The 71,360-nt window shown below is 45.9% G+C and overlaps 2 protein-coding genes across 6 annotated transcripts in view; both read left to right on the forward strand.

Annotated features, from left to right (window-relative positions):
* TMEM63B (transmembrane protein 63B) overlaps positions 1-341 on the forward strand; it is a 112,244-nt gene extending 111,903 nt beyond the window's left edge. For all 5 annotated transcript variants that reach the window (XM_015416929.1, XM_015416930.1, XM_015416932.1 and 2 more), the window contains one exon: positions 1-341. This exon is cut by the window's left edge. The gene's annotated coding sequence lies outside the window, so the exon portion shown is untranslated.
* A 16,102-nt stretch (positions 342-16,443) lies between these two features.
* On the forward strand, positions 16,444-51,764 carry CAPN11 (calpain 11). The gene is made up of 22 exons (XM_015416927.1): positions 16,444-16,685; positions 30,933-31,223; positions 35,788-35,857; positions 38,576-38,694; positions 38,955-39,088; positions 39,301-39,469; positions 40,401-40,484; positions 40,571-40,656; positions 41,046-41,120; positions 41,889-42,049; positions 42,285-42,454; positions 42,551-42,562; positions 43,112-43,323; positions 43,845-43,884; positions 44,497-44,562; positions 45,067-45,124; positions 45,262-45,326; positions 46,584-46,652; positions 46,771-46,849; positions 47,415-47,531; positions 48,468-48,526; positions 49,044-51,764. Exons 2-22 carry the CDS (start codon positions 30,978-30,980, stop codon positions 49,068-49,070), a joined length of 2,118 nt encoding a protein of 705 aa, XP_015272413.1. The 5' UTR covers positions 16,444-16,685; positions 30,933-30,977; the 3' UTR covers positions 49,071-51,764.
* The last annotated feature ends 19,596 nt before the right edge of the window (positions 51,765-71,360 follow it).

Raw genomic sequence — 71,360 nt, forward strand, 5'->3', positions numbered from 1 at the left:
TCAGGGTCTTGCACAAGGCCCCCTGGAGGTTCACTTATTGGCAGCTCAGCTCTGTTTTACCAGCCCCTTTGCCTTGCGTGCAACTCCAAGGAATTGCCTTCCAACTCCAGGCGTCGCTGCCTCGTGAGCTTTGGTCTTCAGGAGTTGCTAAACCTCCATCCAAACATTGTCCGCATCGCTTGCACAGACGGCTGAGTTTGCCCAGCGTTCAATCAGTAGGGCTCTTAGCTTCTTTGAGATTGGCGTGAACCAAAGGTTGTCATAGAATCAACTTCTCCAGGCACTTTAAGATACCAGTTTGGTACTTCCAGCCTCACAGGAAAAAAGCAAAGAGAAAAGGCAGAGATGGAATCAACTTCTCTAGGCACTTTAATATACCAGCAGTTTGGTACTTCCAGCCTCAAAGGAAAAAAGCAAAGAGAAAAGGCAGAGATTGGGGCAGTGGGCTGTGATGTGCATGACCCACCCTTTGGGGTGGCTTGTGGAGGAAAGATGTGGGGAAGCACTGGGTTCCTTTTTCATTTCTGGCGAGAGGTTTCTTTTTCTGGGGTGTGCAAGGTCTAGTGACTGAGGCGAGCTGGTTCTCTGTTTTGAGATGAATCCCTTCTCTGAACCACCACCACCACTTCCCACTCCCCATCATGAGAAGTGTAAAGGAGGACATAAATCCTGCTGTTCAGCTGTTTTTAATTTTTGCATTCCCTTCCTTTCCTCTATTTCCTGCCTGCCACAAGCAGCCTTTGAGAGATTATGCCAGTGTTAGGATGCCTCTCCCCCCCCCCCCATATACACACATGCCTCCAAATGGGAGACCGGTGGTTCAAAGGGGTTTGTCGAGGTTAACAAACCAAGATCTCTACCACTGGGCAGGGCTGTACAGGGAGGAACGCCTTCACTTCCCCACCATGGTCAAAGCAGGAAGCTGGAGCACCAGAAGAGGAGGAGACTCGGTCAAGTCAGGCCTAAAACCATGAAGGCCTTGCTTGAGGTTCCTTGACCAGGGTTCCCAGCAAATGGAGGAGGAGGAGCTGGACTTCATACTCCCTTCCAGGAAGGGAGGCATGGGAGTTAGAGGAACCCAATTCACCCTTAGGAGATGGGCCACGTTTTGTGGTGGGTTTTCTTTTACGGTGTTTTCGGGGGGACGAGGTGGAAGATTCAAGTCTGTGTTCAGAGCATCCCTCGTTCTCCCCCCACTACCCACCTTAACCCACACTACAGCTGAAATGCACGGAGGTTTTATTTTGTTTGTTTGTTCCAGGATGTCTCTCTGATACTGTCTAGAAATAGTCTGTGTCCCACGCCAGGGTTTCCTGTCTGTGCCCGTCCTGGTCCCTTGGCACCATGTTCCTAAGCCCAGCCATCACTGCCCCCATCTGCAGCAGCCCCACCGCCTCAACCTGTCCTCGACGCAGCAAGAGCTGACTGGGATGGCTCTGATCTCTCTGTACAGAACAGCTGCAGTGCAGGGTGGGCCTCTGCTGGTGATTGATGGATGTGTTGGGCGTGGACCATTGGTGCTCCCTTGCAGGGAGCTGTGTTCTAACTGGCACTGTGTCTGTGTAGAGATGTGTATAATACCCTGTATATATTTGTGTAAAAAAGCAAAAAAAAGGAACTTATCATACTTCTGGTCTCCGTGTGCCTTATGTGGGGATGTTGGTGGAATGGAGGGGGAGGAAGAACAGCATCAGCAGGACTCAGTTCTACTACGCACAGCTGAACACAATCGGGAGAGGGTGAACTGACACTGCATACAAGCTACGTTGGTAGATTCTGGAGAGCTGCTTCTCCCTTTGCAGGCAGAACAACAGAACTGGTAGCTTTATTATCTGTACAGCCGATTGGGGGGTGGGGTTTGATGCTTTGTTTTTCTAGTTGCAGACATTACCCCCCTCCCTGGTTCCATTCAGACAAACTGCAAGGTGGAATTGATTAGACTGCATCAGCCTGCAATTCAGTCACAGTTTTACTTGTAAGAGAAATTGGTTTTTGCTTTTTTAAAGGGCTGTATAAGCACCTATAGTCATGCCGGCCACATGACCACGGAAACGTCTTCGGACAGCGCTGGCTCTTTGGCTTTGAAACGGAGATGAGCACCGCAACCCTAGAGTCGGATTTGACTGGCTTTCGAGCAAGGGAACCTTTACCTTTACCTATAAGCACCTAGTACATTTTTATCCTTCCTTTCTTACTCCAAGGCGTTCAGGGCAGTGTACATAGTTCTCTCTTCATTTTATGCTCACAACAACCTATGAGGCAGGTTAGGCTGCAAGAGAGAGCGGCTGGCTCAAAGACATCCAGCAAGTTTCATGGCAGACTGGGATTTTAACTCAAATCTCCCAGATGGTAGTCCAGCATTCTAACCACTGCACCACACTGGCACAATGTAGGCTGGTTTAAGTCAAGAACTTAACTAAATAAGAGTAAGAGTCCAGTAGCACCTAACAAAATTTGTGGGAGGGTATGAACTTTTGTGAGTCACTGCTCACTTCTTCAGATACCTACTAGATGGATCACTGGTTTGATCCCACAGGGCTCTTCTGAAGAAGTGAACAGTGACTCACAAAAGCTCATACCCTGCCACAAATGTTGTTAGTTTTTAAGGTGCTACTGGACTCTTTTTTTTCTACTGTTACAAACACAGCTACCCACCTTGATCTTTAACTTAAAGAAATTAGACATGTGTGAGAGACATCCCTCTCTTATGGAGAGCTCTGTTTTGATTCTGTCCATTGTACCTGAAATGGTAGATTTGAGCCCAGTAGCATCAACAAGATTTTCAAGGTATAAGCTTTCAAGAGTTCATCAGACACAAGTAGTAATGGAGATACTTGAGTCCTTATATCGCAGTCAGGAAAGGTGGGAGGGATGTTGCAAAAAAGGTACAATGCAAAATGTAATCAGTTTGATTAGAGTAGGGGAGAAATGCTCAGGGGCAGAAAATCAGCATCTGTAGTGAGATAAGAATCCTGTATCCCTACGCAGTCCTGGGGTATCCATTGTTCTGAATTTGTGAATGAACTGAGGTTCAGCAATCTTCTGTTGTAAACTCCCCTTGAAGCTTCTCTGAGGAGTGATACTGTTAGGTCAGCAATGGAATGTCTTGGAAGATTAAAATGTTCTCCCAGTGGTTTTTGAGTGTTGTGATTTTTAATACCTGTTTTATGTACGTTTATGACCTTTTTGTCCAGTATAAAGGGTGGAAGGCCATTGCTGACATTTGATGGCATGTATAATATTGGAAGATGAACAAGTGAATGAACCTGAGATGGCGTGGCTGGTGTTGTTTGGCCCTGTGATTGTGTTGTCAGAATGAATATTGTTGGCATCTTGGTTTGTTGCAGGTCCTGGTCCCAGACTCTGTGCCCATGTTAGGGAGGGAATTGTTATGGGTGAGAAGTTGTTCAAGGCTAGGAGGCTGTCCGTGTACAAGAACAGGTTTGCCTCTCAGTGCCTGTGAGAGAGGAGTATCATTGTCCAGCATAGGTTGTAGGTTGTTAATGATGTGTTGAACTGGTTTGAGCTAAGAAGTATGTGACTGCCAGTGATGTTCTGTTGTTTCATTTGGGCATGTCTTATAGCAGGGTATCCCTTGGTATCATTCTGGCTTTGTTGATCTGTTTCTTTACTACATCCAGTGGATGTTGTCATTCCAAAAATGTCTTGTAGATTCCACAGGTGAGGATCTGTCAGAGAGGTCAAAACAGATGTGGCTGTAGCGTAGAGCTTGATTGTAGACAGTGGATTGTTTGGTGTATTTAGGATGGTCACTAGAGATGTGTAGATATGTTTGGTGATCAGTAGGTTTCCTGTATAGTTTTACACTTACATTATGTATTTCTACAGTGGTGTCTAGAAAATATACTACTTGTGTGGATAGCTTCATGTCCGGTTGATGGTGGGGGACCTTGACTTGGATAGCCCAGACTAGTCCAATCCCATCACGTCTTGGAAGCTAAGCAGGGTCAGTCCTGGCTAGTATTTGGATGGGCAGTCCCAAGGAACATCACGGCCATGATGCAGAGGCAGGCAATGGCAAACCACCTCTGAAATGTCTCTTGCCTTAAAAAAAAGTCTAGCTCTCCACCTAGTGGTGCATAACACTAAAAGAGCTAGAACTTCGGGCTGCCAGGCAATCTTAGGATCTCCTGGCTATACTACACAAACTGCCATACAATAATAATTATTAATTATTATGGTAGTGTGGGGGGAATTGCTGAAGGTCTGGTAAGATTTTCAAGCTGTAGTTTGCACTATCAGTGAAAGGAAGAACAACTAGGGAAAGCATTATAACAGGATATTATAATTAGATGGTGACCTGCAAGAGTTCACTAGTTTAAAATGCATGCCGTAAAATAAAAAGCAACTGGCAAACACATGCCTGCAGAATGATATGAAAACAAATCCAGTTGTCAGCTCAGCAGCATGACCTGAATCAGCAGCCAGCACAAACCAACAGCCCACTGAAACAGGCCAGGCTTATAGCAATGGGGCAGAACATGACTTAGAAAAGATTTCCCTAACCTTGGTGCCCCTACTCTTTTACATGTAGCCACCTGCCAAACCTCTGGAGGTAAACGATGAAAACAACCTTGATGTAGTATTATGAAAATATATTTAGACTGCTGTTTTGCAGTGAGTAGTGTTTCTTCAACAAGTAATAAAGATGTATGCATACACACTACGGAAATTGCATATGCAACATTAATCTACAAGTCACTGAAATGAGAGGAAGAACAATTACAATCAAATGACCATCTTATGTTGTCACTCATACATGCATGCAAACTCCATAATGCCTACCCCAAAGTTAAAAATACACAGTTCTAATCTGTGAATTAACACTCTAACATTCTTCCCACTCCAATGAAACAAATTCTTTCCATGCTCATAATATCCTGACAAACTACTCCCTATACATAAAAACACTATCTTAATTACGAACAGGTGGCAAAATCGAGATCACACATTTAAAGAGAAAGTTTATGCTGCCCAGACTTGCCCTAATATAAACCATGCAATCATTGTTCACAAAACGTTTACATTCTGAGGAGATCATAGTTAATAGGAAACTACTGAAATCTAACTCAAACTTAAATCCAAGAGGAGAGAGTGAGTAAAAATGAAATATCCAACCTGGCTATTACCTGTAAAAATAACTTGTGTACACACAGAGGAAATAGGTGTCTTACAAGAAACAAGTCTAACTCAGAATTTAGTCCATGAGGAGAAAGTGAATTTAAGTGAAATATCCACTTAGCCTCTTCCTGCAAAAGTATTTTTGTTGGCTACAAACAAAACTGTGTAGCAAAACGTATCACATTTATGATTGTTAGAGACAAAGTGCTCAGTTAGAGCAGCCTCTAGGATATTGTGTCTTATGCGTGAAATATGCTCTAAGATGCACACTTTGATCGGCCGGACTGTTTTCCCCACATAAAATTGTGGACAACCACATACAATAACATACACTACATATGGTGTCATACAGGTGGAGAAAAAGGAAAGATTTATAGGTTCTTGTCCAAGTAAGGACACTAGATTACCCTCTAATGCCATATGACATATTTTGCAACTCCCACAGGAGAAAAGTCCAGATGGAAGGCTATTAACAATTTGGTTTTTCTTAAAATCGGAATGTACTAAATAATCCTGAATACTTTTAGTCTTATGGAAACCTATAGTGGAGGTATGTCCTCAACGAGTCTCCACAGATTCTGTACTGCTCTCTTTATGGGCATCGCAAGATTGGAGTAACGCAATGCCCAATTTAAGCCAGTGTGAGTTGTTCTCATCTTTTTGGTTAACAAACTCTTTCTAGGCACATTCGAGGCCTTAATTCTGGCTCTGTCTATGATGCCTAAAGGATAACCTCTATGTAAAAACTGTCTTGTCAGTTTTCCACATTCATAATTATAATCCTCTATTCTAGTGCAATTCCACTTCATACATAAAAATTGTTCATAAGAAACGTTGTGCCAGAGTTGAGCCAGATGAAAGGAATCAAAGTGCAGGTACGTATTTTTATCGATGAGTTTCTTATAGGTCTTAACCACTAATGTTCTAGCCTCAGTTTTGTACACAATGTTGTTTCTACAAACCTCTGGAGGTGGCAGGGCCCTGAACAGGACCTCTTTTAAGGACACAGATAGGTTCGTATTGGATAAGGCAGCCCCTGACATACCCTTGTCTCAAACCTGTCAGGCTAACACTGGCACTTTGAACTTGGGCCAGAGAAACAAACTGGAAACAGTGGTGCTGGGCAATGTTGGCTAATGCAATCAAAGTGGCAGCTTGCTTCTGTTAGCTGTTGAATTGTCAAGGACTAGGAAACATGATATCCAATTTTACATTTGATGATGGTTCAAGAATGACCAGGCAAGCAGTTAAAAGAGTATTACCAGGGCTCTAGTCGGGGGGGAGCTCTCAGGTACGGAGCTCCGGAAGAGAACCTCTAGGGGGTGGGGCGGTCACGTGGTGAAGCCCCGCCCCCTTCTTTACCCCGCCCTCTGCTTCGATCCTCATTCCGTTTGGGAATGAGGATGAAGCAGGAGGGTAAGTAGCCGGGCCTTCTGACACACTTCCGGTGATGTCAGGGGGTGTGGCCTTCTGTCACTTCCGGTGATGTCAGGGGGCGTGGCATATGCAAATAAGTTATGCTAATGAGTTATGCTAATGAGCTCCGGCAGCTCTTTTTCTACAACAAGACCCCTGAGTATTACTAATAACTATTGAACAGCAGCCACAGAGATGCATTCATTGGCACTGGCAGCCAAAACTGAATCCAGCTCTTTGTGACCTCCCAGCCATTAAGAATCAAAACTAATCCTCCTAAAAATTAATCAAAGCTAGAGAAAGAGTTAAGTTTAAAGCTGAAGTGCCCAGAGAACCTTTGCCCTTCCCCCCTTCTAATCACCACCCATTGTTCAATCACCACAGTAGGTGAGTCAGTCACACACCCTTTTGTAGGAATTGGGCACTATGCACTACAATAGGAAATTGGGGAGAGCAAACCAGAGGTATTTACCAGGACTTGGTATGGAATTGTAATTCTGCAAAGTGAAGAAAACGCCCAGTAGCAAAGCATCAGAGGCAACATTCCTTGGGAAAGGTAAGGGGAACAAGCAAGTTCAGCAATAGGGTGAATAAGACTGCACTGTTTTTGTTTTGTTTTCTTTGCACAGTTTAGGAAGTTTTAGAATAAGTTTTAATTAAATGCTTGGCCCTGTATTAAACTGCACATTCTGAAGGCTTCAGGTCATTTAAGCTTTCTTAGCTGGCACTGATCTACCCCCACTTTCCCCCATGTCTTCAGGGTCCAATGGCCCTAAGGACCATATTTCGAGAAGAGGCTCAGTGACCTGCAGAGGGAGGGTGGAATTGGTAGAAACCGCGGGACGTACTAAAACTAAGGGCAAGCGATTGCCCATAGGGAATACATGAGTGGACAGTGATTGCTCATAGTCAATACATGAATGCCAATAGAGAATGCATGATTCCCTATAGGGAATAATGATGAGTAATAATAATAATAATAATAATCTTTCAATTTATTAATCGCTCAATCCTGCAGAGCTGCTGGCTCTGAGTGATTTACACATTTCACAAGGGACTAACAATGATTCATAGGGGTAAGGGAGGACAACACATAATTTTTTTTTAATTGCACACGTTCGCAGCCGACGGGGATTTTTTTGTTTCAGCTGTAGATTAGACATGTTCCAGATGGCATATTTCCTTGGCTTGTCTTAATGACGTCAGCTTTCTCCAGGACTGCGTCGAGTCACAATGCCGCACTGCCACCGCTTGGCCGGAACGGTCCATTACAGGCTTCTTGATGCCGAAGAGATTTTTTCTAGGCTTCCGATCTTACGAGCTGGACATTCCGTTCGCCGGCTAACACCTCCCCCGCCGGGGGGTTTAGTGTACCCACCCTCTCTAAGGAGTGGTACCCATTTTATCTACTCACCGAAGCTTTTGAACCGCTGGATGGATGGCGAGCTGGGGACAAGGCTGGTAGCTCACACCAGCACGGGGCTAGAACTGACAGCCATTCTATTCAGCTCAGATGTTACTTTATAACCAGAGGATAAATCCCCTGTGCCACCCTGTGCCCATAGGGGATAATGGAGTACATAATTGCCAACAGAGAATTAGGGTTGCCAAGTCCGATTTACCTTGCCGGCGGGGGACTCCGGGGTGGCTCCTGGCACGCGTGTGCCGCATGCACGTCACAGGGAAGTGACGTCATGACACCGGGCACGCTGGGGGCGGGGCCACGACCATACAAGGAAAAACCATAGATGTGCACGCCGGGGTGGGGTTCCCCCCGGGGCCCGATTCCCCGGCGTCTGGGAACGGGCCTCTGGGGCAGGGGGATTTCTGCCCCCCGGGGGGACTTGGCAGCCCTACAGAGAATGCATGATTGCCCATAGGGAATAATGGAGAGTAGGCTTGCCCAGAGGGGATAGTGCAGTACATAATTGCCAATAGAGAATCCATAATGCCAATAAATGGTGGTGGCGCTTCTCTAGAACATTCCACACGCTCCGGAATTGGTTGGCGCCCTGGTGCGTCTCTCTCCATTCGCTGTGCTGCTGCTTGCGTGGGTGTCCTCCCACCCATGGAGGCAGTGACCACCCTTTTGCCCTCAGTTTACCTCGAGCCGCGGCCTGGGCTGGGTGCTTCACTGGCCAGATGGGGCCATGCCACTGCTGCTGAGCCGTGGCAGCCAGGAGCCGCCACCAGCCAAGAGGAGGCCCAGGCCGACATGCGCCAACTCCGCCCAGCCACCTGGAAAGGCACCGGGGGTGGCCAAGCGGGGAGGCGGCAGCTCCCCGTTCCCTTGCGCCTCCCCCATGTAGTCTGCGGATGAGGGGAGATGGCACCATGCCTGAGGCTGGCCAGGGAGCCAGGCCCAGCCTGTCCCATCGCTGGGAGGGATGAGGCCAGGTGGCTTGGCCTGCTGGGGCCGAGGAGAAGGGTCCGGGGAAGGAGACGCGGGCCCGCAACCGGCCACCCAAGCTGCCGCCCATTGCAGGGAGAGGGACGAGCCTGGTCCGCTTGCCCTGTTGGGGTCTCGCTCGGGTGGAAATGGTGGCGGGAGCGGGGAACCCAGTCGCCTTGATCCGCCGAGGCCTCGACCCCGCGGGAGGGAGTGTGGACTGCTTCCCCAAGGTGGGGGGGGCAGGAAGTGGATGGCGCCCTGCGCCCAGCTGGCCTCGCACCCATTAAGAGAGAACACGCTTGCCCATAGGAACTACTAGAGAGCATCTTTGCCCATAGGGAATAATGCTGTCCTTGCTTGCCCACAGAGGACAATGGAGTTCACGCTTGCCCATAGACAATAATGGAGACTATGCTTGCCCATAGGGAATAATGGAAACTACACTTGCCCATAGGGAATAATGGAGACTACGCTTGCACATAGGGAATAATGGAAACCACGCTTGCCTGTAGGGAATAATGGAAAGCACACGTGCCCATAGGGAATAATGGAAAGCACGCTTGCCATAGAGAATAATGGAAAGCACACTTGCCCATAGGAAATAATAGAAACCACGCTTGCCCATAGGGAATAATGGAGACTACGCTTGCCCATAGGGAGTAATGATCACCACACTTACCCACAGGGAATAATGGAAAGCACGCTTGCCCAGTGAGATGAATGGAAAGCACGCCTGTCCATAGGGAACAATGGAGACCACGCTTGCCCATAGGGAACAATGGAAAGCACGCTTGCCCATTGGGAGAGCTGGGGGAGCCGGAATGACCTCTCGCATCTGATGTCCAAGTGGCATTTGCCCCTAGGAGTGAAAGGCCACCATCCTGGGGCTCAGGGAGGTGGGGGAACCTTTGGGGGGGGCGGTGGCTGTTGCGGCGGCCATAATTTTTTTAAGAGCCCCTTAGGAGAGCTGGGGGAGCTGGAATGGAATATGCAATAATAATCATGAAAGTCGACATCAAGGTGATGTTTGTAAAGCACGGTTCTGGCATCCTCAGAATTGCACACTGCCAACTCTCTGAGCAAGAGAATAAACAGAGTAGACACTATGCGAAGTATTATTTGGTGTAGCGGTTAAGTGCAGAGACTCTAATCCGGGAGAACACGGTTTGATTCCCCAATCCTCCACTTGCAGCTGCTGGATGACCTTGGGCAAGCCATAGTTCTGACAAGAGCTGTCCTTGAAAGGGCAGTTCTTGAAAGAGCTCTCTCAGCCCCACCTACCTTACAGGGTGCCTGTTGTGGGGAGGGGAAGGGAAAGGAGTTTGTAAGCGGCTCTGAGACTCCAAGTGAAGGGCGGGGTATAAATCCAATCTCCTCCTCCTCCTCCTCCTTTGGGTCCGTTATTGTCCATGGAGGCTGAAATGCCCCCTTCCCTTTGCTTCCTGAGTTATTCCATTTTTTTCCAATAGAGATTGGGGGGGGGGAATGGAAAAACTCACAAACCAAAGGGAGGGGGGCATTTCGGCCTCCACAGACAATAACGGAACCAAAGGACATAGTACTGCAGCGCAAGTATGCGGATACAGCTCTGTTGCTCCGTGCAAGACTGTGGGTGTGTGGCTCTAGGGTTGCCAACCCCAGTTTGGGAAATCCTTGGAGATTGGAGGGGGCAGATCTTGGGGAGAGCGGAGTTTAGGGACTTCAGCAATGCCATAGAGTCCACCCTCCGAAGCAGCCATTTTTCTCCAGGGGGACAAATCTTTGGAGCCTGGAGATCCATTGTAATGCCAAGAGAACCCCTGGACCCACCTGGAAGTTGGCAACCCTATTTGGATACCATGGGGGGACCTCCCCCCCATTCTGCTAATAGCAGTGCTTTCCCCTGGTTTAAGGCAGCTTACATTGGGGCAAGGCCTCATGTCAGTCGAAGGCTCTTTTGTGTGCTGGAAGAAAGCACTGCCCTTTGAGGAAGGGATCCCATGGGGTTGAACTTGAAGCCAGTCCCTCTGTCTGTCCCTTTAATATCTATTCAGCCAGTACTTCCAGCCAATACCAGGTGATGTTCTTGACCACCATGCTGTGAATAGCTTCAGCTCCCTGTTTCCATATACGGAACCTGTATTCAAAGGACAGGCCGTTTTTCTGCTGGCTAGTTTGGTGCTGTTATGTATTGAGCCTGAAGCAGTTCCTGGAACTGGTTCAGCTTGTTTCTCCAGAACAATAGCTGACCAGGATCCTGGAGTTGACCAATTGGAAAGTAGTGTAATGTAAACAGCCTCTCCTTGGGAGTGGGGTGTGCTTGGGTGTGGTGATTGCATGCTTTAAAACCAGGCAGCAGTCTTGGAGTTTTGTCTTTTTAGTATGCCTGGAATCAAGAAGAGGAGGAGGAGATTGGATTTATACCCCACCCTTCACTACTCAAAGGTGTCTCAGAGCAACTTACAAACTCCTTTTCCTTCCCCTCCCCACAACAGACACAGGCTGTGATGTAGGTGGGGCTGAGAGAGCTCTGACAGAAACTGCTCTTTTTTCAAGAACAGCTCTTATGAGAACTATGGCTTGCCCAAGGTTATCCAGCCAGGTGAAGTGGAGGAGTGGGGAATCAAACCTGGTTCTCCCAGATTAGAGTCCGTGCACTGAGCCACTAAACCAAACTGACTCTCAATAGAGCTGATTCACTGCAATGCGTCTAGAACCCAGTATTTGACAGATGTACTGGTTAGGAGCACGGACTCTAATCTGGGACAACTGGGTTTGACTCCCCAGTCCTCCACATGCAGCTGCTGGTGTGACCTTGGGTCAGTCACAAATTCTCTCAGGGCTGTTCTCTCAAAGGCAGTTCTCAGGAGAGCTCTCTCAGCCCCACCGACCTCACAGGGTGTCTGTTGTGGGGAGGGGGAGGGAAAAGAGATTGTAAGCCGCTCTGAGACTCCTTTGGGTAGTGAAGGGCGGGGTATAAATCCAACCTCTTCTTCTTCTCTCTAGTTATTACTACTATTTATCAAACTTATATCCCGCTCCCTCAAATGGGACCAGGGGTGGCTAATGGCTTATAAAATACACTCGATAAAAACAAAACGGGAGAGGTGGAGTCTGCCCCTAGGAGTTCTAGGTCGCCACCCCGGGGCTCAGGGAGCCGGGGAACCGCAGCCGACAGTGGCGGCAGCGGCCATAACTTTTTAAAGAGCCCCTAATGACAGCTGGGGGAGCCGAAATGACCTCTCGCGTGTGATGTTCGATCCCACACAACGGGAGCACAATCCCTACTTCGGCTTTAAGACGTGCTTGACCGCTGCCAGCAGGAGGAGCTTGCGCGCTGCGTGGAAGAAAGATGCTTTGGCTACTAGTGACGTTTTGCTGCCGACAGCCCGGGAGGTAGGGCGGCTCTTTTACGTTGGCCCAATCAAAAGCTGGTCACTAACCAATCAGGTCGCCTCTGCGGAGGCATCGATGTTAGATAAACCGCGCAGTAGACTCTCCGGATTGGGGCCTGGTGGTGCTTGCTTTTTAGCATGGAGGTGAACGGGGTTTAAGGTTGCTGGGAGGCTGCAGCTCTAAAACTGTAAATCCTTCCGGCAGGAGGCGAGTGTCTTTTGTGGTTACTCGGGGTAAAGCACGTTGCGCAAACGTTACTCAGTCAGTGCCTTTCTTTCGTTTGTTACTGGAAGCCCTAAATCGCCCTGGGTGCCAGACGTAGGCCGATTGCAACTCCCAGTCACAGCCCTCTCCCCGCCCCGCTATGCAGCCATCCGATTCGGGTGTGGCAGCTGCCTGGCCGGCATACCCGAGCCCTGACTCAGGGAAGGGACTGAGATACCAGTGAAACGCAGTGGTGTCGGGCATTTGAAGGGGAGGTCTGACTACTCTTCAAGGCGCAGAAACCTTTTTCTTAATTTCATTTTTTTCCCTTTTGGTTTTCGCCGCGGCTGAACTCACTTTGTCTTCATTCCCCCCCCCCTTTTCCCACGGAAATAATGTATTATTTATACAGTTTTAGAGATGTGTAAACAGCTTCTTTCTTTTGATACTGTTCTTTTTCCTTTGCCCCTTGGTGACTGGAAAATCGGGTTGGGAGCCGATATTTGAGGGGTCAAAAATGCAGTTTACCAAGGTAGTATGTACTTGTTGTGTAGTTGTGATGAGTAGGCACTAATGGATGGTGGTAGACAATAATGGAAAGAACTGTCAAGAGACAATGGAGGTGTTTTGCCATTGCCTGCCTCTGCCTAACAATCCTGGACTTTCTTCCTGGTCTCCCATCCAAATACGGATCAGAGCCAACCCTGCTTAGCTTCCAGGATTTAGGGTAGCCGGGTCACCGCTGGCCACCAGCAAGGGATGGGAGGTAGGGTTGCCAGATCCAGGTTGGGAAACTCCTGGAGATTTGTGGATGGAGCCTGGGTAGAACAGGGACCTCAGTGGGATACAGTACCATAGAGTCTACCCTCCAAAGTATAGTTGTTTTCCAGGGGAATTGATCTCTGTAGTCTGGAGATGAACTGTAATTCCAGGGGCTCCCCAGGTCCCACCTGGAGGCTGGCATCCCTACTTGGACAAGCCGCCCTGAGCCTTCGGGGAGGGCAGGATATAAATCCAAAGAATAAATAATAAAGATCAGGGTAGCCTGGGCCATGCAGGTCACAGCACTAATGGATAGTATGGCATAATTCATTACATCAATCATCAAAGTGCGGGAAAGCACAAATGTCTTTTGGTTTTGAATGCTGTAAGTAAAGTTTCCTTTTTCGCAGCCCTCTCACTGCCCATATATCCCTTTTCTTTGCAGAGTATCGCACTTTGCACAGCTTAAATCCATTAACTGAAGGTCTGACTGCTCATACAGATGACTGTCCAGTTGGAGCTTCAGCCTTCTTCTCGAAATTTGCATTATGATTAACAAGCCACCAGTATGGGCATGTGTGAGGCAGGCCTTAGTTTCTTTCCACTCACCAACTATTTTAAAAACGTAGGCACCATAGTGTATGGTATTAGCTCCGTCAAATGAGGCAGCTATAAACAGTGTTCCCTTTTCTCTCACCCTTCACTTCATCCTCCATGGCAGTGTCAATACACACATACCCAGGCAAGGGGGACGCAAGATGTTTCTGTTGCCCTACAATGGATCTGGATAGTCACATATTCTCTTTACCCTGTCAGTAACTACAGTGCTAGTATGGCTGTGTGAGAGACTCCTCATACACAGACTTCAGCTTTCTTCATCCTGCAGGGTCTTGGCGCTCAGCCCCCTTTCTTGCCTTCTCCAAGGCAAGCTGGTGCCCAGGGCCAGCTTGCTCACAAGGTGAACTAGGCATTCGCCTAGAGTGCGCCAGCCCTTAGGGGCACCAAACTGCACCCGGCCTCCCTTCCCCGCCTCCTGCTGCACCCTCTGCCCTCCCTCCCTGCCTTTCTCCCAGTCTGGAGTGTCATCATGGAACTTCTTCACGGGTGCATGGAGAGGCACGTGGCGGGGGGGGGGAGACACAAGGTGAGGGGGGGTGCCACAAGGCAGCCTCGCCTGGGGGGGCACTAGTTTCACCTAGAGCACCAAAAAACCTTGGGCCGACCCTGCTGGTGCCATTCTTTTAAAGACCTCCTTTATACATTAAGTTTGCTGTGGAGATCACCTTGATAAAAGAAGCTTTGTCGCTTATATGCAGTGTTCATGTGCTATATTTCTGTTGTCATCAATGTCTGTAAGAGAAAGCACTGGGTTTTGTAATGGGAAAATGGCTTGCAAATGGTTTGATATCTGTGGCATATACCAAGTCTTCACTAGCTGGAACCTAAAGTGCATATACAAAAGGGGGGGAGGGGGGATTTGCCCCGCCCTTCAGTAGAAACCTGCTTCTGGGGGAACCGGATGCCTTTCTCCTTTCTTATCTGCCCCTGCCCCCTTTCCTTCCCCTTCCTCATGTCTGTTGTACCTGTAGCCAGGCACTGTGTACTGAGTTACTCAAATACAACAAAGAAAATAAATGAAATGGGAGCTTCCCCTGAGCTTAAACAAATAGTGGGGAGGGACTGTTCCCAAACTGGCCTTAACCAAGCTCATTCCTAAATGTTTGTTATCCCAGGGTGCTTGTTCCCCGTGTCAGACAAGCCCAGCATCCCTTGAGTGCTTGTTCAACATTTCATTCCCAACTGGACATAATCCCAGTTATTTTTACAGCCTCATAATGCTGGCCTATGTATGTATCCCAAGCGTCTAATAAAGACAGATTCTTTGTACACATAATTATGACAACACATATGTAATTATAATAACATATACTGCAAGCTCAGCTGTGCTGTGGATAACTGTGGAGAGAGAAGCAAGCTAGCAGTGCAATCCTAAGCATGTATACTCAGAAGAAAGAAGTGAGTCTTACTCCTTAGTAAATGTGGTTAGGATTTCAGCCTAACAATAACTGTAACTGGGATTAAGCCACAGTGTGGTGTTCTGATTAGAATACTGGACTAGAATCAGGGAGACCTCGGTTTGAATTCTCAGTCTGCCGTAAAGGCTTGCTGGGTGATTTCGGGCCGAATCACACTCTCTCAACCTAACCTACCTCACAGCGTTGTTGTGAGAACAAAATGGAGGATAAACTACTTTGGGTCCCCACTGGGGATAAAGTAATACTCAAAGATTACAGTTTCAGTCTATACCGAGGGTAATTTAACAGAGCATGGCAGCAGCTCACTCACACTGCAGCTTAATGGTTCAACCAGTAAGCCAGCCGACATAGAGCATCAGTTGTTTAGATCAGTGGTTCATAAACTTTTTGAAGTGGGGCTCAGTTCTAACCTTACTGTACTTTGGGACCCACTTGCAAAGTAACTCCATGCAACTTTCCCCTCCCCTACACAAACTGCAGGAGGCTCACATCAGTGTTTATTAATATTACTAAGCAACATACAAATTTGCCACTGAGCTTTCTCTCCCCTCTCATCCTCTCTCATTCCCTCTCTTTGGCCTCACAACCCATACCCGGGCTGTTTTAAAAGAAATACTGGGTGGCATGAAATGGAGGGGCTGGAGTCTCATTGTGCAAGAAGACTATCCTACAACTTGCAAGAAAGGTTTCTACATTCCTTCTGTGTAGGTTCACTGCCTTGACTGGGAATTTATGTCTGATCTGGTGTGAGAGGACCAGTGTTAAACTGGAAATTATTCCGAGATTAATTTCAGAAATGAAGCCAGTTGGGCTGTTAATACCACCGCAACAAAAAGGGGGGGTCTACTGGCACTTGAAAGATCAACAGATCTATTGTAGCATAAATCAGTGCTCTTTTCATCGATGCTTGCAGTGTATCTTTAGTCGGCAGAGAGAAAGACACATATGAGCGGGGGAGGGGGGATGAGGGCCAAATGCCCCGAAACTAACTTTTGTTTTGGCCCCTGAGTTTTTGTCTTCTGCCTATGAGGAACCACGGTGGGAGCCTCCAGGCGGTTGGGCCGCCCGCCAAGAGAACAGGGCGCTCTGGAGAAGAGATCAGCGCACAAAAGCTGAACGCAACTCCGGCGCCTTTAACTCTTCCGCCCATCCCCCTCGCCACGGCTCAATCTGAGCCGCATGCATATCCTGCCAGGCCAAACCCCACCTTCCTTGTGCGGAGCCGGGAAGGGCAGCTGCTCTGCTCAAACTGTGCGGCGATGGAGGGTGGTAGGGCGTAGGGAACCTCCTCACCGCTGCCGCTACCCAGCCAACAGGAAAGCGGAGCTCTGGCCTGACAGACGCCCTCCGCACGGCAAGTAAGTAAATTTGCTCGTCTGTCTGGGGATGGCTCAGGAGACGCCCTGCAATCCGATTAAGGACTCATCGCAAAGCGCTGCTGGTAATTTCCCCTGCATTCGCTGCAGGGCCTCGGGAGTCGGCTTTTCAAACTCGCCCCGAGCCGCCGGTTCTCTCGGTGCCAAGGCCGATCTCGGTGAGGCAAGATGTACACAAGTGCCCCTCGCGAAGGGAGGTCCCCCGTTCCCTCTGGAATATAGCGGGAGAGGTTTGGGAGGGGGGGGGCGGGGGCCTGCCGCCGCGGGCCATGCCGCGCCGAGGGTTTCCCCTCGTCGTTGGGCGAGGCTTGGGGCTCGAGTTTCAGGAGGCGAGGAGCCCCTTCTTGGCAACTTTCCTCAGAATGCTGTCTGTGAAGGGGGGTGGGGGTGGTCTCGGGACTCGGAGACCCGGGGCGGAAAAGGTTTCTTCTTCCACCTCTGCGAGGGCACTTTACTAGTGTCTCAGTCACTCCTAGGCTGTGTGGTTGGAAGCAGGTCTGGGTGGATGCCAGTTGATGCGTAAGACTAGGAAGGCCGTGGGCAGGGCCAAAATCTTGTGTCGCCTTGGGCTCTAGAAGAGGAAGCGGCTGTTCTTGGGCTTGTTTTAAAAATGCGGGGGATTCCTTGTCACTGCTGTAAAGTCAACCCCACTCAGACGTTTGGGGATGCTGTGCCTCCCTCCCTGCCTCCTCCACACCCCCACCCAAGATTATGCAGTGAGGTACTAGACTAAGGGAACAGGGAATCTGGAAGTTCATGGCTGTTATTCCACTTCTCCATGTCTTTCTAAAGCACTTTATCTGGGAGTGAGGTCAAGCTACTAGTGGACGGTAGTAAGGGGGGGAAGGCCCTTACTAAAAAGAGTACTGAGCAGTTGGAATAATCTCAGTAATAGCTAGCAGCAGAGCAGGAGCTGGACCGCTACAGTTATGCTGGGTTTAGTGGATGCCGCTTGGCTTCTGTTCTTTGCTGTTTACAGGTGCTGCTGCTGCTCACTATCCCAAGGCACTTCAGGAGGGAGGCCAGGCTCTGGAAATGGCCATCTGTGTTTCCCTCTATTATCAGTCCATTCACATGTTACAGTTCTTGGGTTGATAACATTTCCTTGGCCACATCACAGGCTAATGCTTGATCTCAGAATACTGCTCTGTGACAATCTGAGATGCACAGGTGGGAACTATCTACTAATGTCACAGTATCTATTGCCCTGCTTAAACAACCAAATACACTTTGAAGGTGTTAGTGAAAAAATCTCATTCTTTGCCATTTGGGGTATCTGTGCATCCAAACTGGCTACATGCTGCAGAGTTTATGGTGCTTGGTGAATGACTAATAACTTCTCTGTAGTTGGTAGATCATGAGATACAGGCTAAGAATTGTTCTGTGAGAGTTCACTCAGCATGACCGCATTAAATTGTGATCCTGGTTTCCTTTTAATCATTACAGGTATCCAGTTTCTATGGAGTTGTGCTACTTCAGCCTGGCCAGCTTAAGCTGGTGCCTCCCTGCCATTTTTGTTAGAACTTCCGTGTTCCAGTCCCCTATGAACCAACTGTTCTGTTTTTCTTGCCTCATAGATCTCTGCGTTCGAACTTCTAGTTGTGTTTTTTCCCTGTTGAGTGAGGTGCCCTAAGATGGCTAAGTACAAGGCATGGGTATTATTTAAGCTTTGCTGGGCGTGGCAACTCATAGCCTTGCACTAACCCAGGAAGATTATTCATATGGCTTGTATGAATAACATTAAAACAGGAATTGCAATGGATATTTTTGTCCCTTGGGTGTGCACTGCTTTTTTTTTTTTTGCCTTATCAGTGTAAATGATGGATGTATATAGCAGCTACTTCAATTATTAGTCATACCTTTCCCATTGTGTCTCCTTGTAACATTTTAAAGCACTACATATATGATCATACATTTAAATATTCACTTGTCTATTTAAAAAAGAAAAGAGGCTGGGAAATTTTTTAGGATGGGAAGATGGAATGATGATGCCATGGACACCAGTCAGTCTGTGCTGTGCATGCTGCAGACCTGTGGGACTGGATTTTGTTGAGCTGACCCCCCCCCCAAATAGTTTGAACAGAATACAATAAACATACTTCCAGAGTGGCCCCCCTATTAAAATAATGTGTATTTGTAACCAGGTCTTGACAAATTTTCTTCAGCTCTAGGAGCCATGCCCAAAATTTAGGCACTGCTCTTGTTTCTCAGCCTTCAAGGTTTTATCTTTAATGACCATACTTCCTCATTATTGCCAACACAAAACCTAATTCTAAACTCTTCACAGTTTCTTGTCATTTTTTTTAAAAAAGCTATAACAAAAGCATTGTTTATAAATAAATATGCAGTAATGCTGGCTGTTATCACAGCTAAAAGCTAATTTCCATCCTTTACCTAAATAAGCTTTGTACTTCTGCTAAGAGTCACCAAGAGACAATAAATGAGTACTGAAGTTAACTGGATGGCACAACAAAATTTCTCTAGGCACCTGGGATTTGTCAGTTCCTGTTTGTAACCACAGACTATTCAGTTGTGGGGTACAGTTATTATATGGAAATGCATCTCACTCTGGAACATGAATCAAGCATGAATCTTAGGTTTGGTCTATCTGCCACTGTCAGGGTTTCGCCCTAATTTAAGGTGACGCAATATATTGCAAATAGCATTAGATGTTCCAGATTGATTCCTTATTCATAGAAGGTAAGTTTTGCATTCTCTCCTCCACCCATCCAAATGGATAACCAAACTTAGAGTTCAAACAAAAATATGCATATTAGATTATCTGCATATTATGCTGAATTTATGCTGCATTTACCTTTTTTAGGTTTCTTTTCTTTTAGGAAAGGAGTGGGTTAACAAAGGGTATGGTGATAAGTGTGCAGAAAGGAAATGAAGGTGGACAGTAGGAGATTTTTGGGTGCAGGAAAATGTAGCCTTGCTTCTTGATTTCTGGAAGCTCTGTCCCAAGTTCAGTGGGTATTGGTGGCAAATTGTTTTCCTTTGCAGTGATGAGGGCCAAACAGACTTGTTTAAACACTGCTTTATATGACTCTCGACAATGTCTACCGTTTGAGTTCAACTGCATTGTCCATCATACCCTCCAGTCATATGGGATGTAAGTAGCTAAGACTCAGCTGCTTTGGTCTGCCTTCTTACCTCCCTTTCCAGTCTAGAGGATGCTATGGGACTTTAATCAGTTTTTTTCTTCATGCAGTTTTGTGCAGACCTAGGTGAGGGCGTGCTTGTTGCAAATGAACTGTGGAGATAAAGAGCTTGTTGCATTGCAGCAGGAACCTGATACCAATCCTGAAGCAATGGCATGGAGCCAGGACTTGCCTAAATACAGCATTGTGTGGCCAAAGGAGAAGGAATGGGAGGGAAATACTTGAGAACTGGCCTTCTTGCAGAGCATGTTTTTAGCAGGCAATCCCCAGTTAGTTCAGTGCACCCTATAACATTAATGCAGGCTATTCTGGGATTTGAAATACTTGCAGACCAGTGGATGTAGCTTAAAGCTACATTTGTTTCTACTTAAAGTTACGTGAAAGGGAGACTGGGCTCTTGGGGTGGCTGAGGATGGATAGAGTTTTCTGTAGTGGGCTGTGTTTCTGATGCTTGAGTAGACATGTGCCTGGACCACACCACTGTTGTAGTACATGAGGTCCCTACTTCTTCATTTACCCATGCCTTTCTGTAATGCATACACAAGAAGTCATACTCTTTAATTTCATGTTATTTAATCTGCACGAGTACCATCTTATATGTAGTGTTGTACTTGCAGTCATCAATGTTGATACAATCAGCAGATTCAGGTTATCAGGAAATATTCTGGACTGCATACCTTCAGGCTGCTGTAACTCAGAATTCCTAGAATTTTGCAGCCCAGTGCAAGAGTTCTGATAAGACCAAAGTTCTGTCTAGTAGCTGCTGCTTTTAGTTTGGTGTGAGGGAGAAGGGGGAGTTGTGGGAAGAAAATTAATGCAGGGTACAGCCTTAATGCTGATGTTTCAGAGGAAAGGTGCTTCTTGGTGCAATCCTAAGCAGTTCCACCTTTGTAAACCAGTGTACTGAAATGGGACTTTGAAGGGTGAGACCCTGCATAGGGCTTCAGTGCACTGTTTGAATAGAAAACTGCATAGAGGTTTTGCTCTGTTGGGAATTTGAAAGTACCATTTTTAGTTTACTTTGACAGGAAATGTAAGTAGCAGGAAGTGCTTCTGCAAAATCGAACGATCGTGCCAGCTCTGCTGAGCTCTTCTCAGAGTTGCACGGGTTTGATCGAGTGTGCTGGAATGGGAGAGCTCGCCAGTTTCGAGGGGTGTTAGAGAATTCTCTTCTGCTAATAAATGTTTAAAAGCTGAGTAGCTGACTGTTCTGTTTGGCGGAGTGCCAGGTTTGAAGGATGTGATGTGGGAGAAGAATGACAATGAAAAGCCACCAGGAAGGAGATCATGAATGGGTCAGGCAGGGTAGCTGCAGTTTAGAATTTTGGACGCAGTAAGGTTCTCTAGCTGTAGCCTGCAGACTGCATGCACCTGATTTCTGGAGAAGGGATGAATCTCTGGATGTGAGATACTGTCCACATGTCCATTCTGTCCGTGGCAGTTTTTGAATTCCATTTCCCACTAGAATTGGATGCTGTACCTGGGGAGGAATCTGTACAACTAGCATTTGGACCTGGGAATTTAAAGTGCCTTCCATTGATGCAGAGAGATTCTAATATTAGCTTTGGATTTAATGTTCCTTTCTTAGCACATTTTGGGGCAACCAGCATCACAGCTGACTCTAGTACTGGGCTTCAGACACAGCAGGAGGGACAAGCTGTTGCCCATGGTTCAAGAAAGGGAGGGAGGGAAGGGGTTCTCCCCCACACACACACACCATGAACATACAGGCTATGCATTCACTTGGAAAAACTTTCTTTTTCTCCCAAAATTGCATAGTGCTTTGGAAAACCAGATCAGCTGACATCTGCTCTGAGCATATGTGTGGACCTGCTCTGATACTTACAGGACCAGAATTCTTTACAGTGCTGCATTGTTTAGGTGGTTCTCACTTTTCTGCTAAGCTGTATATGTGTCAGATGCATGGGTCATTACCTGGGCTAGGCATAACAGCACAGTGAGAGAAACTAGGGCCCTCTCTCAGAAATGTTGCCTTGACTGAGGTAATGCAGCTGATCCAGTTACTTAATAGTAAATAGGATCGTAGGCTGGTCTCTCTGGGATCATCCTGAACATTCTCACGGTTAGGAGAATTCTGAGGGGGGGGGGGTGTTCACCTTGAACTACCTGAAATTCCTTGCTCTGCCCAGCAGTCCCCTTGTGGCACAGGGGGGTAAGGGGGTTAGTGTACGACCTGCAGGGCTACTAGGAAATAAAACCTCTGGCATTTAACCATATATATAGCACCAGGTGCTTCTGGTAGTAAGAGAATCGAGTGGCACATGGTAGGTAGCCTGAATCATATGAGACATTGGTTGAACAGACATGTTCTCTTGTAAAGGTGTTAACATCCAAAGAAGTGTAACACCAGATGTAATTGCTCACATATACAGTACTTTCCAGTGAAATCACAGGCACACCTAGTATCATTAGGAGACTCATAAACCATACCGGTAATAAATGCTATAGCAATGTGGTCCAAAAGACATCAATAGTAATGTGAGCCAAAAGACATCAATAATGCTGCTGCTGCATTACCAGTGTTTATCATAATTGTCAGCAATACAATTCATATATGAGGCTGTAGCCATCTAGTAAAAATCCCATTGCCCAGCAGTGGTTCATTTCCCCTTCTTTCTGGTACATTTGTAAGCTAATTGCACTGCATTTCCCCACCAGCACCACCACGCAGTACATAAGGATTTAAAATAGTTTCACAGGCTGGCAGTCCCAGCTCTTTCAGATGGCTTCATTCTTAATTATTGTTCTGGGACTGGCCGTGGGGCTATTACATCAGGGTTGTAGTCTTGCAATGTGGTAAGGAAGGGGGCTGGCCTTTATTTATTTTTTATTTTATTCAACTTGTATCCCACTCCTTTCCTTGACAAGCGGGGTTCATGGTGGCTTCCAGCAACCAGACATACATTTAATCAACAGTCTACAGTTATTAAAATGCACATGTAAAGGTAAAGGTTCCCTTGCTTGAAAGCCAGTCAAATCCAACTCTAGGGTTGCGGTGCTCATGTCCGTTTCAAAGCCGAAGAGCCAGCGCTGTCCGAAGACATTTCCGTGGTCATGTGGCCGGCATGACTAAACACCAAGGCGCACAGAACGCTGTTACCTTCCCACTGAAGTGGTACCTATTTATCTAATTGCAATTTCTTGCTTTCAAACTGCTAGGTTGGCAGGAGCTGGAACTAGAGACGGGAGCTCACTCCGTCATGTGGCACCCGGGTCTCGAACTGCTGAACTACTGACCTTCCACAGCCTGCAGTCCAGCGTCTTAACCACTTGAGCCACCACAGATCCACATATTGCAAGATAAAAACCTAAAGTGCTAAAACTCTATTGTATCAGATGGCACCCCAATAACCCATCACAGGTGGACAACTGGGGAGGCAGTCAGTATGAAAAATTCACAGCCCCATAAGTAAATAGGAAGGCAAGCCCTAAAAAGAAAGGGCAAGAGAAAGAAAAAGAAAGGATATTCCAGATCCTTTCTCCGGATTTTTGGATTTTACTTCAGAAACAATGTAAGCTTCCTCCTCAGAGATATAAGGAAAAATAGGCAGACAGTAAATGATCCAAAACTGATTTGTAAAAGAAAAAAGCCCGTTGCCTGCTTGTAGTGACTTGGTCAGTCAAAGCTGACTTGTAAAGGCACTGGCAATTGATACCTTACTAATTTTACTGAATATTTCATACATATATTTTTGAAAGAAGTTGTTTTTTTGTGTTCGATATTGACCTACAGTTCCTCTCTATCAGCAGGGTTTTGTTTTTGTTTTACAAACTTGCATTGTATTGTTGGTGATGATATTATGACCCAGCAACTCTCCTGCCAGTGAGGAAAGAACAGACTTAGTGCAGCCATTTGGAGCAAGTCTGTGCAGCACAAGCATTTTGCTCCCTTTGACGTATTGTTGGTGTGTGTGTTGCTTGCAACCAGAGTTAGACAAAGTCTTTCAAGATTTGATGTGCCACTATCCAGTTTTTAGGTACAGGCCCGAAAAACTTCCTGGTCTGGGTACAGGCAAGAAAATTCCCAGGTCATCCTGGCATCTTTTGTACAGTTGTAATTACTTTGTTGCTGTATCTTCCTACCTATTTATTATTTAATTCCATTTGTGCCCTGCCTTTCTCCCCGGTGAGGACAAAAAGTGGCATACATCGTTCTCCTGTCCTCCTTTTTATCCTCACAACCCTTTGAAGTAGGTTAGGCTGAGAGAGTGTGACTGGGCCAAGGTCATCCATTTCATGGCATGAGTGGGCATTCGAACCCAGGTCTCCTGGATACTAGTCTGACACTAATAACCACTACATTATACTAGCTCCCTAATTCATTCTGAGCATTCAGAGTAATTGACACAGTGTTGGTGTTGGACATCCTTTTGAGCAGTCCTGATTTTTTAAAAAATAATGAATGCAGTGTTACTGAATATTACAGTGGTACTTCAAAACTTTTACTTTTAAAGTGATACTTTAAAACCTAGCAGATGATGCAGCATTCATCTCAGTCCCATATATGTCCTTTCCTGATATTACCCTTAATATTGTCTACAGGCTGTTTAAGATGCTGATGCTGCTTACAGAGTTGTTCTTTAAGAGGTAGGTTTGCCAACCTCCGGTTGCTAGCTGTAGATCTCTTGGGATTACAACTGATCTCCAGGCAAAAGAGATCAGTTCCTCTGAAGAAAATGGCCGATTTGGAAGGTGGACTCTGTGGCAAATATACCCTGCTGAGGTCCCTCACCTCCGCAAACCCCACTATCCTCAGGTTCAAACCTCCCCCCCCCCCCAAACCTCACATGGTATTTCCCAACCTGGAGCCAATAGTTCTATTAAGAGGCCTTGTATGTGGAAGATTTTATCCACAGTGAAGGCATACAAGAAAATATTCCTGTTATTGAAAGGTACTGAGGCTGACGAGTGATTACAGCTCTCATACTTTTATTAGTGCAGAACAAGGCAATGTTAGCTGGCTCGCAGGCTGGCTTATATTCCGTGAAAACCACACTCCAAAACACACCCCTATACCGTAATAGGCTATTTACAGTGGCCGAGAGTTCCATGGGTTCTCGGCCGGGAGCATAGCCCTCGGATTGGTGTGGGCTAGGATTCGCTTGGGCCATTGTTTTATCAATGAGACAACCCATCCTCTTATCCCATAAACTGCTACGTTTACTCAGGAGACTTTGGTGAGATACTTCATGTTGCTAGGTGTTCACCGTTTAGCCTTTGCTACCAGAGCACTTGAGGCTGTTTTTGCACTTTCCTAAATGAAAAGCACTTCTGTGTAGGAAAAAAATCACACGGTTCCTGTATTTTGATCAGAATATATGTGGGGGCAAGCTGTGACTGATCCCTCCGCAGATTAATCTGAAATACTGGTGAATCAGAGCTTGGGCAGGGAAGTGGAATCTATTGGGGCTTTATGGAGAAACCTCAGCAAGGCTGTAAATGTTTGAAGCTGCTGGAAAATTCAGATTTGGACAACTTCTGAGCTTGGAAATTTCAGCAGCAGCAGCTGAGGTGGGTTGAACTTTTCAGACTTCCTGGGACAGCAGTGAGGCATTGTCACAGCAGGATAGTGCCTCTCTGGAAGAGTATAAGAGGAGGTGAGGAAAGAGGACGTGGAGAGGCTGAAGAGCCCTGGGCAAGGACAAGGCAGCCAGGCAAACTGGCCTGCATTTTAGTGACTAAGCAGGTTGGTAACCCTGATGAGATCACAATTCTCCTTAATAATTCCTACAACTCTGTAGTCTTTCCTAGCACGTGTGTGCATTTTGTGAAATACATCCCTATATAGTTGGCTGTTACTCTGCATACTCATCCATGTATATGTACACGACTATATACAAAAGCTGTTACCTTGTGGGAGTACATGATCGTTAGAAAAGCAGCCCTAAAAGAGGAATTTGTTTTCTGCAGTGACGACATGCTTATTTTCTGCTGCTTTTAGCAGATGCCCTATTGATTTTCTGCCTAGTGGATTTTTCCTTTCCATTTCTACTTTTTAAAATCAGCTTTAAAGAGATTATATTAAATCTTAATGCTTATAGTTCTTACATGTAAAATGCTTCAATTACTAATTACAATACTTTATAAAACAAGTGGGGACCCACAAGAAACTTGCGAGATGGCTATCCCATTCCCCTACCACCATCCTTGCTTCTTCCCCTCTCCCCCTACTTCTCTCACACTCTTTCCAAAGCAAAGAAACATCAAATCTTGCAATCAGGATGGAGTAACTATGGTACATTTAATAAATAGCATTTTATACCATGCAAGTTGCATGTTTACCTATTGCAGAATTTGGCTAAAGAATGTTTGTTTTTATAAAGTGTAGACAGATGAGAAGCTTCTTAATCTGTCATTGTTTTTGGACATGGGGGCCTGATCCAAATTAGAGCTACACAAGGAATAAGAGTGGGTTTAATACACATATGCTGCCCAGACTTGGATAGCCCAGGCTAGCCTGATCCCGTCAGATCTTGGAAGCTAAGCTGGGCTGGCCCTGGTCAGTATTTGGACAAGAGACCACCAAGGAATAACAGGATTATGACACAACCACCTTGCCTTGTCTCTTGCCTTGAAAACCCTCATGGGGTTGCCATAGGTCCGGCTGTGACTTGACGGCACTTTCCGCCACCCATTGGAGCACTTTTACCAATTGAAGCCAGCTTCCCCATGCTGTTAACCCTCAAAGAAAAAAGGTGGTCATGCTGTCTCTTTCCTTTGTGACTACTAAGTGCCCGGGAGTGCTGGATTCCGTGTGTGAAATCACGCTGGGGTTTCTTTCCTGCTTCCCATGTGGTCCCATCCGAATATGGTCCTCATGCAGCTTCTGTTTGCATTTTGTAAATGTTGGGAGGATCTGATGATGACAGATCTCTCAGTTTCTCGTCTAGTTCAACCCTTTTCTGATTTATCTGTCTGATAGTCCTTTCCCAAGAGCTTTTATCCTGCTAAATGAGCTGTGCTGCTGCCAAGAATGAGGCTTCTCAGTGAACCTGCAGGCTCTGTCTGTCACCCGCAGCTGTGCTGAGTTGGAAGCCATTTTGTGGAATATCCAGAATGTTTTGATTTGGCATTCATTCAGCTGAGGATGAACCCGGACCACGACGGCTATTTACAGTACTGTTCAAACAGCCAGCCAGTATGGTTCATTGTCTAAGTTGGTTGCCGAACCCAACTGCTGATCCCTGCTCAGCTACAACACTTGCCGTGTAAACCATCAGCAGAATTACTGTATCTCAACTTAATCTGCTTCACAGGGCTGTTTGCTGCCACACTAAACTCCTGGTGAAAAGGGTAGAAAACAAATCCTTGGGAAGAAATTTTGATAAACACTCAACATGCATACACGGGAACCCCAAGGAGAGCCATGTAAAATTCTTTTCAGTGGCACATTCTTCTTACCTTGTGTCTTATACTACAGGTGCATTGTTATCAGGAGTCTAGAGAGTACTTCAAATTTGGTGGGGGGTTTTCCCCAGCTTAAGGGCAACTGTTTGTAGTCTCTCCTGCAGGCTGAACTCAGCAACAGGCATTCTCTTCCTGGAGCTAAGAGGAAGAAGGCAATGTATTTACTGGAGCCTCTTTACCAGCCATTGGGTCTTTTCTGCAAGTGTGCAGCAGCTGGGCTGCTCCGTCTCTTCCCTTTCCTTGTTACTCTCTCCCCACCTCTACAGTACTGGTGAAAGCAGCCATTTGGGGCAGGAATAGCCAAACTGTGCAGCCAAGCCTTTCTCTTTCCACCAGGAATCCAACAAATAACAGTTTTAGTGGGAAACCTTTACCTGTTGAGTTTCTGCCTATATCATGCATCTGTTGGATGCAGGTGCACGTGAAATTCAAATCCAATACAGAGATTCTCAGGTTCAAATCTTGATGTAGCCAGGCTTATTCACCTAGGTCGATGGATTTTCAGTAGGTTCCTTATCATGAAAAGACCTTGTCATGAAAAAGACCCCAGACAAACTCTTTCATATTATAGATTTGTATGTGTAACTTTTTTCCTTATTCCTGTTCAGCTGTTCTTCCTTGTCCTTAATATTGAGTGGTAGGTGCTCTCTGCTGTGGCATTCATACAATCAAGATATAATGTTACTGGCTTCTGGTTTATGGCGGTGCGCTGAGCAGTCGCACCTCCTGGGGGTGAGGCTGCACTCTGGCCGAAGGAGGGTGTGTGCAGGATCGTCACCCCCCCCCGAGACCTGGCTGAAGGGGCTCTGGCCATGGGACTTTTGAGGGGTTGCCTCTTCGCCGGTGCGATGCCGGGGAATTGAGGCGCCTCTCCATCCCGAAGGTTCTTCGTGCTATGAGACCGAATGGAACTAAGCATCGCTGACTGGGGCAAGCGCAGGAGTTCGAGTGAAAGAAACAGAGCTTAAACGAGGTCTGAGGACCAACTATTAATGGGAGTTCAATCTAAGCATTTAAATAAAAGGAAAAGAAAGCTCCCCAAACCCCCCACGGAACAGAAAGTGAGGCGAGTGGGGGAGGGATGCCTCCCAAACGCATGTACTTAAAAGCGAATTGGAGGGGGGGGGAGCGGAAGAAAAAGCGAATAAAACTGTTAAGAAAGACTGACCAAGGCGAGTTCGAGCGTACAAGCACATACTCAGAGACTTTTAAAAATATCGGTTAAAGTAAACAATCCACAAAGATGGCGGGGAAGAGGACGGAGAAAGAGAAACATTTAAAAGCGAAAGGGACTGAGAGCCCAAAACCGGAAGCAACCAGCGAACTGGCAAAGACATTGGCGGAATCCATGCGCCCTCTGTTGGACCAGATGAATAATCTCAAGCAGTAGCTGTCAACAATGAATCAATGTATCATCACCCAGCAAACACAATTGAGTGAGACACTTAAAATGATGAATCAAACAGCTGAGAAGGTGAAAGAAGTGGACGCCACTGCACAAAAGGTGAAGAAGAAAGTACAAAAGCTGGAAAAGAAGCAAATCTCCACGGAAGATCAGCTGTTACAACTACAAATGGAAAAAGCTAATTTGATTCTTCGCTTTCAGGGCCTTCCAGAGACTAAAGGAGAGAATCTGAAGGAGAAGGTGAGTGAATTATTGGTCCCAATGACAGAGATGAAGGCAGAATCTTTGCTGAGCGATATGGATGTGCCCTATAGGTCATATTCAGGATATATAAAGAAAAACAATCATGATAAGATTCTCGAAGAGATGTGTAAGGGATGCAATCTTGAAAGCGGCATCTGGAACTCCTTTGAAAGTTGGAGATAATGCTATCAGAATCCTAAAAGACATTCCATTTGAAATAAGACAAAGGAGAAAGAAGTACAAAGATTTAATTCTTTTTCTCCAGACAAACGCAATTGGATACAGATGGCTAACACCAGAAGGCATGATCTTTAAAATCAAGGATAAAAAGGAAAAGATTGACTCTGTTCAGAAAGCACGGAAATTTTTAGAGTCCAGATGGGAGAGCCAGAGGAGGAAGAAAAAGAAGGGACGGACAGTAAGTCCAGTGGCGAGCTGGACTCGGGGTCTTCCGGAGAGGACTCTCTATCAGAGAAAGGGGCAGCCACCCCTAAAAGTCCTTATAAACTGCGGAAGAGACTGGGCAAGGGGAAATGAAGGCTGAAAAACTTTGAATTGTGCCTTTGAAAAACATATACTAGATGCTTAGGGGTCTTTCGGGTTAACAGTGATAGTTAAGATATGCAAAAGATAATACTATAGTTGAATCAGTTCATAATGGGATTAGCGTGATTGAGAGATAACGTGTGCCAAGCTAACTAGATGATCTCCTCTCTTGGGTTTTTAGATAGTAGTGGGTATCTTTTCTTTATCCCTTAATGTAGTCCCCTTCCCTATTTCTGTTGTAGTTTGTAGTCTTTATAAAAATGCAATTAAAGAATCCCCTCCGGGGGGCCAAAGAAATTAAGATATAATGTTACATATCATACAAGTAGGTACATGCACACCTTAATTCAAATTTGGTATGGCCACAAGGAACTGGACAAAATTGCTTTTGAAGCCAGATCTAGTCATCCCCGACTGCATGGGATGCATGGTGCCTGTGTGCCTTTTAGGTAGAATATGGAGACAAGCTGCTCAGCAAACTTCTGCAGAGACAGCAATTCTGTTTTCTAATTGTTCTGATTATCCTTAAAAGGCTTTTGGTTCAGTGCAGATACTGTTGTGGCTCCCTTGAGAATAGAGGGAAGGCTAGTAAAAGTCTGAGAGGAGGTGTGTTTTTGTTGTTGTGGTTGTTCATTTGTTTGTTTTGTGGCTCACAGTGTCTGGGGTCAGAATGCTGAACTTTAGTGGGAGTGCAGTGCTTTGGGGAAGAGCGAGGCTAGCCAGGGTCTGGGGCTACAAATCCATGCCTGAATAAACAAAAGTTTATAGAATGCGTTAGCCACTGTTCTGGATCATTTAGAAGTCAGTGGATTTCTCAGTTGTGTTAAGCCACACTGTACATAAAGGATCACCCCACAGCCTGTTAATAGGCTCATTCATTCTAAGTCGAAAGTAAGGTGAATCAAGAAATGTTCATGACTATCTTGCCAAGGACTACAGTGTCGCCCCCCCCCCCCTTCAGCTTGCTTCAGCCTCTGATTCACTGCCTGATCAGGCAATAAATAGTAATGTGTTCTGTCAGTGTTCGTACCAAATAACTGATGGGGCTAACAGACTCTCAGGCCAAGTCAAGCCATCCTTCTGCGTTTGGGTGGTTCCTCGTGCAAATCTCTGTCTCTGCATCTTCGTTCTGGCCTACCGTTGGGCTGATGTCCTCAAAGAGTGCCACCCAGGAGAGTCAGTGTAGTGCAAGATTAGGACTCGGGAGACAAGGCTACAAATCCCTATGCTGCATTGAAGCTCACTGAGGGATCTTGGGCCACTCTCTCCCCTATCGTAATCTACCTTCTGGGGTTGTTATAAGGATAAAATGAACCATGGAGTCTGTCCTCCACTCCTTGGAGGAAGGGCAGTATAAATATGTGCTAGGTACTTTTATTTCCCTTCTCTGTTCTAGGCAATCTGTGGGCCATTTTTTCACACTGTGTTTATTTCTGATTCCAGGAGAACTGCTGAGGCTTCTGTTGCCAGTGTCCAGCTGGCCATACCATGATTACTTTTGGAGGGATTGCTGCCACACTGGAGAGGAACCGTCTGCGGGCAGAAGGCGTGGGTGACCACCACAATGCCGTTAAATACCTTGGTCAGGATTATGAGTCTCTGAAGCAGGAGTGCCTGGAAAATGGCACTTTATTTGAAGACCCCCAATTTCCTGCCGTTCCCTCAGTTCTTGGCTTCAAGGAACTGGGACCCAGTTCTGGCAAAACCCGTGGAGTGCGCTGGATGCGCCCATCAGTGAGTATCTGGCCCTCTGCTTGTGGGAGCCCTTAGAAGGCCACTCTGGTTAATTATTCTTTCTTGTAATAGCTCCTATTCGCAGCTTTCATTGAAAGCCTCTTACCAGATGCTAGCATATCACTTTCTATCTTCTAATTAATGCCTCTTTTGTACTGGAGCCTCAGTTTGCTCTCTAGAGGAAATCTCAGTGGACAGTTGAATCTAGCCAAATTCCTATCTGAGCTTGTGAAAGGATGCCATGCCCAAAGTGCAGGGTAAAGATGCGAGCCACTTTCTGCACGACAGAACCCTCTAGCGTCCTAGAAACATCCTGTACTACTAAACCAAGTTCATGACCCCCCCATACTTTGGACTGGTTAAGACAGGTGTATGCCCTGTGCCTTGGGAGATGTAAGTAGATAGCAACACTTTTTATCTTGCTGTAGTGAACTCAGCTGAGCCATTGCCTGTCATTCCCCGTTTGTGAGAAGGAGCTGGTACTGCTGGGTTACAAGGCTGTATGCTGGGAAAACATGACTTTTGTGAGAATAGTGAAGAGGCTTTTAGAAGGGATCAAGACTTTTTGGATTGCAGAGCGATGTTTGCCTTTGAGCTTGTTCCTGTGTCAGCATATCTACTCAACTTGCATATCTGTAGCCAAACTACTTGTAACTACACTGGATACCTCCTCACCTTCCAGGGCTTCCCCGGATTCTGTTGCATTCTGAGAATGGAAAACATGCAACAATAACTGTATAGCTGTTGTGACTTGTTGCCATGGTTATTTAGGTGAATGATCATGTCTTGCTAATTTCCTAATGGTTATGACTTTCTAGACAGGCCTTGCTGAGTCACGGGCATGGCATGTATGCCTCTCCCGAGCTGCCTCTCTTCTGGTCCAGGCTACAGTGTACTCGGCCTTGTACTAAATACCTCATGTATCTTTGCTTTGGGCCAGTTCTCCCCCATTGGTCCTTGTAATGTATTCGGTTGTAGCAAGGCCTTTGTGGGGATAGAAAATATCCATCCTTTGTCCCCAGTGCTTAATTCTTTCCTGTTCTTTTCTCACGGAAGTTCTGTTTATATACTTGAAAAGGTTTATAGTTTCTTCCCTCTGCTGGATGCTATTAGTGGTGCAAGCACTGATTTTTATGACAAAAAGGACCAAAATTACATTGAGCTTAAAGTGGAAATTAAGGACTGCTTCTTGTAATACGTTTTTCCTGTCTGTGTGATCTCCTTTAAGACTTGAGCTCCCTATACCTGGATGTACATATGGTGGTGGTGGCTGGGAGCATTGTCATAATCAGTTTAGGCTAATTTATCGTCATTTCCTAGAGAAGAATTACCCAAAGTAATTCATGCCTTGATCAATGCTCCCTCTAAGCTCCACAGTGTTGTGAGCAGAAATTCTCCCTTTTGAGCAAAAAAAGCTAGTAGCATTAAAGTTCTGAGCAAGTCTACATTTGACTATTGCGTAAATTAGTTTTTTAGAAGATTACTTCCATAACCTTGTAAAAATCCCATAATAAATTATTTTAAATTACATTTAATCTATATTTTAACAATAATTTAAACATTGTAAGAGAAAACAGAATCAAGTAAAATTTTACCCACACCTTTCCACTATATTGGTAGACCTGGCCTCGGACCGTTGCCTTGTGCTGAGCCTTAGAAAACATACCAGCACTTGGGGGGGGGGGCTTGCAGTCTACTTTGGTTTTTTAGTGAAATATGACAACCAGCATTACAGGTCAAGTATAAAAGAGGTGGAACAATCACTGTCAGAACCCTGCCTAACCTAACAAACAGGAAGTTGCTTAAATGGTATCAACCTGCCCAAACTACTTATTTATTCAAATATTTATATCCCAATTTTCCCTGTGACACAAGGCAGCTTCCAAATCATACTGAAAAGCATGATAGGGGTGTGCAAAAAAAAAAAAGAAATTAATTTTTCCCGGCTTCATTGTAACCTATGGGGACCAGTATAGTCAATGGGCCCCATAGGCTATAATCGATAATCAATATGGGGGTATTTGGGGTTCTGGGGGGGGCTATTGTTTTTTTAGGTAGAGGCACCAAATTTGCAGCATATTTATTTATTTGCTTATTTAATTTATACCCTGCCCTCCCTGCGAGCAGGCTGAGGGCGGCTTACGTAATTGGTCTATAATGACCATTAATTCACATAAAACCAGTTTAAAATTTCAAATACAGTAAAACATAAACTCATTAAGTGCTAGTGCTGATACATTGGGTACATAAGATGGCAAGCTCGAAATACCATACAACCAAACAGTTTGCCACTCAATGGTCTTCCTGAGCACAGTTGTGGAGGCCAGATGTTAAAACTATGGGCCAGCTCGTTGGTAGTAGTGGGGGCAGCTCCTAGTTGAAAGCCTGGTGGAAGAGCTCTGTCTTGCAGGCCCTGCGGAACTGCACAAGATCTCACAGGGCCCTGATCTCCAGGAGTTCGTTCCACCTGTATGGAGCTGCCACCGAGAAAGCCCTGGCCCTAGTGGTGGCAAGCCTGTCAGTTCTGGGACCCCGACCTCAGTGCTCTCTGGGGTATATATAGGGAAAGGTATGTCGGACCCTGGCCATATAGGGCTTCTTAAAGGTAAGCACCAGCACCTTGAAGTGAATTCGGTATGCTATTGGCAGCCAATGCAGCGCCTTCAGCACAGGCTGGATGTGCTCCCATCTGGGAAGGCCCATCAAAAGCCTGGCCGCGGCATTCTGCACTAGCTGCAGCTTCCAAATTTGCAACAGGGGCAGCCCCATGTAGAGAGCGTTACAGTAGTCTAGTCTCGAGGTGACTGTCGCATGGATCACCATAGCTAGGTCGTAGCAGTTGAGGAAGGGAACTAACTGCCTGATCAGCCGAAGATGATAAAAGGCCAACCTGGCAGTGGGTGCCACCTGGGCCTCCATTTTTAAGGAGGAATCCAGAAGCATTCCCAAACTCATAACCTCCGGTGCTGGCACCAATGGCGCCCCGCCGAAGGTCGGGAGTAGGGTCCCTCCTCCCAAACTGCTCCAACTCATAGCTGCTGGTGCCTCTCCTCAACCCCCCCCCCCCCCAAGTTTTTTTTAAAAAATGGACCAGGGGGTCATTGAAGGGGGAAAATGCCTTGTGGGCTGAAACAGAAATCCCTGCACTGCCTGTTAAAATTTTGTGTGCCAGTGCCCCCTAGCACAGAGGGAATTATGGCCCTTTATTACATCTAGACTACTGTAACATGCTCTTTGTGGAGCTGCATTTGCAAAGTGTCTGGAAACTGTTCTGTATCATTTTGGTTGGTTTTGTTGCATGGATTTTGTTTTGGGATTTTTCTTTGCACCCACATGGCTATCTGGGACTGCTATAAATGATAACTGGTTCTAGCCAGGTGGATTTACTATGCCAATCATTGGCTGCAAATTTGTTTCCAGGCTCTGTTTAAGCACTGGTTTTAACAGTCAAAGCCCCTAAGTAGACCTGGGCCCAGGATGCTTTTAAGGGACCACTTCTTTCCATCTGAACCTATCCACTTGCTGAGATCTTCCTCTTTGGTCCTTACCTAGGTGCCCACACCCATTTGAGGCTCAGTGGGCAGCCACAAAAGAGAAGGGTATTCTAAATGGTAGTGCCAAGACTATGATAAACTCCCTTCTTAGGGAGATTTGTCTTGCCTCTTTTCTTAAGATTTGCCGTTAGATTAAAGTTGAGCTTTTTAAGGAGAGTTCATGGAGCCCTTGGTGAGCTTTGGTATTTATCAATATTTCCCCGTGTTTTTAATCTATTCGGTTTTATTATTTGTGCTAAATTTCTGTTGATGTTTAAATATTGGTAGTTTTATCATTATGGCTTTTAACTTGTATAAATAATTTAACAAATATTTGTGTGCAAACGAAGAGAATGAGCTATTACATCCCTGAGCCCATTATGGCTTTTCAAGTAGTTCTTGGCTGCGTTTGGCATGAGGTTTACCAAATGATTTACAGCAAGTGTTGATCTGGAGCACAATGCGCACCGTTCAGTGTGGCATTGAAGCACCAAAAATAAAAAGCAAGAGATGCTCTAATGTACATGTGCCCTATCTTGGCTACTTATGCCATGAGTGTTAAATTTTGATCCTTAGCTTTTTTTTGGGGGGGGGGTGTTAATATGAATCAATTTTTTTAGGTTTAATCAGCCCTTTCACATTTGGCAGCCTGAAGAGAGGTCCTAAACACATAATCTGCATATTGTATCCAGATCTCCCACAGACGTTAACATAAACACAAATAAAATTGCAATAATTCAGAGATTGGGGGGGTTGGATTTTTTTTTTTTAAGTAGCAGAAGAAGAAGCCCTCTGAAATACTTCGGCCATTCCCTCAGCTAAGGAAAGATAGCAATCACTGGAGAAGACTCAAGACAGATATATATAGAAGAGAAATATAGCAGAGAATAATCCCAAGTTTAAGCAAGAAAAAAATGGATCAGTGACACATTTAATACTCAGGCAACCAGGGTATGTTTTTGTGTTCCCAGTACACCTTTGTGAAGATGCTGAGCATCAGCACCAATAGTAATCTTTTATCCCCACTGCAGGAAATCGTGGGTGATCCTCAGTTTATTGTTGGAGGTGCTACAAGGACAGATATCTGCCAAGGAGCATTAGGTGAGTAATGTGTGTTTGTTCTGAGTCGGGGAGTAAACTGGATAGAATAAATAAAAATGAAATAGAATGGGGTTGCTTGGTAGTCTCATAGATGATCCTCACAGTAAAATACAAATATTTCCAGGTAATCCCAAACCTTGCTATCCATTCCTGTGAATTCCTTTGTGTGTCCAGGGCCAAATCCAACAGGCAATACTGTGGCTGCCTAAAATTCCAAAGGTTTCAGTTGAACTAGGACAGTTTTCAAACAGAAGCCCAAATGACCCAACTAACAGACTCCCAGAACCTTATAATCTGTGTCTATGACTCACTCTCAGTGTCTTCTGAGTACATTACTTTCTCCTCTCACTTCATACACAGGGTTTGTTATTTTATTCTGGTTTTCACTGGAAATTTTAAAAAACTGTTACTGTAAGCTGCTTTGAACCACGAGGGAAGGCGGAGTATAGTGGTGGGAGAAGGAAGTGGGGAGGAGAGGCATTCATGAAAAAGGCACTAACTGGCAGAGATATTTGGTGCTTTCACTGCTGTGTTTGCAACACCGTTGCTGTTCCACATATGCCTGATGAGCTATTCTGTACATACTGCAACGGTCAGCATGTCCATTGGCAGAGGTCCCTTGTGAATTGCAGGAGACAGGAACTCACAGAAGTCTCAAATTGGAGCAACTGCAAATGAAGGCTTGTTCTCTGGAACATGAGCCAGGAGACTGGACTGATGATGGTTTGGGTGATGGAGAAAAGAGGACATGTCAGATTTTCCTCTGTTATGATTGTGTGAGCCTAAAACCTTGTATACCCAGTTGAAATCAGAATTTTGTTTCTCCTTATGTTCCCTGTGCTATATGAGTTCAAAAAGTTCTTCACATACAGTAAATCAGAATTGCTATTTCCACATTACAAGAAGGAAGATGAAGATGAGGCTGAAAATTGTCACCTAATAAGCTCGTAACTGTGGTAAAAAAAAACCTTCCCAGTTTACAGTCTCAAGCACAAACTAGACATGAGACATCAATGATTTTATTTATTTTTAGTATAAAGCACCTGGGTGGGGCTGCTAATCTAATTAGGAAAGCAGTACATATTTTACCCTCCAACATGGTTTACTTAATCTAAATCATGCTCCTGAAGCTATGGGGAAAAAATATACTCGTCATTCTCCCCTCCCCACCCCCAGTAGCATTGCAGGGGTGGCTTGGTTTAGGGGAAATAATAATGTTAAGTATCCACTCTTGAGAGTCCCTTGGACTGCAAGAAGATCAAATCAGTCAATCCTAAAAGAAATCAACCCTGACTGTTCCCTGGAAGGCCAGATAATGAAGCTGAAGCTCAAATACTTTGGCCACCAAATGAGAAGGGAGCACTCACTGGAGAAGACCCTGATGCTGGGAAAGATTGAAGGTCAAAGAAGACGGGGACGGCAAAGGATGAGATGGTTAGACAGTGTCATAGATGCAACAAACATGAAATTGAGCAAACTTCAGAGGACGGCGGAAGACAGGAAGGCCTAGCGAGATCTTGTCCATGGGGTCGCGAAGAGTCGGACTCGACTGTGCGACTGAACAACAACAAAAATCCCCACCTCCCTTTTCAGTCAAGCAGCATATAACCCACGGAAGATCTTTGTCACTTTTTAAGAGTTGCAAATCCAGGTGTACTACCCTGACTGAGCAAAATTGTCCCCGTGGATCATCTGTTTTCCACAAGAGCTTTGAAATGAATGAAAGCCCCGTGAATATGAGGATCTTCAGGGTAGTGCCCAGGCAGAAGCAGCATTATCTAGCTGTCCTCTACCAGAGCCAGGGCTTTTTCGGTCCTGGCTCCGACTTGGCGGAACTCTCTGCCAAACACCACCAGGGCCTTGTGGGACTTAATGCAATTCCGCAGAGCCTGTAAGGCAGAGATGTTCCACCAGGCTTTTGGTTGGGGGCAGCAATGGTTTCCCTCATGGCTGGCACCCTCCCCTTTTCTTCCATCTTTTTCATTTCTGCCCCCTCCTTACCCTGCCCATGAGGCGGCAACACAGTCCAGAACGGGCTTAAGTTCAAATCAGTGAAGCCATCTGGAGATCATATTAAGAATGGAAAGAATGACTTCTGTATTCATTTTAATAATGTTACGTTTGCTATTTTTAACTCCTGTTGTACATCGCCCCAGAGCCTTGTGTATTCAGGGATTGGGCGATCCATAAATTTAAAGTAAAAATAAATCAATTTAGAGTTTGGGTTTGGTGACTATGGGACTGCCTATCCCCTGGGTTCTTTTCTTCTAGTACCACCAGGTTTTATCATGATATCCCTGTTTCTTGATTATCTTCCCTTTTTTCAGTTTCTTCTCCTACTGAGCTCTTCAGATATCGGGACCAAATAGGTTTAGAACATTAAAAAATATAAGAAAGTTTGATAAATGAATGAAAAGAATGCACATGGCCTGTTCAAACATCCAGGCTGAACTAGGGTACAACCAAAAGGTGAAAACACACATTCCCTTTTCCTACACTCAGAACTTATCCTAAACAATGTTTAATTAGGACAGGCTAGCTTTACTTGAAGCCAGGTGCTATTTTCCAGCTGGGTTCCTGCTCAAGGACAGACTGCAGTCACAGTTGAAATATTGGGGGAAATTCGGGGATGGAGGATGTATTTCCGTAGAAGCCTAGCTTGGAAATGTGGATATAACAACCCAAATCTAATGGGGAGTAACTTCCTTGCCCCTTCAGGTGACTGCTGGTTGCTGGCTGCTATTGGCTCCCTGACTCTTAATGAGGAGCTCTTGCACCGTGTTGTACCTCATGGACAGAGCTTTCAGGAGAACTATGCTGGAATCTTTCACTTCCAGGTAAGGCCAAGGGGAAGGTGGCTCATCACTCACATGAAGAGGTTCTCCACAGTGATTTGAAATCAACCTCCTTTCTCTTGGCAGGTGGGACACTAAGCTATGCCAAGTCTAAAACCAAATAAAGATAATCTTGGGTTCAAGGGATGCGTGCTATATTCAAATGTTTCCCCCTTCTCTCTCTCTCTCTTTCTCCTGTTTTAACCTGCCCCATCATCACAGCTTAGCCACACCTCATTGTTCCTCCCATTACTTTTCACCAGATCTGGCAGTTTGGCGAATGGGTGGATGTGGTGGTAGATGATCGGCTACCAACCAAGGATGGAGAGCTGGTATTTGTGCACTCTGCAGAATGTCAAGAGTTCTGGAGTGCTCTGCTGGAAAAGGCCTATGCCAAGTGAGTGCTGTCTTGGTGGGGATTATGTAGGGGACTAAGAGGTGCCCCCCCCCCATCATTCACACATTTTCTTTAGCAAGCAGGCCCTGTTATGGCTTTGTTTCTGCTCTCCTTTAATTCACTTCCTCCCTCTCCCTGAGATTGACCTCCTGGTATTCAGCGGGTAGGGTTTAAAGATACCCTACTAACCTTCAGTTTTGTCTTATGCACAGGTTGAATGGTTCTTATGAGGCCCTGTCTGGGGGCAGCACCACTGAGGGCTTTGAGGACTTCACGGGTGGTGTGGCAGAAATGTACGACCTCAAGCGGCCCCCTGGCAACCTGTCCAAGGTCATTTGCAAGGCTCTTGAGAGAGGATCCCTGCTTGGCTGCTCCATTGATGTAAGGAGGGTCCCAGAGGAGGGGTAATGTTTGAAATGCTTCAGATCTAGAGTGGCTCCCCTTGTTTGGGTCTGATTTTGCTAGTCTGGTATGAGATTCAGTCCGTGGAGGAAGGCCAAGGCATAGCAGTAGAACACACTCAAGGATTAACTGAAGATGTGAGGCAAAAAGGGTTAGGCTGTGGCATTCTGTTTTTCATGGTAAACAATATTTTATTTTTTGACTGGTGTGGAAATGCACACTACAGACCTTTCTGATTCAAGAAAATGCAGTGCTGATTCCATTTCATATTCAAGCAGAGCTTACAGAAATAAGAAAAGTATTGGGGGAAATAGCTATCTGCCAAAAAATCAGGTAGCATACTAACTCCCCCACTTTGACAGATCATGTGTTGCAAGGTTTTTCAAAACATATCTCAGGTTGTCTTTCAGTTAATGTTACTAGTTGTGTAACCATTTCTTGTCTGTTTCCATATGGGCATTTGTAAAATGTAAGTAGGTGACATATGACACTGGAGGTTGTTTCCAGTGTCTGATGCTGTAAACAAGAGGGGAGTTTATGGTTTCAGATTGCCAGGGAGAAGAATGTCCCAAACCTGGTGCCCAAATATTGTTTTTTCCCCTCCCTATCTCCCTTTTAATTGTGTGTGTTGGGAAGCGAGAGGCATTGAGAGCTGGGTGTTATCAAAGCTATTGTTTCCTTCCGAGCCTTTCTGTTGGGTTTGGAGCCCTTTCCTAATTTCCTTATGGGAATACCCCATTAGTTTTGGCAAAGCTGTGGGCTGTTGCTAGTCTGTTCTTGGCAGCCATTTGAATTGTCCCGTACACTATTTTCCCTTCTCTGAGAGCCAAGAAATCTGTAACGGAAGGTTGATTATGATGAAAGAGAGCCGTAAGCCTGTTCACTAATGCTGTGTGTCCTCTGTCCTCAGATCACAAGTGCATTTGACATGGAAGCAGTTACCTTCAAGAAGCTAGTCAAGGGTCATGCTTATTCAGTCACAGGATTTAGGGATGTGAGTTTCTCTTGATGGGGTGAGAAGACGTGGGGGTGGGTGGGTTTTTGAGGTCTGCAGGCCATCTAACTGCTGCTCTTTGACAGGTGGAGTATCGTGGCCGCCAGGAACAGCTCATCCGCATAAGGAATCCCTGGGGACAGGTGGAGTGGACCGGAGCTTGGAGCGACAGGTGGGTTTGTTATGGCATTGTAGTAGTATTATAATGGGCCGATCTACCACAGCTGAGAGGGATCTCATCCGGTAAGGGTCTTGGGTTCGTGTGTGTGTTTATCTCTGGATAAAGCTGGTATTTGTGTGTGTGAATGAGCATTCACAGGTTGAATTGATACACAAGTTCTGACGCATCATTTATCAGTGGAATCAGTCCACATATTCAGCTATGAATCATCAAGAGATGTACATACCTTTGTGACCTGGCACTTTGCATTTCTTTAGAGGTGATGTTCCAGAACAAAATCTGAAAAGCAGCATGTGTGTGGGGGGGGACTGAAATATAACTGGGTCCTGTGTTGTCTTGTCTCACTGCTGCTGTGCTTCCACCTTAGCTCTTCCGAAAAGCTCGTCCGAGTCGAATGAAGTGGACCCCGATCAGAGGGAGGACCTTCAGCTAAAAATGGAGGACGGTGAATTTTGGTGAGTGAATGAGTGGCGACTTCTGAGGCGTGTGTGTGTTAAGGGCCATCAAGTCACTTCCGACTTATGGCAACCCAGTGAAATAACGTTCTCCAAAAACTTCCCATCGTTAGCAGTCATTCTCAGGTCTTGCAAACCGAGGGCCCTCGTGGCTTCCTTGATTGAGTCAACCCATCTCATGTTGGGTCTTCTCTTTTCCTGCTGCCTTCAGCCTTTCCCGAGCATGATTGTCTTTTCCAGGGGCTCTGAGGTACACGCCACCATTCATTCTCAGTGCACATGCTCGTATCCTGACTGTGACCTGCTGGTTGTTAATGCTGTGGAGGGGCAAACTGGGAAGCCAGAATGGCCCTGGAAAGAGGGCTCACCCCATATGGAGGGAGGGAAGGAAGGAGGAGGAGCAGTTGTGAAAGCAAAGGCCACGAGTAGGTGCCTAACGGTCTTGCATTGGCAGTAGCTCAAACTCATCTCACATGCGCCTGGATCAGAAGAGTCTCTTGCCTGAAGCTGGGCTGGTGCTCCCATCCCCCCCCCCCGAGACTTTTCCTGGTGGCCTTAATGGTGAATCTACTCTGACTCTGGGGGGGTATAGTCAGGAGTACTCAATGCCAATTCGTTGCCACTTGAGTTCCCATCTCATGGGGTGGTTAAATAATAGCAGTGGGGGTGAGTATTTTCTCTTGGCTTGAAAGTTCTCTGAGCAGTCGCACAGTGACATTCAGCTGACCATGTCTCTCTCCAGCCTCACTGCTGCTTCTGTCCCCGCAGGATGTCTTTCCGAGACTTCATGCGGGAGTTCTCTAGGCTGGAGATCTGTAACCTCTCTCCAGATGCTCTGACTAAGGATGACCTGAGCAAATGGCACACCACTCTGTTTGAGGGCAGCTGGCGCCGGGGCAGTACAGCTGGGGGCTGCAGGAACCATCCAGGTAATTCCGGTCCTCTGTGCCGCGTCCAATCTCTGGTCTGTCTTGGTGGTGAATTGCTAGTGCAGAACTCAGTGTTGCATCTTTCTGTCTGTGTGAATGTGACATCAGATTGTATCTGCAGCCTGCTGAGGTTCCATTTCAGATACCTGGACCATTGTAGAAACAAAGCGCCTGCTTGTGTGACCTGAGATTGAGGAGCACCATGCATCACCTTAGTCTCTTTTTCTCCCTGCAGCCACATTCTGGGTTAATCCACAGTTCAAAATCAAGCTCTTGGAAGAGGATGATGACCCAGGTGATGATGAGCTAGCCTGCACCTTCTTAGTGGCCTTGATGCAAAAACACCGGCGAAAAGAGCGCCAAGTTGGAGGAGATATGCACACCATTGGCTTTGCCGTCTACGAGGTAATCCCATGAGGTCTCCTGGTGGTCTTCTGAGCAACACAGTTTAACCAGGAATTAATTCCTAATATTTTCTTTCTTTTCTCTCTCTCGTCACAGGTTCCCGAAGAGGTATGTCCTGAGTCATGAAAAATTATTACTGACTTTTGTATGGAGATGGAAATCTCCAAGCTGACTTGAAGAGGTTGAGCCAAAAACATTTCTCATTCTGGAAGGAGTCCTGAAATTGTGCTTTCCTCTTGCTTTGAGTGTAAATAGAGTTCCAGTACATATCCAGATCTCTTGGGTGCAAAGGAAGTCAGAGAAAAGCCCAAATGTTTCACCAAAGATACCTGCCCTGTTTGACTCAAATAATTTGTACAAAACGAGAAAATGTACACATCTCCTTATTTTTCATATTTCTGTTTTCAGGGTTCAGGTTTGTGATTTTGGTGGGAGAGATGCATGTCTCTGTGTGTGTATTTTTGTAAGAAGATGCCTGTCTGCAACTGTGTCATAGACAGTCAAAGAAGCATTTTTTATTCCAGGGACCTGCCCTTCTTGTTTGAGCTTTACTTCTCTGTTCTTTGAGTGAATGTTTTTGTACACTTCAGGCCTCATCATGTGGAGTCCTGTCCATCTGCACAGTTGTATAGTACACTTGGTCTGTTTGTCTCCCAGTTCCAGGGCTGCCAGAGTGTCCACTTGAAGAAGGATTTCTTCCTGAGGAACCAGTCTCAGGCACGCTCAGAGACCTTTATCAACCTGCGGGAGGTGAGCAACCACATCCGCCTGCCACCTGGCGAGTACATCATAGTGCCCTCTACGTTTGAACCCAACAAAGAAGCAGATTTTGTCCTGCGGGTCTTCACTGAGAAGCAGTCAGACACACAGTAAGTCCGTCCACTGTACCAGTATTATGGTAAATGTTGTTGTTGTTAGCCATTCAGTCGTGTCCGACTCTTGGCGATTCTATGGGCCGGTTCTCTCCATGTTTTCTGATCTTGTAGTGTTTCTTTGAGTCATTCCATGCTCAGGCTGGTATCAACTTTTATGGAGTCTAGCCACCATGTTTCCTTTTGCCACTAACCAATCCAAACATCTACCAGGATCTATCAAACAATCTACCATGAAGTGCGCTTCTTCCTGCATCCATTGGGGTGGTTAGAATAATTCCAGAAGATATCTATGCTAAGAGATGGGGAAACTAATTCAGGCTTTTGATGCTGGAGGCTTGTGACTTAGTTGAGCCACTCAGTGCTATCATCCCTGTAGTGACTTTACATGTTTTGCTGACACTTTGGCAAGCTTCTGTATGTGACAGCAAAGCACATCTCTGCTAAACCCTCTTCCCTTTTCTAAAAGTTTTTCCTGTATTAAGAGTCTTTGCTTACAGTGTGCTTTGCTTCTTTAGGGAGCTGGATGAGGAGATCTCAGCAGATTTGCCAGATGAGGTAAGGGCTCCAAACAAAACCCAGGAGGAATGTTACTAAAGGGTTGCACTTTTCTGCTATGCTGCATTTATTAAGACATCTGTGTGCAGATATTTTAAAGAAACTAGTGTCCGGGTGGTCCATGTCCTAAGAGTATGTCCTTAGGAATGAAAGTGGCCGTGACTGAATGGTTGAATACACGTTTTGCCAGGTTCAGTCCCTGGCATTGCCAGTTAAAGGCTCTGCATTAGGTGCTGGGAAAGATTGTTCTTTGCTTGGAAACCTGGTGAATTGTTGCCAGTCAGTACAGAGCTAGATTGATAGCGGTCTTACAATGGCTCTCTTCCTGGTTCCCTTGGCCACAAATTTGCCTCCTTTCCCTCTAAATTCTAAGGAACAATGGTTCAGAAAAGCTTTACTGGTTAAAGTGGACTGGGATGAAAGATACAGGTGTGGACAGAACTGAGGGGAGGAGGAAACCAGCTGCTGGACAAAAGGAAGGATAGGTAATTCAGTGGTTATTAATGACAGGAGAGTAACGAACTGCTTTTGGTCCAAGTTTTTGAAACTCAGAAAGTTATATAGTCTGAAATGCATCATTTAACCTGCTGCTTCTGGTTTGTGTCTCCTCAGGAAGAAGTTTCTGAGGATGATGTGGATGAAAACTTCCGGAACATGTTCCGGCAGCTTGCAGGAGAGGTAAGTGCTGCGACTGCACATTTCTGTGAATTTCCCTCCCTCCTTCCCTGTGGTGGCAACAGTTGAGTATGCTGAGTAGGTAAAAGAGCAGCCGATGGCTCTGAGACTGTGAAAGTGAGCAAGAGTCAGTGAGGAGTTGGCCATTAGAGCAAGAGTGATGTAGTGAATGGAGTAGTAGACTTTGACCAGGAAGCTTGTTTGAAGATTTCTCCCGAGAGTACCTTCTCTCTGCTTAACCTGTCTCACAGGTTTATTGTCCTTCCCCAGAATCATCCCTTAACATTAGCGGTTCCTGAAGATATCCTTAGACATTCCCTGCAATCAGATTACTGTTCACTGAAAGCTGCGTTACACACGATGGAGGTCTTTTAGCAAACATTTGGGTTTCTGTGTCATAAATACTCAGGAGCTCCTTATTCATCCTGTATCCCATGGAGTACGTGGACCGATGCCTTTTGCTATGAACAGATAAGTAATTAAAACTCTCCTCTCCCTTCCTTCCAGGACATGGAAATCAGCGTGTTTGAGCTCCGGACTATCCTCAACAGAGTTGTTACCAGGCGTAAGGGCTTCTTCAGCTTTTCACCCCACGGTGGGGGGGGGGCAGCGTCTGCATTTTTCTCTCCACCTACCTCATTCATGTGCTAGCTTGGGTGTGTTTTCTGAAATAACTATGCCTCTCTTTCCTTCTTCTCTCAGACAAAGACCTGAAGACAGACGGGTTCAGTATGGATTCCTGCCGCAGCATGGTTAACTTGATGGACGTATCCTCTTTTCAGTGGAGGAGTGGCAGAGAAATGGGGAGGGTTTCCTAGTTAAAGAATGGGAGGGTCATAGATATGCTCAGGGGGTAGGATTTCCAGCAGAGGGCACTGCAAGTCACCTTTCCCCAGCTTGAGTGCACTGTAGGCTTGTGATGAGAGAGCTTTCTGAGGTGGTTGGGCAGTGTCCTCCACCTAGGTTCTAGGGCTCTGCCTTTGCTTATTGTATAGACAAGTTACATGCACACAAAACATGCAACTTTAAACTTGGCTGAAACACCCATCTTATTGTCAGACAAACGTACACACTTTCAGTCAGTAGTTTTGCAGGGCAGTTTGTGACAATACTGCAGGGCAGTTTGTGACAATACTGGGAAAAGCAGGAGTTATGACAATACTGGGCACAGCAAGAGTTATGAGTACACGTTATGAGTACAGAGATCCACAAATTATGGGTACAGCAATGTAGACCCAAGGGAACGACAACAAGAAGGGTACAGAAGAGCCAATAATCCAGATATGCTGCCTACCCCCAATTCAAGTTTCCAGAGAACCACTGATGCTGTAGGAGAGGTCCATCTGGATCCTTTGGAAGCAGGAAGCTATGTACAGGGAATGGAATCAGACCCTGAGTTGAATGCCAGGTGTTGTGATCTTGACAGCACTGTGCCAAGTGGTCTTGTAAACAAGCCCAGAAAAGTACATAATAGTTTTTGGTGTCTCCCCCCCCCCCACACACACACGCACACCTACAGAGAGGCTGTTGAAACAGTTCTTAAGCCAGCATGACTCCAGAGTGCTTTTCTCAGTTGTACAGAGCAACACCAAAGTGCAGCCATTTCCAAGGTGGCAGATGGGGGACCTTTAATAAGGGCTGGGTCCAAACTAAATTAGCAGTCTCCACCGATTCCCCCTTCTTGCTACGGTCCTCCCCCCTCATGTCATTCCTTAGGATCCCTGATCGCTCAAGAACAGGATTTCTTAACAATCAGTGAACTGTAGTGGGAGGGGTAGGCAGGAAAGTTCATTCCACTGATGGAGAAGTAAGTTTGGGCCCAATCCCAAGTATGCAGCACCATCTGACTATGCTTTGTCCGTGTGGATGGGGGCATCCCTGGTAAATCAAAGTGCTGTCTGGGTTACCGTGGGTGGGCTTTGAGCCAGAGCACCAGCATTCCTCATCTATTCACCACCTTCTCTCCAAGTCTTATTTTTCGAGGGTGGTGGTGGAAATCTCTCCTTGACTCTTCTGCTCTTCAGAAAGATGGCAGCGCTCGCCTGGGCATTGTGGAGTTTCAGATTTTGTGGAACAAGATCAGGAGCTGGCTGGTAAGAGGGGCATTCTTGGCTCATAAAACTCATGGGGAGGAAGAAGACTGGGAGTGGCTAAATAATGTGGAGAAAGGAAGTGGCACCTCACCAGTCTCCTTTCTCTGTCAATATGCAGAATGTCTTTCGCGAGCATGACATAGACAAGTCGGGCACGATGAGTTCCTATGAGATGCGTCTGGCTCTGGAATCAACTGGTAAGACTGGAGGGGGGAGGCCAGCAAAACAGGGCACTTTGGTGATGGTGGGATGCTGGGAGTCCTTATTGCTGAAGTGACTGGAACATTAGTGGTTGGGTCTTCTGAATTAACAGCTGTCTTGTCATCAGGGGAGGAGGCTATGATCAGGATGAAGTCCTGTCATCAGAAACTGAAGGCTGAGCCTGTCCAGTAATCCTGTCTCTCAGACTGGCTTTGCGAAAGCAGGATTTGAGTGCCTTTAAATACTTGGTCTCAGTGCCCCTCCGTAGGGCACTCTTGGAACCTGTAGTCATGTGGTTGGTAGAAATGCATTAAGAATCTTGAGATGTAAACCGTTTTGAAATCCAAATGGGACGGTCAGCAGCCTGTATGGTAAAGAGCCTGCCAGAGAAAGCACATCTGGTGGCCCTGTACCTCAATTGTCAGGGACTCCCCAAGCTGAGTTTCTGATTCCTCTCTTCGAGGCACAGTGGGCTTGTGTAGGGGTGGCTCTCGGGACCCCTACTTCTGCAGTCTAGCTTTCAGGATAGACTGGTGACCCGTTTCTTTCTCTGTCTCTCAGGCTTCAAATTGGACAACAAGCTGCACCAGGTGTTGGTGGCCCGTTACGCTGATGAGTCGCTGGGTGTGGACTTCGATAACTTTGTCTGCTGTTTAGTCAAACTGGAGACGATGTTCAGTAAGTGCCGCTGTGGCTTGGCCTGAAGAGGCAGCCCCCTAAGTGAATCCGACAGAGTGTAGCAAAGTGCCTTCAGGCAGGCAGGCACATCCTACCTGCACTTTCCTCACAAGGGTAGCCGCTGTTACGTGACGGCCACTTCACACAGTCCTCAGCTGTTCCAGAGAGACTACTGTACTGAGATGGATAAGATGGGGACTGGATAGCTGGCGATTCAGCCGGATGGGTGAACTGGCCCTAAAGCAGGAGGGGGAAGCAGAGTTGTTGCTCGGACCTGTCGGCCTCTTGAGTGTTCCGTCTGAAAGCTGCCACTTCCCTCTTGTAGCGCTCACATCAGTTTGGGTTGCGAGAGGAGGGCATCTACAGACTGCATTAAAAGGTCTCCTGCCAAAGGGTGGGGTTTGACTCTGTTTAGCTTTTGAGGTGTGATGGTATTTCCTGACCAGGAAACGGACTCTGGGTTGAAAGGGATTACCTTGGAGAGGCCTCTTTCATGGTCCCTGGTATTTATAGCACTGATGTGCATAGTCTTAGTACCAGATTCCCCCCCCCCCTCAACTGGTGTGGGATTTCCCTTATAAGGCAGGATTAATTTTAGATGTAGAAGGAACAGAGTTTGTCTTAATAACAGAGAAAATCAGATTCAAAAGAGAAGAGCTACCCCAGGTTTTGAAGGGTTACCCTTTAGAGATCTCCCAGGTCTGCCCTGCCACCCTCCAGTCCTGAGATATAAGCTTTATCCAGTTTATAGCTTACTGGCCACCCACCCCTCATGTCAAGAAAGAATCCATCATGGTTAATAGACTGCAAACTGAGTAATGTCCCCCAAAGAAGAACTGTGAGAAGGGAACTGTCTTTGAGGAGCCTTCACTGGAAATACTGTTCTTAATTACATGTGCCATTTTTGTGTGTGTGTTTTCCCTTCAAACTCTGCAGGATTCTTCCAGAGTATGGATCCTGAAGGCACTGGGGTTGCTGAGATGAATCTTGGCGAGGTAAGAAAGTGATGGCATGTTTCTGTTTGGATTAGAAGACAGCTGGTGTGAGAAAAGGGATGGAGTTGCCTTTAGTCAGGAGAAGCTTGATGAGACTGTCCCAAGTGGCAGATCTCCTGGAAAGGTTTCCGTACACCTGGATCCACATGCAGTGGCGCTCAAAGGGCGGGGGCGGGGTGGTCTCCAGCTTCCTGATGACTCACTGCTCCTGTACATTTTTTGGCAGCTGGCAATTTAATTTTTTAACTGGCATTCTTTAATTAGTTTAAAAGGAGGATGAAAAACTGATGGGCCTTGGGAGCATTGCTGTACTGGAAGAAGAAATGAAAAACCTTGTTTTTTAAGAAGTAAAAGTAAGATAGGTGTGCTCTGATAACTTCACAAGGTTCTGCCACAGTGGTTAATAAATTGCCACACTGCTGTTCAAGCAAACTGGAGGCAGGGTTTATGAACCACTTCTCTGCTGCGTTTGAATCCTCAGCAAGTCTTTTACAATCCCTCCTTGTTTTGTTCACAGTGGCTGATGTTCACAATGTGCGGCTAAAGCAGAGATGGGGCTAGCTGTGAAGACCCCGTTGGACTGGGCTGCCCCAAGTGCCTCCCTCACATCAGGCTGACCGACACAGAATGACCCATCATTCTGCCCCCCCCCCAACCCACCTATTGCTGAGCCCGGAGATTGCTTCCTTTCCTCTTGACTGCAAACATATCGGTACCCCGGGATGAAGCTCCCCTGCTCCCACCTGTTCAGGAACTAGAGTTCTTTTAGGGAGCCGGGCAGAGAGAGGCAGCGGTTTCCTGCTGGGAGTGTGGCTTGTGAACTGAGCAAAGACGTGAGATGGGCACAGATGCATACTTGGGGGGGGGGGTGTCACTGCATGCAGGCTTTAGTGTAGTTGCACTTTTTGGGAGGGCTCCTACCTTAAAGCAGCGGGGGTAAGCTGTGTTGCTTTCTTTTCCTCCTCCCTGTCCACTGCTTCTGATCTGGATCCTGCAGGAAAACCTCTGATGGGCATTGCAGCCAGCACTGCTTTGCTATTTTTCTAGTACGTAAACGCTATAGCAGATCAGATGGGGAGCTGCATCCCCACTATACCTCTTGATGTGCATTCTGAAGTGATAGAACAGCCAGGAGGGGTAGTATGGCCATATATTTTCCAGGTCCCCGATACTGTTCCCATTCTCACTCTGCATGGAAGCAACTGAGGTCGTCCCTCCTCTTCTGGGTTGCCTGCTTAAGGCCACCAAAATTTGCTAGGTGGTGCTAGTGAGCTCTCTGTAGCAACAATTCAAAGTGTCTGCCTTCTTCTTGAGTCAAGCCCAGTTGTGTCAGTTGCTAGGATAAGGTGGCCAAAAACCATCATGAGGACAGGTAGGGAGAACATTTCAGCAACAGTGGCCATGTTAGGAGGAGAGAAAAAGAATGCCGTGGTAACTTAGGCGTCCTCCTGACAGTGTTTGCACCATTAACAATAATTGTAGCTTTTTGAAATTGGACAGGAAGCAAAGTTATTGGGGCAGTGTCTGCTGGTTCCTAAACTGCCCGGTCTCCATTTCATGTTAACTTCCACAAGCAGTTGGTGGGGCTAAAAAGACACAGAGCTGCAAAAGCCTTCAAACAGGAGCCCCAAAGTGTCTCCGTGGCTGTATGTAGTACGCATAAGGAGCAATCCTAAACAGATCTACTCAGATTTTAGTCCCTCTTTTATCCAGTGGGACTGAGCCCCAGGAAATCTCGATCTCTTTCTCAAACTCCTTCTCTAAAGACACATAATACACATGAGCCTGTTCAGAGGCTACAGTCCCTTCCTTTTGGGGTTCTGCTCCCAGCTCTGCCTCTGACTGGCTCTCTCCTCTCCCTGCATCAAGCTTTTCTATTCCAGAGATTTTTGAATGGAGCAATATATTTAAATGGTGGCGTGTGTTCCACCCAGGTCTCCTCTTCATGCTAAGCCCTCACAGAGCATTTCATGCTGCACTTCTCCTCCTCCCATCGGTCTGACAGGGTCTTTGCTAGAATTCACAGTTCAGCAGCTTCCAAGTCCTCCCACCTTGCACTATAGTCAGGTGCTACAGGAGTGGCTTTCTCCTGAGGAATGTTCTTCCAGGTTGTTGCTTCTTTCAGGGTTAACCTCAAAGCAGTCTTTGATGTTGCTCTTCTATGGAATGCAATCTCTGCCCTTAAAGGCCACTGGAAGGTGAGTGCAGGAGCCACCCGTCAGCAAAGGCATAAATTCCAGTTGTCCCTTTGCTCAGAATGAGGATGTTGGGGGGGGGGCACACATTTGGTTGCCTGTGTATTATGAGAGACAGAGTCGCCGCTCTCTAATCTTGTGCCAAAGGGAGGTCCAGATTTCTGTGCTCAGAATAAATCATGCACACACAAAAAAGAGAATGTGAATTTGCCTGGTGTAGTGTTTGGCTGCCAAGGTTGAGACAGGCTTGTACGCAAGCCTTAAGCCATGACTGTGAGAAATATGGATGGAAGATTTATGTAGCATATCATGGCTCTTGGTCAGCTGAGAACAGTCATTCTGATGGCAGGATGCAGAGGTGTATACTGCTCTGAGCCCCACCACCACGGCTGCAAGATGTATTTGTCCACCCCGCTGCTGCCTTTTCTTCCAAAATGGCTCCTGTACTCACAGAATAGGAAGATGAGTCAAGTTTTTAACAGAAAAGAATTGCCAAAAGAATACCCGTTCTCCATTTTAAGAGCCAAATTGTGGAACTGGTGGATGTACACAGCCTTGCTCAGGTTTCTGAATGCAGCATCTACTTGGGATGGGAAACGTTTTTTTTCTGGGCACTATATACTAGAAGTCATCATACAGATCAGCATGCTGACAAGCTTATAGCAAAACAGGATTTGTAAAGGCAAAACCTACATTGACTCAGGCTCCGCTGGCTCTCTTTTCTGCCTGTCCTTTTATTTTATTCTACAAGGGCATTCTTCCAGCCCTTAGCCAACATTGCATCTTGACCCCAGTGCTTCAGGAAGGGGGGGTGTCTTCCTGCCCAGTCTCAGCCACCAACCTTTCCATTGCCTCTATCTACACTGGCAGTGGCCTTGGTGCTTTCTCCAGGGACCCGGCACCTTTCCACTGCCTTCGGACTCCTGCAGAATGAGCCTGTATTGATAACCACTTTGGCTCAGATAGCAGAGCTGCCTCTTCAGCCCAACTTGCAATGTATGTGATGTTAATAAATAGAGCTACATCTACTTCTGTGAGTGTGTTTGCTTCTATGGCTAATGTCACTGTGGTGGTGATTGCTTGATTTAGGCTTATTTATTCTGCTTTCAGATATATCAGGCATTTTAAAAAGAATTAAACAAACGCCCCCTAAACAAATTCTGCAGGCTGTATTTCTGAAGAAGGGAGCAGTGGCCCACGAAAGCGCATACCCTGCCACATATTTTTGTTACTGTAAGGTAGTGCTGGACTCTTGCTCTTTTCTGCTGCTACCGACAGACTAACGTGGCTACCCATCTTGTTCTAAATGTCTCATAGCATAGTGAAAGTACTCTGTGCACCTGCAGGCTGAAAGGGTTTTGACTGCTTATGGAAAACGTGCAGTCCTGCCTTGGGTTCCTGAGCCTAAGCCAGCTCACAAAGATGTAGAAATCCAGCTTGTGCTATCTAACTAAACACTCAGCCCAACAGTAGTAAAACAAGCAGGTGGGTTTTTAATTTTTGTTGTTGGGGTACATATCAAAGTTTCCCACTGAGGAACAGACTTATTATTTTAACTCTAGTTTTACCAAGATCTCGGGTAACTGCTTTGCAAATATATTCCTAGTGACCTGCTGTGAATGCGGCTACTTGGAAGTCAAGCTGTAATTTTTAAACAGAATTAAAGCAGGATTATGGAAGCAGGACAAGGCAAAGACAGAACAGTAGAGTTGCCATTGGCTGTTTTCATACTAGAAAGTTATTCCTGTGAGCTATTTAAGCTTTTTAGATAGCGAACACTAGGTGGCAGCATCGCTCTTTACGCACAGAGCGCTGAATGCGCCACCATGTTCTTTGCTGCCTGACAAGGGCTGCTGTGATCTCTAAAGTGCCAACGGACTGAATTCCAGCAAAGCTGTCCTGCTGGCTCAAAGTCTGGAAGAAGACTGTATTGGAACTAATGAAGAAGGGGGCTGGCTCAGAAAGGCAGGGGAGCCGTTGCCAGACTGAGCATCATCTCCCTCCTCCTCAGGCTGATCTCAGCCAGTTCAGGCATCCTTCCAGCCACCAAGAATATGGTCAGGAGAAGCAGGGAGCCTAATAAAAGGTGGCCAAGGGGGCTCTCTGACTTTCTTGTTTCTCCTCAGCACAATATTCCACTGGGGGGAAAGGATAGCCATAGCAGTGTCCCACACACAAGTACAGTGTCCCTTAGTTCTGAGTAGAAGGTGAAGAAGGCGTACCACTGACCCCTTGATGGAAAAAGAAAAAGGGAAAAAAAGCTCATGCAAGACTCATTTGTTCCAAGGTGATCTGAGCTTCTTGTGTTTAATGTATTTTGCTTTAGATGAACTATTAGCATTCCACTGATGCTTTATTTAATCTTTTTTTTATATAATATCTTTATTGGGTTTTTATGCATAAGGGACAAACACACATACACACAAACAGCAATTTTTCTCTCAGTGCATCACATTGATTTAACAATTTGGTTATACCTCCATACATTGCATATTTTCTCTATCCTTTTGCTAACCAACTATAATCATTACTTGTCATCAGATCTTATTATTTTAATCTACTGATGCTTTATTTAATCTCTATTGCATTTTTATACTATCTTCCCTTCATGGAGCTCGGTGTCGTATGCAGGGTTATCCCCTTCTTTAGTCCTAGCAGGGACCCTGTGAAGTTGGGCTGTGAGAAGGTGACTGTCCCAAGGTCACCAGTGAGCTCCATGACTGAGGGGGGAATTTGAAAACAGGTCGTTGTTCAGTCAGTACCCCACACTGGCTCTCTTCTTCCAGTTAAGTAAGACCAGGCTCGTAGCCAGGATTTTGTGGCTTCCGGGGCAAAAAAAATTCTGGTGGGGCTGAAGTTCTCAGTGAACAGGAGAATTTTTTTTCTGCCTTGAGCAGATATGACACTATCACCACCACCAGTCCACCTGACAATTTTGACAGTCAATTTTGCTTCTTCCTCAGATTCCCCCCCCCCCTTGTATTATACTCAAGGGAAGATATTTTTGCTTCCTTTCATGGTATGGAAGAGAAGGGAAGGCACCAGCAAGGACAATAAAGGGACCAATGTTTTAAAATGTCTTTTAAAAGGGGTTTCAGGGGGAAATCCTGTGGGGCTGTCCCAAATAGCCCCCACCATAGGTACAGGCCTGAGACTAGGCTCTCTGTAAATGATTATGTATGTAGAGCCAATGGGAACAATTTCTCCCTTAGCATGACTAGGATGGCTCTATGTAGGTTGCTTGATACTTCCACAAACGTAATGGGAGGAGGGAGGGAAGGAAGGGGATCTCTAGGAGCCAGAAGTGTTTTCCAAATTACAGCCACATCTTTTAGTCCCGCCCAGTGTCAGTCAACTTGTAAATCTTACCAGGTCATATTCCAGGTGGCTTCTGCTCTGGCCAATTTCATCCCTATGAGAAAGGGGTTGGGGGGGTTTGCTAGCCTGAAAGTGTTTCACTTTTTCAAACATCTGCATGAAAAGAACTCGTCCTTCCATGTATATTGGATTTCTTTCAAAAGGCTAGAAATAGTTCCAAAATGACTATGAGTAGGGGGTGGATTGCGTCACCCACCAAGTACAGGACTTTGTAATGGTCACATAAAAAGCATTCATGCCTTGTTTCAGTAAGAACCAGTCACCGGGGAGGGGGGTCAGCTTTCCAAGGCTAGCTTGAAGCTATGAAACCTTAAAACACTCATATTGTTGACCATGACACAACACAAAAAATAAACGTGAGCCATGAACAATACCTCTTCAATAGCATCTCCAAGTCTGACAGGCGGCTGTCTGCATGCAGCCTCAGGATAAAATCCAGTGGAACTGGCAGCTTCAGGTCGTAACATCAGCAGGAAAGTTTTTGTCCATATGGTGGGAGCTGAAAGGGGCTGTCCACAATTGTGATTTAAAAAGTCCACAATTGTGATTTAAAAATTTGATCCTTCTGGCCTTGGTGTTAAGAACTCTATCGGTTAATATCCACGCCAAGCTTTTATTTTAATGGAGGAGAAGCTAGCCCTTAATATTCAGGTTGGACCATAAGCAGAGGATCAGCCGCTGCTTTCTGTGCTCTTTTGGCAGTGAGTGTTGATTCCACTTGCTGGGTCCAACCAAGAAGCCCTGTCCCAAGGTTCCAACAAGGGGAGAGGCTGTTCTTTCCCACCTAGCCGTTGCCTTTCTTGAGTTGTGCAGGCTCTGGGAAGAGCAAGCATTTTCTCAGAAACCGCAGGATTAACGAGGGCAGCGGAGCATCAAGCACCCCGCCATTCCAGCCTGCTGGCCATGAGAGTGGACCACACAAAGCCCTTGCTCCGGCTTTGAGGGAGTTCTTTCCAGAGTTTTAAATCAGGCAGTGGCTCACAGCTGGATATCAAGGGCTTCCAGGAAATTCATACCAATGAAGAAAGTGGAGGCTGGTACTGCTAAAACCGGTGGATGCTTGTGTCTGGCTGAATCCTACTGTTACATACCTGGCTCCTCACATCATACAAACATTTGAACCTCCCCGTGCAGCACCCCCGAGTGACAAATGAAGGAAGCCAACGTTGTCAAGGAATCGCCCACAGGCCCTGCTCAAAAAGAAGGGTTGCCTCAGACTGGTGAAAATTGCTGCACCTCTCGTGGCAAGGTGCTCTAGCACATGACACTGTTTGCATGAATCAGTAAGGACACAGGAGCAATGTTCCCTCTAAGCTGTGGAGTCTTGTGAGCAAAAATTCTACTTTGCGAGCGACTGGCATTAAGGTTGTGAGCAAGTGATTTGGTTACTGCGTAAATTAGTGGGCACTGGAGCCCTCCGTCCTGAGCTAGGGCGAAACTGTGTGAGCCGGAGGCTAAAAAACTGTGAGCTAGCTCACACTAACTCAGCTTAGAGGGAACACTGCACAGGAGTATCATTTGCTTTGGATCCCATGCAGTGATGATGGTTAAAGTACACCTACATGAGAGCTGCTACTCTGTAAGAGCACTGGACTACAGCTCTTGAGCCATGAGTTCAAATCCCCAGGCAGACATAAAATCCATTGGGTGACTCTGGAACAGCTGCTAGCAGCCTAACTACTCCACAGTAACTACTCCACAGGGTAGTTAGGGAAGACAGAGGTGGGGAGAACCGTGTGTGACCTTCTCTGAACTCCTTGGATGAAGAGTGGGATAAGCATAAGATGGGATCACTCCTTTTGCCAGCTCGCTAGTGTGAGTGCTGTTAGAAATGCTGAGAAGGACCTATGTGCTGGAAAGCCTGCCAAGAACACCGAGCCCTTTGCTTTCACAAGTGAGCAGATTTGGCATATCACTAGCTGATTCAAGTAATTCTCTGATAAACCAAACAACTGATGGCTGATATCCAAGGCTTAATTTGAGTAAGAACCGTTTGCCAGAGGTCATGAATAGAGATCCTTCAACAGGACTGGGGTGTGGTAAACAGCCTGAATCTAAATTAAAGCCCACACATGGGGTTGGGAATAAGGAGGAGAGGGAGGTGGGTTGGAACTATCAGAGTATTATCGGCTTTCTCTTTATTTATGACATTCGACACCAGAGTGTAGCGCCATGAGTGGGTGGGGAACGAAGGTAAACTAGTTATTCTTTAGAAGGCCTTTTGCTATGGAAACAGATAGTCTTGACCTAATTCATGTTTGGAAAATCACCATGTTTAGAACTGGCACCACTTTTATTCACCGGGGAATAGAGGCAGATGGGTTGAAGCCTGAGGAGGAACTGCTTGCAGCAAAGAGCAACAAGGGTCAAAGCCCAGATGGCCAGGACAGAGAACAAGAGAGAGCATACAGCTAGGGCGGGGGGAAGAGAAGAAGGCAGAACTAGGGTAACTAATGCCAGCGTGTCTGTTATGTGCATAAATCGCTTTTTAGCACTCTTTACATGTTGATGCAGAATCCAAGCACAAGGAACCACTCGGCTTATTGGCCTGGCTACTGAAACAAATGGTATCACCGTTGATGTATATTGTGTAGTGGGTTGACCGCATCCTGCACGCTTCACTGGTACACAACAAAGATAAAGACAAACGGCCTGTTGGCCAACTATATACACACACAAGGGGGCACACCCCTAGGTCCTGTTGGTGGGTTTGAATCTCGCCACGGTCCCATTGGTCTCCCCAGTGGAGAGACCAGGAGCCCAGTCCCATTGTTCTTCCAGAGTCAAGCTCTGGGGTATTCGCTGGCCCCTGGTGGCAGTCAGCGGACACAACAATGTATTTAATGTTAGTGCTCTGTTGCTGCTTTCTGAGGGGCAGTGTATCTACCATGTAGGAGTTTGTGGCACTGATAAAGCAGTGTTGGACATGTATGGAAATTACGCACACATTCCCAAATGCACACACTGACACTTCTTTAGTCTGAATCTTTGGTTGTAAAAATGCGGATATTACAAATAAATAGGGAGCTTTTAAAAATAGAGAAAACTGGACTGGTAAGAACCGGTGATATTTTTGTTGCTGGAAAGAATAACTTAATTTTTGAACAAACGGAATTTAGTGTGTGGGGTTCTAAGGCAATGTTTCATTATTGCCAGGCATATAGTACATGTTCCCGCAAATGACCAGTGGTCTAAAATCTCACTGATTTCATTGGGAGAGGAGAAGCACATGCTTAAATCTGAAATCAATGTGACTTAAAAGATACTTAGGTAAAGGTTTCCTTTGCTCAAAAGTCAGTCGAATCCGACTCCAGAGATGTGGTGCTCATCTCCGTTTCCAAGCCGAAAAGCCAGTGCTGTCCAAAGACGTCTCCGTGGTCATGTGGCTGGCATGACTAGACTACGAACCAAAAATGGCTAAGCTAAACCATATATATAAAAGTACAAACATTTATTAAGGTGTACACATGTTAACACTTTCCTGATTAAAAATTACTTTGTCTAAGATCATGGCTGGCATGACGAGACTACGAACCAAAAATGGCTAAGCTAAACCATATATATAAAAGTACAAACATTTATTAAGGTGTACACATGTTAACACTTTCCTGATTAAAAATTACTTTGTCTAAGATCAGACTATAAAAGCTTATCCACTATACATATGATGGGTAAACAGAATTTTCACCTTGATGGAGGGACACACATTCAGACCTACAAAATCGCTGTTACCAGGTTTGTTAGCCAATGTAATAATTTTCATTTCAATTTGGGTGAAATTAATTATACAATTTGACTAAAAAAATTTTACAATTTCATTTCATTTTTTAATTAAGAATAAGTTGTGGAGGTGATATGGCTATACCTATGGCCCATCACTAATACCAGGAGTCCAATTATAAGTATACAAGGTAACTTTATCTTTGATAGAATCATTTTTTATTCAATAATAATTTCTTTTATACATTTGGACAGAATAATGACGTTTCTTCTCCTTCCCCCCCCCCCTCTCTTTTTTTTTGAACAATTTCAGGAAACAACATCCGGTTTAATTATACGTGTACTAAAACTCTGTAACAGATCTTTGAATGTGTGTCTAGAATATATAGATAATAGTGACCACTGAGGAAGGCCCTTAGGGGCCGAAACGCGTTTGGTCTTCAGTTGTAAAGTATTTACCCATCCTATGTATGTACAGTGGATAAGCTTTTATAGTCTGATGTTAGACAAAGTAATTTTTAATCAGGAAAGTTTTAACACGTGTACACCTTAATAAATATTTGTACTTTTATATATATGGTTTAGCTTAGCCCTTTTTGGTTCGTAGTCATATCCTGGGTTGAGTTCCCCCCCTTTCCCCCCCATGACTAGACACCAAGGCGCAGTATTTATCTTTGGTTAAATCTCATCCTTTTTAAAAAAGCTGCTGAATTTGAAGAAAATTATGATCTTTCTTGAATGAACAAAAGGCATATTAAGTACTACAGTCTGCTGTGGTATATGCAGTTGTCCCTAGCAGGCTGAAATTGAATAGCTAGATGGGCCAGTGATCTTGGGAACCTAATACCTGACGTGGTTATCAAGCACACTGGCATACATAAACTTGGAATGAAAAATTTTGCAGGATTATCTCAGCAGCAGGTAATGCCACAAAACACACAGCATGCATTGGATTTTCTTTTGGCCACCAGCCTCCCCAACGGCTGCTTCCAATTAAGCTTCTGGCCTTTACCACCAGGGAGTCAGCTGCCCATCTAGCTCTCCACCATTTGCTCTCCCCCCCTCCCCGCCCAACTGCTTGCATTATTCCTGACGCTTCTCCCAACCCAGTCAGCAGCTTCTGAGCAAAAGGAGCCTGGGGAGGGGGGGGGTCTACACCGCCTGTGCCCACCTGTTGATGCCAGCTGCTGCTGCTGCTGCCGCCGCCGCCCATTGCAGACAGGCTCTCTGAAATTCCCTCTCCCTATCAGATGTGTCCCCCCCCCCCTTTGCAATCCTACTTGCGGCCATTCCAGACTGGCTGACACAAAAGGCCTTTTGTATGGGGTAAAGCTGGGCGAGGAAGGGAGAGGCACCAGGATGCTCCAGCTGCTGCTTCTATTCAGGGGATGGCTTCACGTGTTGGAGTATCACACTTGCTTTAAGACGACTGAGGCTGTTCAGACGTGGTGATTTGCCAAGAAGGCAGTGGTAACTCCAGCAAGCTAACCCACCTTTTCATTGCCATGCCTTGACTGCCTTTCAGGCAAAGGGGGGAGGGGGGGGGACTCCAGTTTACGTGCCTTATCAGTCACTGAAAGTGCTGTCGAGCTGTAGGGTTGCACTGAATGCCACTGCTTGTATTGCATTTGCATCAGGCATCAAGATGGGACTAGGGTTTCTTATGCAGGAAAGGGAGAAAGAGTGGAATGACATGGCAGGAGAACTTAAGGGATCGCTTTGGCAAAGAAGGCCTCATGCACCCGGTGTTTTGCATGCATAGCTAAACCTGAATGTAGTCCACCACTGAGCACTTCAGTTTGTGCCCACCCAGCGGTTTAAAAGCCAAGTAACTACCTATCGGCGAGTAGATAAATGGGTACCCACCCTTAGTAGGGTGGGGGGCACCCTCCTCCTCCCATGGAGGTGTGTGTGGAGTGGCAGCGGCGGCAATGGCGACGGCGAGAACGGCGGCTGCAGCAGAGCAGCAGCGGCGGACGATCGGAGGAGGAGGAGGGAGGCAGTGTAACGCTGAAGGCGGCAAGCGGCGGCAGCAGAGCCAGAAGGGGACTGATGCCTGGTGGCCAGCAGTAGAAGAGCAGGGCAGCTGTCATCGACGGAGGATGGAGGCGCAGTGACGTCATCCGGAGGCACGCGGAGCCGGAAGGACACAGTCGGGCTGAGGACAACGTCGCCGGCGATCCATCCATCCATCCGCCTGTCTGCCTAAGCACTGGGACACAGCCGAAAGAAGAAGCCGAGCCGGGAAAAGTGAACGACACCAAGCCTCCACCAGGGTGCCGGTAGGCAGCCCCTCCCTTGAACTGATGTGGCCGTAGTTAGGGTTGATATAGGTGACTAGCACCCAAGAATTGTAAACTGCCCAGAGACCCCTACGGGGGTTAGGGCGGTATATCAAGTCGAATGATAAATAAATAAATAAATAAAAAATAATGTCCGCTCCAGAAGTGGATTACTGACAAAAGGAGGAGCCATTTCTGGTTTGGGGAACTCAGTATTCACATCTGCAGCTGGCTCATTCTTCTTAGTCCAGTTCCTCTCTAACACACTCAGATGCCGAGCAGATCTAATGTTTGGCTAAAACTGTCCCTGGTAGGCTTCCAAAAGTGGCTGTTAGATACTGCTGGAAAGTCTGCTGTCCACTTTTTGTGACAAATATTTTGAATATATCACAAAAGGGCTATTTTAGTGCATACTGATTCACTGCCTTTGGGAAAAGTGCCCTTATGCTATGCCAAATAAGGGTTTATTTCTTCATTTTTTCTAAGAAACAAACATTAAAGACTTGGTTTGCTCTTCCCCCTTAACTTTTGCATCAACATAGCAAATATGCTTGATGAATATAACACCCTTTGGTTAGAACTGGTCATTAGCTGTGTGGTTTCCTCATGTACTGACCAAACTCAGGAAGCCATACCTTGCTGTTGATTCAGTTTCTCCCTTCTTTTCTCTTTCATTTTTTGGCAACAGGAGTGTTTTTGTAACGTTTCAGCTTCTCCCAACTTTTTGGCCAGGACCCAAATAATGTGCCAAAACTGTACCAACTGAAGCAAAGCAATACTAACCTGAGCAACTAGCTTTTCATCATCGATCTTCTGCACAGTCCCACATTGGGACTGCACATCAGAAGGCCTGCTATAGAGAGGTTTTATAGCTAAAAGCCTCCAGAGGGTGCTGTATACCGGAGACAGAAGAGAGTGTTCTCGCTCAAGCGGTCATATGCTCCAGCACTTCCCTCCCTCAGTTTCTCCCCCCCCCCCTGCCACCGTGGCTGAAGAAGGTTCGAGCATTAGTTCCTCCAGTGGTTTTGTTCCGTGAGTGCATGTTGGGCCTTTTGGTCTCCTGCCTTATTCACACACCCCTCATTCTCTGGTGGCGGGTGGCTATTTCCCCCCTGCTTTGCTGGTCATGGTATAGAGGGCTCTATTTAAGAAGTACACCTGTTGTGGTGCCAAGATGACACAGATGGATGAGCATAATATCTTCTTGTTCTGCTTGGGTGAACGGCACATTTCCAGTTGTACAGCCTGTCCGTGTTTCACCCCTAAAGCCAGAGGGAATCAAGCTTCCAAGCTCAAGGTGGCCCTTTGAGAGAAGGCCCTCAAAATCGTGGATCCTCTGTCAAATTCATCCTCAGCTCCAGAGAGCCTTCCTCTTCTGTTTCCATCAGGTCGGTTCCATTGATGCCCCAATCCAAATCTCAACAGATCTGTTCAAGATCAAGGTCCCCACCAGTGTTCCCTCTAAGCTGAGTTAGTGTGAGCTAACTCACTGTTCTTTAGCCTCTGGCTCACACCTTTTTGTCTTAGCTCAAGGAGGGCGGCTCTGGAGCAAACTCATTTATACAGTAGCCCAATCGCTCACTCACAACTTGAATTTCCAGTCGCTCACAACGTAGGATTTTTGCTCCCAAGACTCCACAGCCTAGAGGGAGTGTTGGTCCCCACCAACTCAGAGGTGTTCCTCAGAGCCCCCAGCCAAGAAACCGAAATCTAAACATAAGGACAGGTGCAGATCAGAGTCTGCCCATCACACTCCAGCTCAAGTCTCTAATCCAGCGCCTGATCACATAGAGGTCTTGCCTCTGTTCCAAACACCATCTCCCAGACCCAGATTGCCACCAGCATCTATATCTGATGGGGAGATTGAAACAGAACAAAGCTATCAGTTCTGAACATGCCAGAATCCCAGCCCGACCAACTGGTTCCATGGTCCCAAGCTCCGGTGTCCATGCCCTGGCCTCCACATCCTTACCCTTATTTGATGACACCCACATATTTAGCTTAGTGGGGTGACAGTTATGCACCCAGATCCAGGGCAGATCCTTGTTGGTTCCAACCCTCTAAATATAGAGTGTCTTCATATCCACCATTGGCTACGATGTCCAGGAGACCTATTTTCCCCATTCTGGTGTCGGACACTGAGGAGGGCGAAAACAGAGCACTCGAATCTAACGTTTGTTCAGCTACATCTTCAGACCCTAGTCCAGATGAATGGGTGGGAGATCCTGCCCCCGCATCACCCACAGAGGACCTTCGAATGTACATTGAGCAGATGCTGAGAATGGCCCAATCCCTTGAAACTGAGGTGGTTACGTCTCTGAGAAAACTGATGGGACTCTTATGCAGATTAAAAAGAACAAGCAGCCAAGTCTCTTGGGGTTTCACATCCAAGAACTTCTCAACTGAGACAATGACCTTTCTTTCCCCAGCCTTGACAGCCTTACCATAGGGATTATTGTTTATTTATTTATTTATTTTATTTCATTTATATCCCGCCCTTCCCGCATGCGGGCTCAGGGCAGCTTACAACATAAAGGTGTAATATACACAAGTTAAAAACAGTTAAGGCACACAGTGCAATAAAATACAATTTAAACAGTTTAACACAGTGGACGACTCCCAGGATCCATTGCGACTAACATGCTCGCTCCCTATTGCACATCACATTGAAGGTCGATGAGGAGGCTACCGTGGACCACGATGTTCAGGTGGCCAATCCAACCAGCCCGGTGGTACTGCTCTGCAGCCACCCGTTGATGGTAGTGGTGGCGGCGGCTCCTATTCAAAAGCCTGGTGAAAGAGCTCCGTCTTACAGGCCATGCGGAACTGTAACAGGTTATGCTAGTTCTCCAAGGTCCCAGTATCCTGTGGCTAAATCCTTTGCCACTCAGCAGGGTTATGCTAAGCAAAAGGGCATTCCTAGACCTAGGCAGGGTAATCAGTCCCAGACAGCCAGGGAGACCTCTCAGCCTCAGATGGCTACGTTCTGACTGGACGCTATCCAGGTTCCTGTCAGATAATGGGGATAGGTTATCTCAGTTCTGCAATGAGTGGGAAGCTGCCGCGTCGGACTATTGCAGGGGTGGCCAAACTTGCTTAACATAAGAGCCACGTAGAATAAACGTCAGATGTTTGAGAGCCGCGAGACATAAACTAATACTGGGAAATATGCAAATTTGCTTTTTATTAACATTAAATGAGACTGCCAAAAACAAACGCAAAAGGGGTAAGAACAAATATTGATAATATTTATTTATCCAATGATACTTGTAGACTTGGGGTGGGGGTGGAGAATGCATTTAAAGTTGCTTTCTTTCTCTGTTCCCCCCCACCTCAAGCCTACCGAGGGAGGGGAACAATGGCTGGGGAAAGAAAGACCGATCGATCGAGGAGGCCTGCCTCCCCTTTGCTTCCCCAGCTGCCCTGCTGGGAGCCGCGCAATATGTGTGAAAGAGCTGCATGTTGCTCCCAAGCCACAGTTTGGCGAACCCTGCTTTAGAAGAAGAGGAGATTGGATTTATACCCCGCCTTTCACTACCCGAAGGAGCCTCAGAGCGGCTCACAAACTCCTTTTCCTTCCCCTCCCCACAACAGACACCCTGTGACGCAGTGTTCCCTCTAAGCCGAGTTACTGTGATCTAGCTCACAGTTTTTTAGCCTCCGGCTCACACATTTTTGTCTCAGCTCAGGAAGGATGGCTCCAGAGCACACTAATTTATGCAGTAGCCAAATCGCTCACTCTCAACTTTAATGCCAGCAAGCTCACAAAGCAGAATTTTTGCTCGCAAGACTCCATAGCTTTGAGGGAACATTGCCTGTGAGGCAGGTGGGGCTGAGAGAGCTCTGACAGAAACTATGGCTTGCCCAAGGTCACCCAGCAGGTGCAAGTGGAGGAGTGGGGAATCAAACCCGGTTCTCCCCGATTAGAGTCTGCGCACTTAACCACTACACCAAACCACTACACAAACCACTACACCAAAATAGCTCCTGGCCCATCACTACATAGTATGGGCAACGTGTGAGTCCCTAGGCCTTCTTATTAATTGGGAGAAATCTAGGATGATCCCTTCCCAGAGATCTTTGAGCCCTTGGCTACCTGCCTGGTGGCTAATTTGTCAATGAAGGTCTGCTTTTTAGTGGCCATTACTTCCACCAGGAGGGTCCAGTGAGTTGGCTGCTTTTCTGGTGGACCCACCATTCCTTAGAGTGTTTCCCAGGAGGGCGGTTCTTAGGTCCAGCATTCAGTTCTTACCCAAGGGGGTGTCTATGTTTCATGTCTCTCAAGAGATCATACTACCAGTGTTTTTTCCTTTGCCAGAATCAGAGAATGAGAGGTCCCTGCATACTTTGGATCTGAGCAGGGCTTTATTGTTTTATTTAAAGAGAACCCAAGTTTCAGAAAAGATAAAGCACTTTTTGTTTTGTGGGCCCTAATAAGGGTAAAAGGGCTTCATCACAAACTCTGTCTAGATGGATCATGGCTACAGTCAGGACATGTTACACTCAGGTTGTTCCCTCGGGAGTGCAGGCCCATTCCACCAGAGTGATGGCTTCCTCAGCTGTCTTTTTGGATGGAGTTTCTTTGCCAGAGTTTTGCCAAGCTGCAACGTGGTTCATGCATCACTGTATCCTGGATCTGCATGCAAGATGAGAGGTAAAAGTCGAGAGATGAGAGCATTTCCCACCACCTGGTGAGTAGGTTTTTAGAATCCCCATGTGGGACTGCACAAAAGATTGATAGTGAAAACAGTGTTGCACTTACCCATAAGTGTTGTTCATTGAGGATCTTCTGTGCAGGCACACCCTCCCTCCAGCCCCGCTGCATGCTCTCTCTTGACTTTGGTGGCACTTGAGGTACTACTGAGGGTGGGGGTGCTGGAGTGCCAGAGCATGTGACCGTTTGGACGGGAACAGTCTCTTCTAGCTCTGGCAAATAGCACCCCCTGGAGGCTTTTAGCTATAAAACCCTCCGCAGCAGGCCTGCTCATGTGCAATCCTGTGTGCCTGCACAGAAGATCCTCGATTCACAACTGTTACAGGTAAGTGCAACACTGTTTTCCAATTTGTACATTTTTCCTCCTGTGTTCATGCCATACCATCTCCTACTGGTATCTGATGGAGATTTGACTCTCGAAAGCTCATACTCTGAAAATCTGGTTGGTCTCTAAGATGCTACTGGATTTGAAACTAGCTACCCATCTTCCTATATCCTATTTTGTCACTTTGCTTATCACTTCAAACCTTAAACCGCCCTCATTGTCCATTATGTGCAACTGCTAATTATGTTGATTTATGATGGGATTCACACCTAACCGGTTCAATTTATTCCTCCCTTCTCTTCTTACACTGAGAATTTACACTTGAAAGATTCATTGCGAAATTCACACCAAGCCCCCAGAATCTCCATTAGAAGAATTTCCAGTATGATTTTCCCTTCACATATCTCTCTGCAGAAGTGAGCTGTGATTTAAGGAAGATCATGTTGAAATAAATGTAGTTAGTCTCTGAGGTGCCAATGGATTTTTATGTTGCTGCATGGCTACTCCTTTGCAATTTTAAAGAGTTTCACATCCAGTGAGTTGCGGCTACAGATCCCATTGCTTGTAGTTTTTACTGTATTTTAAACTCTTCTGGGGTGGATTTTTATCCATAAAACATTTTAGGAACATTATTTTGGCAAAGCACAGCCTTGAAATACATAAATCACAAAGCCCGCTTCAGACACCCCCTTCGTGTTTCGATCCCATCATTCAACCATGGCAAAAGCCAAAATCTGGAGGGGGGAATCAAACACACTGGTTGCTATTATCTGGCTAATTTTAGAGTTATATGTGCTTTTAACCAGATTAAAAGAGTGCAGATTCAGGTTTGAACAAAACCTCTTCTTTGTGTGTACTCATCTTCTAAAGGAAGGAGGGTAGTGATGAGAGAAGTGACGTCTCAGTTATGCAATGTTCTTCATATTGCCATCAATGCAGCAGCCTCCCTATTGTGATGGGAACAGATCTTCCTTATTTTAAAACAGATACATTGGCTGCCACTTCATTTCAAAGTTCAGTTCAAGGTGAACTGCTGGCTATGACCTTTAAAGACCTTCATGGCCTAGATCCCACTCTAAAAGTCTGCGTCTTCCCATATGCCCCCTGCACCGGCTGCAGTCTTCAGACTGCTAGCTGCTCCCCAACTTAGGTGGCCTGCTTGGAATCAACCAGAGTCCGTGGTTTTTCCTTTGCTTGCTTTGTTAAAGCAGCCTAGACAGCCTTTTTGGCAGAGTATAAATGTCTTAAATAAAACAAATTTAATGTGAAGTGTATTGACCATGAAAATGGCAGCTGATAGTCCTGAAAGCCTTAAGGTAATCTGTCTGGGTTGAAGGGGATGGGATGAAAGAGTAAGAAATACAAAGGAGCACAGCAATATCCTGTTCCCCCCTCAAGAGGATAGAGAGCCATTTCCTACGCCGATGGCATCAGGCTTCGCCCACAGCCTCTGAGGAGAACAGGATGGGAGACAGCTGGCCTACCCCACCTGCCTCAAACAACTGCCATTCCACAACTGGCAAAAATGAAGAAACAGCTGAGACACCCTTATCCAAACTATTTATAGTTCTTTCAAAATGAACTGACCGCATTGTCCCTTCTTGCGTGTGGGGTGGGGTAGGATTCAGTTGTTCATCAGCCTGCCAGACATCTACAACTCCAGCCACAGAACTACTGATGGTACCCCAAGCAGCTGCTGTCAACAGTGCTGCTCAATGGCCCTTGGGGGAAGAAATCTGGCTCATTTGTGGACACAGCAACCTATGGCTGCTGCCTCTCCTGGACTCAGCTCAGGAGCCACAAATCTGCTGCACAGACCTCACTATAATTTATTGTACTTACCAACCAAGGGGCGGTGTTCCTGGTGGAGCACTGTCTTATGTGCTATGTGCTGTCCCTCTTGGAGAGGGCTGCTTGTTTCCACCAACATTTTGTAAGATAGCAGGAAATAGCATGTGCTTTGACATATCCCAGTCCATGCCATCAAGCCCAGAATATCCCATGATGCACCCACATTTCTTTTTTTTATTTTCTAGACTACAATCCTACAGGGTCAGGGGAGGGGAACAACTTAAAATAAAGAGTAACAAGGATCCATGTTACAATGATATGAGATTGTCGATACATCCCTATTATCTTTAAAGCAAAATATGAGAGTTAATAATATGAAAGTGTCAAGCAAACAATCACAATCTCTTTGGCTATCGTGTAAATATCATTGGATTAAAGTTATGCATGAAGAATAAACATCAGGCTGTCAAAATTAAACTGTTTTGCATTTTCCTCTCCTCCTGTCAAAGTCCAAATTAGTTTTTAAATGCTTGAGAAGAGAAGAGATTGGAGTCTCAGAGCGGCTTACAGACTCCTTTCCCTTCCCCTCCCCACAACAAACACCCTGTGAGGTGGGTGGGGCTGAGAGAACTCTGACACAAACTGCTCTTTTTCAAGGACAGCTGTGCCAGAGCTTGTGACTGACCCAAGGTCACATCAGCAGGTGCAAGTGGAGGAGTGGGGAATCAAACCCGGTTCTCCCAGATTAGAGTCCGCACACTTAACCACTACACCAAACTGGCTCTCCCTAATTCTGCTTCAGGATCAAATGGTTCAGCCATACTAATCGAGGTGGTATCAAAGTCTTTCCCATCCTTCTCTTCTTCTTCTGCGTCTTTATTTTCCTCCACTTTCTCAGGTCCCTCTTCCGTTTTCTGTTGCTTCAGGAACATCCACTTTCTTTCTTTCTCGCTGAAATTTTGAGATCCTTTTGCAACATATCCAGCCTGCCACCGAGGTTGGTCATCTGGTCCAGTAGAGGGCCTAAAGTTGCAGCAATCAGTTTGGGAAAGTCTGTGGTTGCTTCCAGTATAGTAGCCAGGGATGATGTGCTGGCCGTTCCTGTTATAAGTTTCATCCCTGACACTGCTCTCTCCCTCTCATCCTCATTCTCAACATCATTACAGTATTGAAAGTCTTTCAACATCATTACAGTGTCTGCAATGGTCATGGGGCAAAAGTCATTGCTAAGGGCTCCCTTGACCTTCTTTCCCCTTCCTCTTTTCACCCAGCTGGTATCAGAATCTGGCTCCAGGTTTGATAGAATTTAAGGGTTACCATACATTTATTTTGGCCACTTGAGAGAGATGTATTGAGGGGAGGGGGGGTGCTGGGTTTTGCACTAAAAAAATTTTTGTACAAAAATTCCTTCTATGGATTTGCTGGTTGTCAATGCTGGTTGCCTTTTCTCATTAAGAGCAAGAGATTGCAAAACTCTGTCTTTATGCATTGACTCTGATTATCCCATAACATAGCAGGTGAGTGGATACTTCTGGCCTCTACATGATTTAATCTCATTCCTTTGGTTGTCTGCTTCTCCAGTTCCCAAAGATAGCTCTCAAGGCAGCAGATACTTTGAAGACAACTGTCCACTCAGCTGGTCAACAAGACATTCTCTGCTTAGCTGTTTTTCGGCTTTGTCACGGGATATGCATCCTTTAATTTCTTGGCCTTTAGTTATATTTTAATGCCATAACCACCATCTTAAGCAAAACCTTGAAAAAGAAGAGCCTCTAACACTTATACGGTGTATTTACAGGAACTTTATAGCCTCAGTTTAGCTGTATTGTATTTCTAAGGAAGCCAGTGTTGTATAGTGATTACAGTGTTGGACTAGGATTGAGGAGCACCCATTCTGCCATAGTTCACCAGGTATGGGTTTTCAGCCTAAACCAGCATACAGGGGGTTGTGGGAATACACATGAACACATGAAGCTGCCTTACAGTGAATCAAACCATTAGTCCATTAAGGTTAGTACTGTCTACTCAGGCTGGCAGCAGCTGTCCAGGGTCTCAGGTCTTTCACATCACCTAGAACTTAATCCTCTCATCTGGAGATGTCAGGGATTGAACCCAGGATCTTCTGTACGCCAAGCAGATGCTCTGCCACTGAGCCATAAAATGGAAGACTGGAGAAACATGTTCCTTGGAGAAAGATGGGATAAATATGTGACAGTAACATTCCCTCATATGTATACAAGATGCAGAATGTATTGAATGCACGCGTACTACAAGAACTATGTGGGCAGACACATTATTCTTTCCTTGCTTGTAGTACATACTGAATTCTGAAATTCTGAATTTTTCAGTATAAGATGCATGATAATATCTAAAGATATCTACAGAAATTCTACCTTTGGGGGGGGGATGTCAAGCATCATAAATTTTCAAGGTAACACAGGAGACTGTGTATATCTTTTTTTCTTGTTATGTTGATGGAAAAACAACAACAAAAACTTTCATAAAGTTGCACTGACTTATAACAACCCCATAAGGTTTTCAAGGTGGTCTCCCACTCAAATGGTCAACCCTGCTTAGCTTCTGAGATCTGACAAGATTGTGCCAGCTTGGGCAATCCAGGTCAGGGCATGAAATGTATACAAACCTCAAGATAAATCACAAGGAAGTAGCTCATCTAGTTTATTCATCACCAAGAATTCCTTCTTCCCTGCAATGTATTTTAATCTCTGTATATAGATTCTCGGACTGAGTTAGCATCGATGGGTAGAAGTAATGTATGAAGCAGCTGGGCCAAACCATGCAAATCCATATGCCCAGAACTGTTGCTTCATCTTCTCAATATAATACTATTCTGATATCTTTCCTTAAACATCTTTCACTGTCCCCCAGTTTTTCAGCATCCTTTTGTGGTGGTTGTCATGTTATTCACTAGAATCCCTACATTCTTCTGAACAATAGAACTGCTGATGCTGGGCCACTTACTTCTGGATCACGTTGTTCTACTTTTCTGTTTTAACGTTTTGCATTTGTCTTTGTAGAATGTCACTTGACTGTTACCCAATCAACTCTCCACTTTGTTTAAACGTTTCTGAATGTTTAGTTTATAATACGAAATGGTTGCAGTTTTTCCCAGTTTTGTATAATCTACAGCTCTGAGAGGATTCATACTCACTCCTTTCCCAAAGTAATCAGTTAATGTTTGACAGCACATCCCAAGACCAACCCTTGCAGAATCCCAAACAATACTATGCCTAATCCAAAGCCTAACTATAATATTCCTGTTTATAAGCCATTAGTCAAACAATTACACATCCACAGTAAGAACGAACCTTCTTTCTCAAACTTCCTAAGGAGGATTTCTTGTGAGACTTGTTCATAATCTGTGCTAGTATATATTATATTTGCCTGTATACAGTCTGCCTACTAAACAAATCACTTTATCCAGGAAGAAAGTTACAATTCTATTTATGTTTATTTGAAAAATGTATATTCTTCAAGAAACTCTCACTCAAACAGGTTCCAAAGCAGCTTCTAGACACAAGGTTATAGCTAAAACAAACAACAATAAATTATCAGCAACAACGTACAGCACCTATCAGTATAAGAACATTACAAACATCACCGAACAAGGAGAGAAAGCAGGAAAAAATAAGTATAGAGCTACACAGAAGCATCATCAAGAACAAAGCAAGTCAACTGAAAGTCTGAGTAAAGAAAAATATTTCCACATGATACCAGGTTAGTTGCCAGGTAAACAGATTTGGGGAAACAGTTCCAAAACTGAAGTGGCTCAACAGAGAATGTCCTGTCTCTGGTAAACATCCAGCCCACCTCTGAAGGAGGGTGAACACAGAGCAGAAGAGGTTTTGGGGTTGTTTTTTTTTACATCAAGTAATTTCCTCTTTTGGAGCTGCGGTGGCTCAAGTGGTTAAGACACTGAACTGCAGGCTGTGGAAGGTTGGTAGTTCAGCAGTTCGAGACCCGGGTGCCGCATGACAGAGTGAGCTCCTGTCTCTAGTTCCAGCTCCTGCCAACCTAGCAGTTCGAAAGCAAGAAATTGCAAGTAGATCAATAGGTACCACTTCGGTGGGAAGGTAACAGAGTTCCGTGCGCCTTGGTGTTTAGTCATGCCAGCCACATGACCACGGAAACGTCTTCGGACAGCGCTGGCTCTTCGGCTTGGAAACGGAGATGAGCACCGCAACCCTAGAGTCGGATTCGACTGACTTTTGAGCAAGGGAACCTTTACCTAATTTTCTCTTTAGGCTCCTCTAGAAAGATGGAGACTGAGGCAGGGACAGTGGAGGGGAGCTTTTTGGGTTTTTTCTTGAGGCCTGATAAAGGACAATTGGAAGTGGGGGGTGGATGTAAAAAGTCATTTGGGGAAAATATTTCTTCAAAATGGTCAGGGAAATTGAGTTAATTCCAT

Source organism: Gekko japonicus, unplaced genomic scaffold, assembly GCF_001447785.1.
Source record: "Gekko japonicus isolate JY-2015 unplaced genomic scaffold, Gekko_japonicus_V1.1 scaffold342, whole genome shotgun sequence".
NCBI lineage: Eukaryota > Metazoa > Chordata > Lepidosauria > Squamata > Gekkonidae > Gekko > Gekko japonicus.

What these genes read in the sequence shown, in the direction of transcription:
- CAPN11 (XM_015416927.1), top strand. Translation starts at nt 30,978, where the DNA reads ATGATTACTTTTGGAGGGATTGCTGCCACACTGGAGAGGAACCGTCTG. An exon ending in CTGGAAAAGGCCTATGCCAA is followed by an intron (nt 39,089 to 39,300) that starts GTGAGTGCTGTC and finishes TCTTATGCACAG; the next exon opens with GTTGAATGGTTCTTATGAGG. An exon ending in ACAAGATCAGGAGCTGGCTG is followed by an intron (nt 46,653 to 46,770) that starts GTAAGAGGGGCA and finishes GTCAATATGCAG; the next exon opens with AATGTCTTTCGCGAGCATGA.